General features: G+C 38.8%; 1 protein-coding gene across 2 annotated transcripts; it reads left to right on the top strand.

Annotated features, from left to right (window-relative positions):
• The first annotated feature begins 2170 nt into the window (after positions 1-2170).
• Positions 2171-24568, top strand: tbx15 (T-box transcription factor 15). Of its 2 annotated transcripts, none has more exons than XM_079821613.1 (8): positions 2171-2686; positions 6937-7144; positions 10136-10237; positions 12717-12888; positions 16087-16254; positions 16877-16941; positions 18105-18202; positions 22351-24568. In XM_079821613.1, the coding sequence occupies exons 1-8, from the start codon at positions 2485-2487 to the stop codon at positions 23184-23186; spliced, it is 1851 nt and encodes a 616-aa protein (XP_079677739.1). In that variant the 5' UTR covers positions 2171-2484; the 3' UTR covers positions 23187-24568. The 2 variants fall into 2 exon arrangements, with proteins under 2 accessions (XP_079677739.1, XP_079677740.1); XM_079821614.1 differs by lacking the exon at positions 2171-2686 and adding an exon at positions 6795-6843 and having other exon boundaries at positions 22351-24552.
• Positions 24569-52889: the final 28321 nt, after the last annotated feature.

Here is a 52889-nt window from a genome sequence, read left to right as displayed (position 1 = left end):
GAAATAGGCTAATACGCGAAGTGCAAGTTGCCAATATGGGATAGCGGGAGTATAACCGGTAAAATAACTACAAAACGTGTCCGACATAAGTGTTTTTATCATGATCCATGGGCAGTGTGCTAATAGAATGCAGCGCTCATGATACGATGCGCGGTCAAGTGTGTGTTGAGTTAGTTGTTTAAAGGCTCATGTGATGCGCATGCCGAGAGCCCTTTGAGCTGTTTCTGAAAGGCAGGGGTCAGACCTTTTTCTCTAATTAAGCGTTAAAAATCATCAAAATATAGGCCTCCTGCATTAAATGGGTTTCATCCAGCGTGAATAAAGCAGAGTAGCCTACCTCTAATGAAACTTAATGAAACCAATATAGCTTCCAGTCGCGCGCTCTCTCTCTCCTAAACAAGTGGTATGTCCATTTCTTAGTAACTGTTGCCTAGCATAATAATAATGATGATGATGATGATGATGATGATTATAATAATTACAATGATTTCATATTTATTTTTGGTGTGACATTCAAAATAGGTCTGCGTGTAATTAAACTAGGCTATTTAATCCACACTTTATTTAGTCCAGCATCATCATGCACTAATAAATCAGGTAACAATTAATGTGAGTATAGGTATGGAAAAGGAAAATATTGGTTTAGTAGCCTATTCTGAATAACACACGACAATAACCCATTTATCAAAGCCATGAAATTACCGTGTCCTATCAAAGTCCGTCAGACTCTCCCTATTGTTGAAAATACGATACAAGTTTTGAATAGCCTATAATGTTTCCAATTAAAATTGTACAAGCATCTGGATCTTTGGGTTAAAACTCAAGTACCTACAGTGTAAATCAGCTAATTGGATGCAGCGCGGTCTATGCACTTCTGCTAATTCAAACACTTTTTTTTAAATTATTTTTTTTAATAAAATAAATTCGCTGTTAAATGTCAATCAATGATGCATATGTTGGTCGCGTAATTTGATAGGCTTCTAGCGGTAAGGAATCATAGCAAGTTTATTTAGCATTTCTATCTAATTCCTCTAGTTTGAAATGTAATTTTAATTAAGATATTCATTAGATTTGTTTCTAGTTTTTCTAGGCCTATGTCGTTTTATTAATCCAACTACTTTATAGGCTAGTTCATTAGGCTACTTTATAGTTCATAATTCGTTTTTTTTTGTATTTTATTATATTATTTGGTTATAGGCTACTTGCTGCGTTAATGCATGTATTGTTATTCTTTGAACTTATCAATAATAGTAATATTTAATATTACCATATAATGTTATTAATTGTTTGGAACAACCTTATGCACACATAAGAACAATGAAAAGCGCAAAACAGTCAGCATTGATTTAATGTAGCCACGCTGTTTTTTTAAAAAAATATATTGTCACGTGTCGTATAGCCTATTGTTTGCTTTTTGTTTTTGCACTACGAAGATAAAACCTAATTTTGAAGGTGTTGATTCTGTGTGGAACATATACGCACGGTGATGATATTTGATTTTGGAGCAGAGAGGAAATCTGCATTTATAAAAAACGAATAGTTTGCGGAGTCAAAGGCCTAACTTCAAGGGAAATCTATGGGACATGCACTTAAATCAGACCAGTGTTCCATGTGGTATTTATTTGTCAAGTTTAATATTAATCTTAGTGAATAACCGAACTGATATTAAAGGTCATCAACACGCAACCAAGCTTAAATAGACGTGTCCCTGAAACAAACGAAAGAAAAATAGAATTGTATGCTTACTAAATTGTAATAATAAGCAACCAAACATTTCTAAAGGTCAAATAGCCTATGTTATTTAATCAACCAGACATTTTACAATGCCCCAACCGGACTAATGACAAAAACTTTAGAAAAATGCGTGTTAAAATTATTACATATAGCCTACTTTTAATTTTCTACCAAAAAGTAATGATTTGTTCCCGCTAATGGAACAAAAACAAAGGTTTTCACAACAGACAGCCATTTATCTGCTTGTTAAATCGAATAAGGTTCATTCACTAGCCATCTCCAAACTTCATCTCAGAGTTTCTCCACTATGCTTATTTCCCTCCTCTTCCATTGGACAACATATTTTGGCTCTTTCCCTTCCTGCGTTTCCCATTGGTCGCGCTGGGTTTGACAAACAGTAAGAGGGTTGCCCTTAACGCTTCGAAAAAAGTTTTCCAGAAGTGAATATCAATCAGAGAGGACTCAACGACAGAAAAAGAGACGCAGAGAAGTTGGACGGAGACGCAAAACATCGAGATATATTAGCAAACTATCTTCTCGGAAAAGGTATTCAGCTAAAGTCTCTTCGTTGGGAATGGGTTCTTTTATTTTTAAGCCTTTAAAGGGCATACATTAGACTTGGGTTTGGATTACTATCGTCACCGGAGACCTAAATCCACCCGATATAAACATTTTGCGCGTGCGGCATTCCTGCGCCTGCCGCCCGTACGGAGTTTCTATTTGTCCTCCGTTGGATTTGCAGTGGGAGAGATGAGTGACAGGAGACGATCCGCTGCCGCGCTGAGTTCACGAGCGCACGCCTTTTCGGTAGAAGCCCTGATCGGGACAAACAAGAAGCGGAAGCTCCGGGGCTGGGAAGAAAAGGAACTGGAGCTGTCCATGGAGAGCCTCGCGAGCAACGGACAATTGGAAGACGGCGAGGATCCTGCTAATTGTCTGGATATCGATCCGGGTTAGTGAATGATGACATGGCAAACTGAATTGCCATGCACTCCGTAAACATCCAATAGCTACAACTTTTGACCGCTTTTAGCCTATACAAACTAACGTTTTGCACTGAACTAAATGCTTCAAATGCAGGCCTATGCAGCTGGCCCAGACATCGCTTTAATTAGCCTATAGGCTATTAAGCAAGATTTGTTATAATAGCTTATGCAACAACAAACCGTGTTTTTTATTCTTATATTAGCTACTTTGCACAGACTATAGTTAGCCTAAATATGACGTTTCAATGTCAGGGAAATAAAAAAATAAAATAAAGACAAATTCATACAACAGTGTAGAAATAGGCTATACAGCCTTCATTATTGCGGTCTAGAACTTTTGTAATGGGATTTTTTTTTTTTGTTCATCAATAAAATGATTGGTATTAATTCAGACTGTACAGAAGCAATTGAATGAAATTTGGCCTAACACTTGTCAAATCGTGGTCTTATGTTTTATGATGTCAACAGAAGGCTGTATATTATACAAATTGATTGGACACGTGAACGTACAGTTTAAAACTAGGCTGCTCTGTATATGTTGTACACGCTAACCCGTCTCAAAAGAAAAGCGCTCTCGTGAGTTCATGCGAGCAGGCGCTAGCAGCACACACTGTAACTGTGTGTGTGTATGTGTGTGTGTGTGTTTCTCGGTTTCATCGCTGTAGTTCAACTGTTGCAACGTTAGTCATCACTTCATTAGTCTCGCTTCAGGAACATTTGCCATTAGGCAGACCATTAAATTCAGCACAACAGGCTGCTGACTGATCTTTCTGTACATATTCTGATATTGACGCCGGATAAATGTTCACCACATTTTAAAAAATAATGGTGAGCACAGACAAAAGTTAGTTAGGCTATACTGAAACAAAAGGGCAATTTTATTTTAGAGGACAAAAACAATTGCAACAGGTGAGTAGCATCGCTATAATTTTCATTTTTATTAAACTTATACTTACACTTATAGCTAATGAACAAGATTTGACTCGATTTCTATGAATTACGCATTCCGGACCAAAAGGTCACAAAGGCCTGCATGTGTCCATAACGGATTGTAGGCTATTCAAAAATGTTGTCAATTAACGCAACAAGAACTAGCCTACACATCATTTATTTCATGTCGAATTGTAAACCATTAATGCAAATTAGGCTATGCGACGATCCCAAAAGGGATTTTTGCCTTTTAAAGTGGATCTATAGCCTTCATGTAGCCTACAGGTTTCAGGTTAGCCAAAATATTTTGATTCAGATTCAAAAGATTCAAATGGTATAACATATTTAAAGCATTTTCTGTCCAACTTAACGAATTATAAAACCAAACAAAGTTCATGATAGAACATCTTTGGTGCTACACGACCAATTGGAATAGGCCTATAGTTCAGCTGTGACATAACGCGGATTCTAATAATAATAATAAAACACCAACAATAGATTGTTTCATTTGTAATACCGTGGCACAATAATTTCAGTAAGCCAAATCTAAATAGCCTACATTGATCGCGATATTATCTTGCCCACGCGCATGCACACAGATGAATTTCTCATCTTTTCGAGGCTGATGTCCTAAACAGACACGGATGACATGATTCTGTATTTGAGTTTCTACGTTTTTCTACTGCTTCAGTGAACACAAATGGACACATTTCGACGTTTCTGAAACATCTACAGTTCCATGAAGATCCCATCTTGATTAAATTACAGAGGGGAAAAAAGACTCAATTTCTCTTTATGCTTTTCAAAATCATTTTAGACAGCGAAGTGAAGACATATTCGTGGAGCAGGTCAACAACAAGTTTTGTTTTTAATCATTCGTTTTAACATAAAAATAATTTTAAATAAATAATTAACCAATCAGTTTTTGACCCCAAAGAATTCTGTCACCTTACGTGGTTTTCATCTCGGTCAACTTGAAAATTTGGATTTTATGTTTTATTTTTCTCACTTTAAAAGCTTAATTACGATTTGTAGATTTTAGACTTGAGATACTCTCCTAATGTAGTATGCTACTCTTATATATTTTCACATTATATTTAAGATATAGGCCTACTGTATAGTAACTTTCTAATCAGCACATCATTGAAAAAGGAATGTGATATTATGAGTTTAACCTTTTCACAACCTAAGACTACGTTTTGCAATAAATAAATAAATACAATATTTCATTTGATGAATTATAGCCTACTTCAGGTAAAACAAAGACATTATTTTGAGTGACATCAACTAAACCTTAACAGTAAGAATTTTATAATATGGAATTATTATTATTAATCCTGTTTTTATTCAATGCTTTAAAAAATATATATATATAAAAAAAACAGAAATTCTTCAATAAAGAGCATATTGAAAATTTCTAAAGTCTTCCCTTAGCATTTTGCAGGTTTTCTAAATTACGTTCGATGTCATTCAAACCATTTTTACCCTTCGCTTGCATAATTCCCAGAGAGACAAAGTCTAAATAAAAAACGACAGATGTGTACATTTTAAAAGGAGTCTTAATCTTTATTTTTATTACCTCCCTCTTACAAGACACTGAATGAAGTCCAGCAGAAACAGGTGGTTCTGTTCCTGGTGGATTGGGTTACTCTGCAATTTCATGCTTAGTTCGCCTCTGTCCCAAGGAAAAAAAAATAGGTCATTCACAACTAAAGAAGAGAAAATGAATTTGTTTATGAAAGTGGTGTGCTGCGGTATTAATGGGCAGACGAAAATATGAATCTGCTATTATTAGTAGCTAGGCTATTCTGCAATACTAAATTATGTTTTTGCATTTGCTTCAGAGACAGTGGTGTTTCCATTCCACTTTTACGCGTTTTAATTATAGAACACGCCATTTGTTCGAAGTAACCTAATTAAACTCCGGGACAGTTGACTGATTTGTCAGCAGTGTGATCGTGTCCAGGGTAAAGGTGAAGTTTTCTTATCGGTCTTATTTTGAAAATATCGGTTGTCGTTAGCGTGTGCAGCTGACGCTGGTAGCCAGTCTACAGTTTGTTGTGTTATGTTGTACGTGATTCTGGCAGAGGGTATTAGTCTTGTGGAATGGCTCATTGACATGCAGCAGCTCAGTAACTACAGCACATTGACGGGTTTGGATGGAGTTGAGGACATGCCTGAGAGATCGCATGAAAGAGACGATGGGGTTCATTACTGTAATTACGCTGATTGAATCTCTCATGAGGTTGATGAAAAGTCTGACTCTCTGACTCGGGCTCTGGGGCTCCGTAACCTCTTTCCCGTGGCCTCAGAGGGCTCTGTGCACGGGGCGATGGCGGTTTGGCCTGGGCTGCTGGCCAGTCTCTCTGCAGCTCATACGGTTGCACAGCCTCGTTTGCATGACATGAACAGCCAACACAATCCACATCATTTCAATAAGCCTTTGTAGGTTGCAAAATCTGTAAATAATCAGCCTAAACCATAATGCATCTAACTCAAAAGTGCATGCTTTTTGGTGTGGTAGTTCCAATAACCATTTCGCTGTAAACTGCTTTAAATGCTTTAGTTAGACTACAAATAGGCCTATCTAATTTCGATTCTGCGCAAGATTGGCGGATTTTCCTCCAAAACATTTAAACGGCAAACAACGAGGACACAAATATCTTGCGATCAACGCTTCGTCTATAGACTACCTTTTATGTGATCGACAATTTCGTTCATAAATCACATTTTTAATCAACTATCTTCTATTCGTTCTGTGAATTATTATTATTATTATTATTATTATTATTATTATTATTATTATTATTATTATTATTATTATTATTATTATTATTATTATGGCCTACAACAAACCAATTGGGAAAAATGTCATAGTCTGTTGGTTAACCCCACGCGTGTCCAAAATCATGTAGCCAATGTGCTGAGAAATATTCTGCAGACAATGTGCTGAATCAGATTTTTGACTTTATTTTATTTTGCTATATATATATATATATATATATATATATATATATATATATATATATATATATATATATATATATATATATATATATATATATATATATATATATATAAATAATAATAATATATATATTTTTTAATTTATTTATTTATTAAATGTAACATTCATAGACCGCAACACAGGATGGTCTGAGTGAATCCAAGTCGTTATCCTTTACGGCTGCAGGTGATCTGGTTCTAACCCTTAAATATTGCCAACAGGCCTCCCGAGGCCTCCTTCCTGCTGCTGGTGTTTATAATGATTTTATATGCCCGTTAGATTCGGAGGCCAGCCCGGGCTCTGACGGCGAGGGCCTGGCGGAGAGGACGTCCTGCTCGTTCGGCTCCCCGCCGGACCTGACCCCTGCCGCCTGCGACCCTTCACCCTCAACCTCTATGGAGGAGATTCAGGTGGAGCTGCAGTGCGCTGACCTGTGGAAACGCTTCCACGACATTGGTACAGAAATGATCATCACAAAGGCAGGAAGGTATAAATTTTTATGAAACTTAAAATATCGTATTGATCTCATTTCAATATTGGACCCGACAGTAGGCAGCATTTGTTTTTAAATAGGCCTGTTTATTCATATGTAACCAAATTTAAGCAAATTAAACAAAATTATGTAGTTTTTGATCGTGGCAGTTATTTTTTTTCCTTGTCCGACAGGCCTATTCTAGCTACATTACAATACGATTGAAATTATAGGCCTATAGCCATACCTTCTCTATGATTAACATGTTTTCAGATTCTGAATTTAAAGTTTGTAATAGCCTATAAAACACTCTAATTCGTGGCATCATTTTTGGCAAAAATAGTTTTACATAATATTTTATTAGGCTATTTCTTTTGAAAAATAAGCAGCAATAGGCTATATAATGATTATTAAAAATCAAATCAAAATCAGTGTGGCATAACCAACATGCAGCTAGCCATTTTTTTGTGGCATGAGCCAAAAGAAAACCATGATACAAAAAAGTCAAGCTTATTATTGCTTATTATTTTTATGAGTCAAAGATTTCATTGTGTTTTTCAAAATTAATATTTTAATATCATTTAAAGGCCAATTCCTAATTTTTCACTTCAAAAGCATTTTTTTTACCTTTATAGTTAAGTCTGAAGACTTTTTTTTGAAAATATACATTGAGGATGTGTACAACATTTAAAAACATTTAAATAGCCTATGGATAGGCCTACACAACTTGTCATTTTTAGGATCATTAAAAGTAGCTAAACGTCTTGACATAGCCTATTTTTCAGGTGCTTGTAGAGGGAAGCGAGGGAACTCATTCAAAACTGTATTAAAACAACAACGATTTTACAAATATTACATTTCAATTCTAGTTATTTAATTTATTAAAATTATCTTTTTAACCATCTCGAACATTTGTTATAGACCTATAGGCCTACTCTCTTTTTTCCTTTTTGACCCACACGCGCAAATAAGCTCAAGGTAACATACCATTGTTTGGCAAAGGGATGTGACTGCGCGCGGGGACTGAAAACATGAAAACAGTGTTTTGGGGCGCTAATGTGTTACACATGGGGGCAGCAGTCGCAAATCACAAACCACAACCTATAGCTACACGGCGATAGGGCTATTCCACTACTTTACTCAACCCTATAGGCCAACCGGTGGGCGAAACAGCACAACAACAACTGTTTCTAATTAATAGGCTATATTTGAAATATGTTTTTCGTTTTCTTGCTCTTTTGGGCATCAATTACAGCCCAAACCGAGCATATAACTTAACCTGCATAGTTCACAGTAAGACCTTTCGCCTTTTTTTTTCTTCTTGGGGTGATTATCCGGTATTTCCGTGCCATTTTTACACTTTACGATCAAACCAACATGATAACATGTCTCCATTTATTAGTGTACTTCCTTGTTTTAAAACACAGGGTAAACTTTAAGAATACTTCCTGACTGCACTGGAAGGCTGTAAAATAGAGCTTATTAATAGAACTCTATGTTGTGGCTTAGCAACAAGTAAAAAAAAAACGAACCTCGTTAAACGAGCCCATAATGTCAATGGCGAATTATTAGACGTCGCATCGGAGTATCTATTATTTTAATATCTTTTTTGTTGTTGTTATAATTATGTCCCCAATTTACTGATATAAATAAAATAAAGCGTTTAAAATGTGTTTTGGTAAAAAACGAATATGCTAAGTAATAAAGACAAACAAAACAAAAGTCAACAGTAAAAAGTTTTTAGGAAACAATGTAGATCTGAACTCTAAAACTAGCATGATAAAAGTTTGTTTAAACTATTGAATATTTCTCACTCAATAACTTTTGATATGTTGCTATGTTTACTGTTTCCATCATCAACACATTCTTCTGATTCTTCGCACTGCTGTAATTTCCGAGTGTAGCAATTTTTCGTTGGAACAGTAAACAATTTTGTTTGTACCGGAATCATTTATCAAACAAAGTAACTCCTGTCCAAACCATTTAACATTTTGTAGCCTACTATAGGCTCCTCGTTTGTATATGTTTAGTCAAAAATGGAGCCTGAAATAATAATTCCTCTGATTTGAATGCGTTTAACACGACTTCATGAATAGCCCTGTGTATTTTATGCCCTGCTAATAATAACCCTATAAATTTAGAGGTGTAGGGGGGTGGAAGTGAGCGACCAGACACTTTTCTCTCATTATGAACAAAGAGATTTATGACGTTAAAATGAAAAGACAAAGAAGTTGCTTTTGAAGTGTAAAATGAGGAATTAGCTAAAGATGTCTTTTTAGACATGGGCCCTTTGTTCAATTTAGTTTGTTTGAACTTTTTATAGACATTTCTGAGTTCTTTGATTTGTCTGATATTCTTTCTTTTACACAGTATTATTTGCTAATGGTCATCAAGACTTGATACTTTCAAAGATTTGAATAATTAGAATAACACTTGTTTTATGCTTTTGTTGGTGTCAGACAATGGTATATTTCGATATAATAGACATCACTGTAACACGTGCTATTCTTTTTCACTCATTTAATTAATTTGTAGTCTTATTTACTTTTAACTTTGCTTTTGTGTAGCCTATATCAATATTTTTATTCTCATTTCACTATTTTTTATTTGTAAAAAATACAAGGCATCACTGTTTATGCAATTGGACTTGCTCAAGAAACACATGCAATAATATTAATTTGGTGCCACTTTATATTAGGTTAACATTTAAATTAATAATTTGATACAATGCACTTATTGTGTACATACATGTTTTTACATTATAATTGTATATTTTAAAAACCTGCATGTTACAGCTGTAATACATTCCTGTAATTACATCAATAGTTACAAAGTTGACCCACCCTTAAACCTCCCCAACCTTACCTGTATCCCAACTCAATAGCAGCAAAAGTGTTTTGCAATGCAATATGAACACAATAAGTACATTGTACTTATTTTTTGACGTAACTACATAGTTAAGGACACCTAATATAAAATGTGACCATTAATTATTTTCTATTTCAGGAGAATGTTCCCTGCTATGAGAGTTAAAATCGTCGGACTGGATCCACATCAGCAGTATTACATTGCCATGGACATTGTACCAGTGGACAACAAGAGATACAGGTAAGCACAGGGAGTGTGTAGCTCTGTTAGCATGCAGTGAGTAAAGAGGAAAATAACACATTTGACTGGACATTTGTCTATAAACTGGAAAGTTGAACCCTTTTGAAATGGGCTGGGAGATTCATGTGCAACACTGACGGCAATCCTGACCGAGTTGCCGTATCAGCATTGCAGGTGGTGTAGTGTGTCCCTGTGATTTTGCTCTCACCATGACAACTTTCCATCACACATGCTTACAGACAAGCTTTACTTGAATACAGCTAAAGCCTGCATGCATGTACGGCTTGCTGTAGTGCACTTGTCCTTTCCATAATTACATGTGCCATGTTTCATTACAAGTTTTTGAAGTCTTCCCAAATTAAGTCAGTTTTTATTTAATAGAGGCATAATGATCAGCATACAATAGGTTAGATACACCATACACCATACACCAGGTTCACATACACCATAAATCAATAAACGCATCTGATTTTTGTTTATGTTCAGTGAAACTATTTGAGTTGTGTTTATGCTTTTGTCCCACACACTGATGTCTGAGAACAGAACTGGAAACGACTCAAATCAGAATGATGAATAGCGACAAAAGATTAGATCAAATGTGTTTCAAGATTTTACTAGTCTGCTATTAATACAGCAAAACCCAATACTTTATTATATTTGTATATTTAGAAAGGTAATGATTTTAAAAATATATTTATTGTGGATGTTAATATGTTAATCACATTGTGACACTTAAGTGGACAACACGATAATCTTCCAGTTCATTTAAACGTAGTTTAATGTAATTATTTACTGAAAATACAACCACAGCCATTCGAGGACTGGCCTTGAAGAGAGCCATTTAGAGCCCCTAAATATCATGGAGGATTTTAGAAGCCAAAAGATCTTGTAAAATTAAATAGGATTTTCTTCCTGGCTGGGGAATTTACCACAAGGCTTTGCAAACGGAGCAAAGAGCTGTCACTGGAATGCCTCATGTGTCTCGAGGGCTCGGGTCTGGAAACGCAGGCTTTATTGGAATTTACTCACTTTACTTAGGCGCACTGCCCTTTTTAAGGGACATAGAGTTTATATTAGACTTGTTAAATCTTTCTTTACGTGTTACTTGAATTACTTTACTCTTTAATGTGGGCATTCGGTATGGCTTATATTTGAGAGAAGAAATAGGAAAATGCGGAGCGGCCCAGATTTTCGGATCCTTGTTGGAGGCTCTCTCTAGCTAAATTATTCCCAAATATCCCACGCGCGCTGGCTGCCTTTGCGTTTCTTCATCTAGGTGTTGGGCCTGTTTGTCTCTTATTTATTTTTTCCCTTTGTACAACTGTCTACTTCAGGCACACTTCAGTGTATCCCAATATATGACTTGGTCTATTTGCTGCTGTGTTGTGCATATGAGAAACCACAAGCATATCTGTAATGAACTGCTAGAAAAAATTTTATTGGTATGTGTAGATTAGTTTTTAGCCTTGTCATTTTGTTTCTGTAGCCTACTTGACTGAAGAGTCCTTACAGTAATAATAACAACGCCATTTTGCTTTTTTCACGTCATCTGAATGTATGTAAATGTTTCTGCATGTGTACAGTGTACTGCATGTGTTAAATATTGCTGGACTCTAATGGGCATTCGCTCCACCATCTGTCCAAAAAGGTGTCACATAAAGTTGGATCTTTATTGATTGTGCTAGTGCCAGATGGCAGATTTATGAAAGATGAAAGAGGGCTAATCAAATTTCCAGTCCTTTTTGGTCTTAGGTTTCCTTTTTCTTTAACACTTTCCCTGCTACATAGAGCATAACCCCAAACAGCACTCCAAACAGGAAATTACAAAAACGCCTGGCACTATATGTGTATGTGTGAGAGGGACAGACAACATGTGAGTGTTTGTGTTAAAGCACATGTTTTTGTACAGATATATATATATATATATATATATATGCCCTTTATCAATAAAACTTTAGACCCAACAGATTAATGGCTGTGGCGTGCACGTGTGTTCATGTCCGCAGTAGTGGGGTGCTCTGGGAGAGAATGAGACAGACACAGAGGATGTTTAATGCTGCCAAGCAATAACAAAAAGGGGCCAAATGAGAGTTTTGTCCATATTTGAGAGCTAGGTGATGACTTTGGCAGGGGCGATGCAGTTAAGCACTTTCAACTGTGCGCATGACCGGAACTAAAGGCATCCAGCTGTGTCTCAGGCAGTCAGCTGAGGGAATGCCCAAAACCACATTTTGTTAATGTTTTCCATTAATTATGGTAATGTTAACATACTTTTACATACCATTTAGTACAGGTTATTATTTGCAGTCTAACACAGTTTCAATAGGATGTAATGTTTATCTTGAATTTGTATGGTGTGTTAGAAGTATTTTGAACAATCAAAATTTGGATGTGAGAGCATATGAGTAATTTTTGGTAATATTAACACTGACTTATGGGCCGCTGGAACAGAGTATAAGTTATGCGCATATTTTTGCAGGTATGTGTATCACAGCTCAAAGTGGATGGTGGCGGGTAACGCAGATTCCCCAGTGCCGCCCAGGGTCTATATCCACCCGGATTCACTGGCTTCAGGAGACACCTGGATGAGACAAGTGGTCAGCTTTGACAAACTCAAACTCACCAACAATGAGCTGGATGATCAAGGCCATGTGAGTGCACATTTGATTACAGTTAATGTAATGATGTCAGTATTTATATATTACATATACTACCTTTCAGAAGATTGGGGTCAGTCAGATTTTTAAAAAGAAATTAATACCAGCAAGGAGGCATTACATTAATCAAATGTAAAGATATTTATTAAGACTTCTATTTCTTTTGAACTTTCTATTTATTGAAGAATCTTGAAAAATGTGTCATAGTTCCACAAAAATATTAGGTAGCACAACTGTTTTCAACATTGATAATAATAAGAAATCAGCAAATCAGCATATTAGATTTCTGAAGCATCGTGTGACCCTAAAGACTGCTGAAAATTCAGCTTTGCATCACAGGAATAAATCACATTTTAAAATAATATTCAAATAGTAGACTGTAATTCCAACATTTCATCAAATTAATGTAGCCTTGATGTGCATAATATACTTACACTTTTCAAGTGACTGGTCACATCTACATTTTTCAGTTGGCCAAATTGAATTTCTGTGAATTGATACAATTTTATTCACAGAAATTCAATTTGGCCAACTGAAAAATTTAGATGTGACCAGTCACTAGAAAATGTTACATTGGAGAGGCCTGAAATGTTTTACAGTGTAAAAATCTTACTGACTCATGCATATGATTACTAATAAAAAAAAGTAAAGGCAACCAACACATTATACTACATCAAATGCAATATCTGCACATTAAATGTTTGTGTCTAAGTTAGAAGACTTTGCATACACCTGCTTATTCACATTTTCTGTATTCATAACATACACTAGTTGATGGATAACAACCCCCATTTCCCCCGAAGACATCTGTATATTCTCTCAAGCAAGAAACCATTATTCAGTGTATTCTCTAAAGAACTGGCAAAACTGGAAAAATAATGATTTGCATGTACTTGACTGATATTCCCCATGTGTCTGTGCTGAACAACAGCTGAAAACAAATGAAATGTAAGCGCATGTTATTGTTTGGAAATGTATTCAAGTTGTTTCAAGTATGTCCTCAGGATCTTTGTTTTTTGTGTCCAGTGCGTCTTTTCTCAATGTTCGAGTGAATGTCCAGAGCCTGGCTCTGGTCTGTGGCATTGTGCTGAGGGAGTGAGTGCACAGGGATGATTTTATTATCAGACCGTCAGATGACACTCATCCCCAGCACGTTTTGTTAGGTTGTCTTGATTATGTATCGTCGCAGTGACTTTGAGAAATGAGGTGATACGTCCAGCTCTATCCAGAATAATGAGACCCACAAGACAAATGTGCTTAATTTGCTCAGTATGGTTTTAAAGGCTTAGCCCTCATGTTTTGTTTTAATAGTTCCTCATGTTTTGAGATTGACTGTGTTTGGGGTCCCAGAGAACCCAGTGTATAAATATTAGTAATTTTGCAATGAGCATTTATTGTCCAGTTGAATTTTTTAATAAGTCTCTCTTAATCAAAACCCAGCTGACAGATATTATTCAAGCTGAATCCCTCGGTTTTACCAGGTTAACACCGATAGGTGATTGTTATTTAGGTTAGCATAGCATTGTTTTTGCTTGGGTCTCGGGACCAATTCTTGATTTTTAGTTAATTAAACTTAATTTCAATGCATGCAAACAGATTACAAGAAATCTCTTTTTGTTGGTCATAGCTGTGCATGTTATAACAGGTTTCCATCATGCACTGTAGCATAAATAATTCTCACTAATTAATAATTTAATGTTTATTGTATTATTTGTATTTGTGGTGTTCTGTTGCTAGCCCTATTGAGTTATGTTTCATAGGATGTTAGCTAGACACATCTGTAAGTGCATCTCTTTCTTTAAATATCTAGTTGTTGAGCATCGCCATCATGTTTATTGTATGTTGGATGTGCTGAAAACCCAATATGTGCAATATGTCGCCTTCATAGCTTTCCATACAATCAATAGCAAATTTTCAACAACAACAAAGTTAACTCAACATAAAGCAATCGATTTATATCAGTTATTTATTTTTCTTGAAGCAGATCAATAACGTTATTTTGATTAATGTTATCATCCACTTTTAATTTATGTAGAGTAGCCGATGCATACATCTGACCGTGACCAGTATAATAGGGCTGTAAAGTCAGAGCACAGAAAGGAAGTATAGAAAAATTGCACATGACAGGCTGCATATTCCTTACCAAAAGATACAGCGTATCAGTATTTTAGATGCAGGGTTGGTGTGGGTAAAATAATTTGCCTTATGGCCACGTCTGCAAAGTTCGCTGCTCTACTGGCATCTCCTCTGCATATGGGGCTGTTTTGACTCGAGTCACTGATGCTATCACTCGAGTATTCTGACAAATGTAATAACATATGGGTGTTACAACTGCAGCAGGCTGGTGTTTTTTCAGGAAGAGGAGAGGGGACTTTTCTTATACCACAACCTCGTAAAAAGAGACTTTATTTTTTGTTCGCCTGGAGGGCGAGCGAGGGCCGGAATTGAAGTTAACCCTGGAACGTCCTGTGTGGGACCTCGCCGCCATGAAATATATGAACCTCACGTTCCTCCCCCTATATACATACACAACTTTTGAAATTTTAGTTGTTTTACATTCGGATCAGCACAGTGTAACTTCGGCAACTCGTATTGTTTCATTTTTGTGCTCCGATATCACCTGCAAATTCCTTATTGGTCCCACACACAATGTTCTCAATCCTGAATATCTCCAATCTGTGGAATTACAGCAGTGTGGCTTTGAACACTTCCTCTATGCAGTCGGTTTTCATTGAGTTGGTGTTGTCTGGCCTTGGGCAGCACAGGGCTGTGCATTTGGATTGGATAGGAAGGGGGGGGGGGGGTGGATGGGGTCTGGAATATTAAATTTACTGTGATCAAGCTGTTTTGCAAAGGCCTCTCTTCTCTTGCCTGACCTCCTCGGTTGCGGTGGACCCAGGAGACTCACACTGACACTGGGAGTAATTAGAAACAGACTAAGGGCCGGAGGGAAGGCTACAGCCTCCATGCTCTGACGCCAACACATCGGTGTGAGATACTCGCCCTCGAGCTGGCCTGATTCATATCTCATCAACATGTGTACACACTGTGATACAGCATGTTCTCATATTGGTCCAAGCAGCTTTGATATTCACAGCCTCATTATGCCACAGACATTTAATCCATACAGCTGTGTAAGTGCGCTCTTGTGGTTGTGGCAGAGAAGTTGATGAAATAACTCTTTATTTCTAGATCATCCTGCACTCGATGCACAAGTATCAGCCCCGTGTCCACGTGATCCGGAAAGACTTCAGCAGCGAGCTTTCTCCAACCAAACCTGTTCCTACAGGGGAAGGAGTAAAGACGTTCAGCTTCCCAGAGACTGTCTTCACTACGGTCACAGCCTACCAGAACCAACAGGTCCATTACTGACTGTCAGTGTACAGCACCACTGTGACTATGAAACGCATAGTTCAGGTCTTGATAGGCATAATAACATAAAATTCTAGCCAATAATTATTTTCATGTTATGTTCGATATTCTATACAGTTTTGTCTAAATGACCAATCCTAAACTCAGTTGTTTTATATTATACAAGAGAATTTAGGCATCACAACATTATAAGTTTTAGTATGATAAAGGGAAATTCACTTTGAGATTGGCTAAAGATTAGAGTACATTTAACAATGTTAAATATTAAAATATTAGTTTTTTAAAAGATTACCCTTAAGTGAGTGTTAATATATCTAAAATATTATATATCAAATATTTCAATAATATAATATATATAAAAAAAGATTAAATCCTCTCTAATTTGCCCAGTAACCAAGATAGTGCTAATATTGTGCATCCCGAAATATAACCATATTATGCATCAGTTTAAAAAAAAGACTTTTTGTTACATTTATTATTAATGTTTATTAATATTATTCTTATTAGTAGTAGTAGTTGTAGTAGCTAGTACATTGTATATGTGTTTGAAGTGTCTGAATGTCAAAATATTATTAAATGAGTCTGTTTTGGACTTTTTCTCTCATAACAGATTACCCGTCTAAAGATCGACCGCAACCCATTTGCCAAAGGATTCCGGGACTCAGGGAGAAACAGGTAGATTTTCAGGAAATCTTACCCTTGCTCTGTATTGTCCATGCTGTGTGTGCAAATACACACATATCTCGGCAGTGGCCTTTCATATGGATATGAACCCTAGGAGATCCCTCCTAATCCCACGTCCTGCTACATTAAAATCACTCCCTCGTTCAGCTGCCAAGAAAACCTGGTCGATCTGTGATAAAGCGATCTGATTGAGGGCAGGGGAAAGAAAAATGCCTCTCTTTCCTTTTCTCGCTTTTTTAACTCTCGTTTCCCTTCAATCTCGCCCACCCTTTCACTCGCCTTTCTTTCCCTCTCGCTGTACTTCCCTGCACTTCACTGCTCCGTCTCTATAAGATGCGAGTCAGAATACTGCGAGAAAGTCTGAGACAGACCCTCAGCACATGAAAGCACACTTCCATCTGGAGAGTATTATCGCCACAGATATTTGAGACATCTTTTTTCATTTTTCAGACAATAGACCGCCTGATTTATGAACTGGCGTTAGATTTTCATTGCAGAAAAATAGAGATGAAAAGATTATTCAGGAGTAAGATAATATATATAGAAAACGCTCTTGCCCTCACAATAAAAATTGTAAAAAAAAATTGTATGCAACAAAACAGTTGATCTGTCACAAAATAACCACAGTTCCAGTTGTATACTGAATCTTTCTCATCCTGGTTTACAAACCGCAGATTAAGTTGTAATGTTAGCTTTTGATGTTCGATGGAATCAGTTATGCTTAACCAAGATATAAATAATATTTTAAGGGAAGTCACAATTTTGTAAATTCTTATTTGGGATATTAAGGGGAAGGATCTGTCATTTGGTGAGCAGTATTTGGATTGCTCCAGTCATTAGAGCGTCTCACTAACAAGCAGAAAGAAGTAGAGAATTACTGCCTGTTAAGCTGTGCGGCGAGGGCTGATGCAGGGAGCGCTGCAAAGAGGAGTAAATCACACAGGAAGGGGACCCATGTACAGAGCAGAGATGAAACATCACCAAGATTTATGTGCACAGTAAAAACCTGCTCTTTTTACAGGCTCTAGTTTCCTCAAACTCCCCCTCTCTTTTTCTCCCTTTTTTCTCATGTGCATAATCTGACTGTCTCACCTGTTTTCTCTGCCATTTCACGTCTCTTCTTCCGGCTTTCTCTGTCACTATCCCTTGTGCAGGACTGGGTTGGAGGCAATAATGGAGACATATGCTTTCTGGAGACCTCCAGTGAGGACGCTGACGTTTGAGGACTTCACGAACATGCAGAAACAGCAAGGTATGTGCATGGTCCCTGTGACTGGAGATGTTTATAACATGTCTACTTGAATAACAGATGCTACGGATTTCAAAATATTGCTTCATACATCATTTTTTAAGTTACTGTGTGGCCACAACAATCACATACCACAGAGGATTTATGAATGACTCTAAGCTTGTAGGGAGCTCTGCAATGGGTGGGACGAGTTGGACAATCTTGGGTTTTTGTGTCCAAGAGTGAGGTTGTCTATATGCCTGTTTGACAGATCAAATGCTATTTCACTTCCTCAGCCCATTAAAAAGAACAGTTCACCCTAAAACCATATTATAACTTTATATACAAAAGAGGCCAATATGCATTCATTATAAAAAAGAAAAAAAAAATCTTAATGTAACATCCATTACTAAAAGTCAGTATTCATGAAAATAATTATCAATCTGATCTTTGTCTGTTCACTAATCAAACTGATCCAGTTCTCTAGTTCAACTCAAAAAGCTGCAATAACACAATAATAATAGTCAAATTTAAAGAAATATCTGATCGTCCTCCATAACGCAGTTGCCATTTACATCTCGTCTGCGTTACCAATGTAATGACTGACGCATTTGTATTACATTACAAATGAGGTTCGTTGTCAGCCTCACACAGTGACAAATTAAACCATATCCGTACCGGCTGGGAGTGGAGTGGTTAAGCAATGAGAATGGTGGAAAAGCATTAAAGCAGTTATTGGTTCAATGATCCAGTAAAGTAGACAGACACACAGAGCTATTGTATGACTTCAGAAGACTTAGCGCCTAGTTGTTTAGGCCTCTTTTAAAATACTTTTAAGGTACTTTTGTGTGTTCATTTTGAAGCTTGAAATGTCATGAGGGCGAATTAATGATGACAGATTGAATTATTTATAAAGTAAAAGTCTTCCTGTGAATTTTGCTGTTACAGGTGTCTGATTGCTAAAATCATCTCTTACTCATAGCTAGTTATGACCCAGATGATCAAATGTTGATGTAACTATTTTTCTCTCTCGTCATAAGGTCAGAGTAATGTGAGCATGGTATTTTGTCTGAGTAGACATCTGTTTGTCATCACAAACTTCTCGAAACAGATTAAATGTTAATTAATGTTCTCGCACGGCTGACAAAACGCGTGTTCTCTCCCTCCATCCCACCCCCAGCCCAAACCAATTGCCCTCAAGAAGTACATGCAGATCCATTTGAGTAATTAGTTTTTCTCGAAGCATTTGCTAAAGCCTCTCTCACCCCAGCCTGACAACAGGGGAAAAACATGACATCACCACAACGTCTCCTTTCCCCTTAGCCAACAGGACAGAACCACGTCGAGTGAACCAGAACTCGACTCAGCTGTATTATCGAACGCATATGGAGCTGGCCCAAGCCTCAGCCAAGAGAGTTCTGAATTATTTAGTTTCTTTCCCGTTCCGAGCCATAGACCAGACTACATTTTCAAAACAACAAACTGAGTGCTGGCCAGTTTCTCATTAATAAAGAAATATGTGGTAGATATCCCACCGCTATCATTCAGTTCCATGTGTTTGACTTATTCACTGTGCATATGTGCCAGTAAATTTTTTCCCTCTATGAACATATGCCCAAATGCTGCATGTCATACTGAGAGAAAAAGGCCAGTGTTCTGTTGACCAGACATTCATATTCTTAAACTCAAGCCACATTTGATTTCAACATTTGTCACAGTATCCCTGAGATGGTTTCAGCTGACAAGACATGTAATGGGATTTTCACACTGCGCGTAACCTCTGGTTATCGTCTCTTTAAACCCCGCTTTTAACCCCATCGTCTCGCACAGTGTGCGTGTTTCGGTGCCGGATGTATACAGTGTGAAACAATGCTGTGTTATAATGCAATGGCCAGTTGTAAAGCAACAAACAATCAATCATAATCTGAACAGTGCTTGCTGTTCACAGAAACTTTTACACACTGTATTTTGTTTCCGTGTTTGAGGGAAAAATCTAAATCAGCGACAGAAAAATGTGTTTGTTGGAGTGAAGAAGAGTGTTTTATTGTTATACTCATGGTCTGAAAGGTTTATTGAGGTTAAACTGAATGGTACAATCAGGCATATTCGAGCCCAACTGATGTGCAAGAGCGAGACAAGCCATTATTTAAACAGGCTGCATACTGTGTTCGTCCAATCAATCATACTGACAACCTAAATCTGCAAAGAAGAAAGTTAATTCTGGTTCTGTTAGTTCAGTTTTTAACTATAAAAAGCCCAGATTTTATTTTTTACTACCGTTTTAACTATAAACCTTAAAGAGATTGTTCACCTAAAAATGAAAATTAATCTTTTTGTTATTATTTACTCACCCTCATGTTGTTCCAAACCTGTATGAATTTCTTTATTCTGTTCTCAAAACAAGATATTTTAACACCCCACTGGCTTTCATTGTATGGACAAAAAACACTGATGCTGCGTTCCAATTCGCCTACTTATACTACGACCTAAAAGTATGTACTCTTTTTGTGAAGAAAAAGTACATACTTTTGAGTGTGTAGCAGAAGAGTATGCAAGCTTTGGGACAATAGACTGTACAAAAAAATATGGACGTAGTGTCCGTGACGTCAGCCATAGGATTCTGAAGAGCAGTTTTGAAGCGTAAAGTATGGTCGAGCTGGCCTTTGCCATCTTGGCAGCTGTCATTGCGCGTCACTCCCGGATAACAGAAAATGGGCAAAGAGGCGGGACGTGGGTGGAGCTGAGGTGACGTGATGACTAACAGACAAACGGCAATCCACCTGTCACTCAAAGTGGCCACGCCCTTAATTATACAGAACTTTTAGGTTTTATATAATGTAAACGAATGAGTTATAAAAAAAATTCACCCCCCTCATTGTTGTCATGAAGCGCAAAATTAGATATATAGACCAAAACCACAATTTGAACCAGGCTGTAAACAACTGTAAAGCTGGGCATTTTAACATGGGGCTCGATGAGATTCTGCTCCCTTTTGAAGCCTGTCTCTAGAGGCCAGTCGATGAATTGCAGTTTAAGTCACTTCCGTATTGGCTTCAAGAGAAACTGGGGGAGGTTGCCGCTTGTTTGGGACATACTACTTAGTCATCTATAACGGACCCTTGCTTAGTTACATGCATCCTGTCACCGTTTAAACTGCCCTGCCAATCATCGTCACAGTTCAAATCCTCCACATTCAGTTTAATTTCCTACCGTGTCTGAGAGAAATATAGACACACGTTGATCTGCCATTTGTGGGTCTTTAATGCAGAGACTCTCCTCATGTGTTTGCTGTTTAAATATAATGATGCATTTAAAAGGTAATGGCCAAATGTATCATTACAAAAGTTCACAATGCTGCTGCAGGTGATAACATTGAATAAATATCTTTTCATCAGGTTAGATACTGATAATTGATCACTCAAACCCCTTTATCTAAACCTCTCTACTTAACCGTCGGACTCGCACACCCGTCATGTTTGTAGTTTTCTAACAGTTTTTATCCGCGTTTGTAGTTCTAATCGAATCCTCGTCCAACTCGCATTGGGTTGTGGGCAATATCAGCCGTTAGAGTGTGCGTCGATCTGCACTTCGGATTCTGACTTCATCCGGGTCTCTTTGAAATACTCTTTTCAACATACTACGATAATACTAATTCTATTTTTGAATACTACGGATAGTATGCGAATTGGGACGCAGCGTGATATCAAAAGATCTTCTTTTATATGTTCCACAGAATAAAGAATGTCATGTAGGTTTGGAACGACATGAGGGTGAGTAAATAATGACAGAATTCCCATTTTTGGGTGAACTTCCCCATTAAAAAATCTTTTTAAAGATTAAAAAGATTTTTGTTATGTAGAAAAGCACTGTGGAGATGAGCGCTCCATTATGGGTTAATTCGTGGCACTTGTTGCCAGGTTTGAACAGGCCTCTCTTGTAACCAGATGAAATGCTCTCCCTAAGGAGCCACAGTGACTGCTCGTGGTCCATGGGATGAAATAAGAGATACGCTCTCAGTGTGATTGTTGGACAGTGCGTGTGTTTTCAGAGCTGGCTCTGTCTCACCATTCTCCTCTTGAGTGTGCACTTATTCTTCATGCATAGGAACGTGTATCCACAGTGTGTCTTTGGGGTTTGGATGTTTCTGAATGTTTGCTGACTATGTTTTTCAGGAGGAAGCACTGGCACCTCTCCCACTACCTCCAGCACTGGCACTCCATCTCCCTCTGGTGCGACACACCTTCTCTCCCCTTCCTGTTCCCCTCCTACTTTCCATCTGGCACCCAACACCTTCAATGTGGGCTGCAGGGAGAGCCAGCTGTGTAACCTGGGCTTGTCCGAGTACCCCGCTTGTGCCAGAAGCAACATGGCCGCCCTGCAGGGCTACGGAGGACTGGCCGACGGCTCCTACGGCCGTCTCCAGACCACAGGTGGCGCTGTAACCTCCGCCCAGGCCTCCGATTCCTTCTTGCCTCAGAGGACTTCCTCTCTCATCGCTGCAGGAATGCAGGGAGGGGCTCACGCCTCATTGGCTGCTGGTAACAGCAGCGGTGGCAGCGGCGGGGGTAAGATGGATGCGTATGGAAGTCAGCTGGCCTCTTTTCCCACATCCCAGCTACAGTACGTCATGCAGGCAGGAGCGAGCTCCGCCTCTGGGTCATCAGCTTCATCCGGCTCATCCCCGTCCTCCGCGCATATGTTCTCTGGTAGCCATCATCACGTGCAGCAGAGCACATACAACGCCTTTTCCCTTCACAATCCCTACAACCTGTACGGATACAACTTCCCGGCATCACCGCGCCTGGCTGCCAGCCCAGAGAAGCCTCAGGGTGGCTTACTGTGCTCTTCCTCCTCTGCTGGAGCATTTGCCGAACGCCAATACCTGTCCAACAGCGGCATGGACAGTATGCACATGATCGGCAACCCTGCCAGCAGCCAGCAGGGGGCCGGCAGCTGTGACGGCCGCCAGTATGGCTCCTCTTCACAGATGTCCATGCACATGGTTTGAAGCGCTTGGAAAAGTTAAATAAACCAAAAACAGATAAAAACACTAACAGCTGCTGCAGTTTTTCGCTCAGCTTTACAGGGTTTTCAGAGTTTTATTATTGCCTGATACATTGGCATGAGCATTTGCCATCGTGACATTGGTGACACCAGCCGTTCAATGTGGAATCGCCATCTCATTGCCTTATAACTCATCAGACTAAAAATGGAGTTAAAGTGTTACTTGTGTTCATCTTTTACATAATATGCCGTCAAAGCAAATGGATATATGAGCTTAAAATGACTCTTCAACTGTTGTTGTTGCTGACCTGCCGACCTCAACGATGTGCAAAACTGAACTTATTCAAATGAGGTCCGATTTTTTTGGAGGTGGATTCTGGTGAGGATTCATATTTGGTGCAATAATAACAGCAATAATGGCCCCATAACTGTCCAACATGAATAGAGACATCAGCCAGAACAAAACATATCCTCAAAACTGTGACGAATAAATGTTGTCAGTATGACATTTTTGTTGTTGATAATATACAATGCTTGTCATAGAGGTTGTGATACATTGTTGGAAACTGAATGACTCTCTCAGGATGGCAAAGTTAAATCCTCCTGTAATAACAGGCTCTCTGTGTGTTTCTGTTACTGAAATGCTGAACCTTTGCCTATTGGTTTGGAAATGGCTTAACCATATCCTGAGTGGAACATAAACATATAAACAATAGTGAATGCACGTAAAGCACATAGGTTTTAAATTGTTGTGTGGATAAAAACCATAGGAAGACAAGGTAATTAAGGTATATGCTTTGGAGTGTTTGTAAATGAATATATTTAAATGCTAAGCAGTTATATGGCCAGTGTATGTTGAATTAAAACCAGTGTGGGAGGAATGAACAAATGTTGTTTTAGGCTTTTAAGACTGTAAATACAAGTGCCAAGCACATAAAGCTCATTAAATAAACATTATAAGTCCTCTTTATGTTTCTTGAAAAAAAAAATCCAGCATGGTTTGTTGCTTTTGGTTGTGGTTTTGAAATTATATCATGCAGTATATGATGGATCTTAAATCAGAAATCACCACAGATCGAAATATGGACCTACACAAGTAAATATTTATGTATTTGAATAGTTTAATAAATTAAAAATGTGTTAATCCATACACGTAAGGTCATACAGAAAGCAGACGGATCTAAATAAAGTTCTCATCCTCACAATCTGAAAACCATATAGTCCTACAAAAAAAGAAGTTGTTTTTACTAATCAAATGCAAATCTATCTCATGCCCTCTTATTTTCCCCTTTATTATTATCATGGGCTTGAGATAAAGAGAAACTGAAAATGATTATTTGAAAGTCAATATGTGTAAAAAATAAACGTGTAAAAACAAAAGGGTTTATCCTGCTGTTCTCTTTGATATAAAGAAGAAAGAGAAGACCATGTGGCTCAAATTCATCCTTTTCACTGTGGTGATGCATATAAATATGCCACCTGTTTAAAGATATTGAATGGGGGCGAGTGGGAAAAGTGGAATATGTTAGACGCTGGATGTGGGTAATTTTTACATTTCTGGTTTTAATATGTCTGCTCTTAATACGTTTACAGTATTTATGATCTCTTCTCTCATGTCTGGGTATTGGTCCTCATTATCCCGGCACAGACTTCATTGATTTAAAAGCACAATCAGCATCCATTACATGGATGTCTTTAGAAGTGAGTAATTTTTTTTTCTATTTCTCTCTGTTCCTCTTTATTTTTCTTCTTTCTCCGATCACATCCCATCATGTGCTCGGTTCCAGCCATGAAATATCATATCTGAATCATCATCACAAAGTAAACGGGGTAGAAGACCGTGGAGACATCTCTCTGTATTAGAAACACCTGTTTTCCAAGTGCAGCTCTAATGACTGGATATGTAATTGAAGAGTGCATGATTTCATAATTTGGCACATCTCCATCTGTCTGGACATTATTTCCAATAATTATGCACATTTATTTGTCTGGTACTTAGAAACAAAGCTCTGCCAAAATCTGCCTGTCCTCTGTAAAAATTAACAATGCCTTCTCACACCCAGAATGGACAGGTACATTTAGGGAATCTGAATGTAGAAGTGTAAAGGGGAAATAATATAGCGAGAATTCTAGAAATATTGAATTCATTAACCCCCCCACCCCCAAAACAACAACAACAACACATTGCTATGTTACAACAAAGATCCACCAGAATCGCTTATATTCTCTTTCTTTTAACGCATTTTTATTTATTACATTTTTAATAAGGCTATTTAATAAATCATTTTGGCAAGATATTTTGACCTTTAAGAAATGTTATGCCATTCAATCAGCCTGACAGAAATCTAAATCAGTTCAGACAATTCAGTCCTGAAAGAATGAAAAAGGGTGATAAAAACAAAGATGTTTAATTGGGAAATCGGAAGTATGACAATCTGCACAGCTGGTTTGAAGTATAGCTGTAAGATAAGATTTCTGGTAAACCATTGCCCTCTTGTGTTTCTCTTCCACATGATTCTACAAGCACTTAGGCCTAAACTTCTTATTTGAGTAAATAAAAGTTTCTCAGCGAATTTTAAGGCGCATCAAAATGAATATACTCAAACAAATGTTCATCAGATTTTATTGCTTGACTTTTACAAGTAAAATGCGTCGATCTAAGCTCTGCACCTTCAGGATCTCCAGCGAATCCCTTTACTACAGTACGAATAATAATTAGAATCTAATTTCAGATGATCAGATTTATCAACCAATCAAATTGTTCTATTTTGCACCTAGGCTGTGTAATCTTTCTGATATTTCGAGGCCTCTCCACCTTATTTTTCATGTAAGAGTGGGTGTGGCCATTTGTAAATTGAATGTGTCTGGCTTCTGGTGTCATCCGTTATTCTTAGCTGTACAAAATAGCTCATTATGCTGCTTGATGTTGGAAACTGGTATTTCTTACCCTATTATTTTAATGTAGTTTCGTAATTATAAACACAGCACAAATAGTTTTACTATTTACAGCACTTTGTTATTCTTCTCTCGGAAGTCTCACACATTCACAGAAAAATAGAAAATAGCTTCTGCGTAAGGTTACTATAGTGGGCCTTGTGCTGCGTCCCAATTCGCCTACGCCCTAAAGGATTGTACTCTTTTTGTGAAGAAAGTACATACTTTTGAGTGTGTAGCAGAATACAAGCTTTGGGACATACTATCACGTCATCTTTAACGGTTGCTCTCTGTCGCTTAGTTACGCACATCCTGTCACCGTAAACTGGCATGTCAATCATCTTGTCACAGTTGTCTCCACATTTAATTTACCTACCATATCTGAGAGAAATGCAGTAGCATCTGCCAGTCGTGCGTCTTTTATGCGGAGACCCTCCTAATATTAATGCATAATGATGATGCATTTAAAAGTTAATGGCCAAACAGTTAACATTAAATAAAACATTTTATCAGCTTAAATGTTGATTATTAGTCACTCAAACCCTTTTATCTAAACATCTCTATTTAACTGTCGGTCACGCACATACACCATATAGATTTTTTGAGCACTTTTTACTACTCCTCCAAAGCGCAATGGGTTGTGGGCAATATTAGCCATTAGAGTGTGCACGGATCCACACTTCGAAAATATACTGGAAATAGTAGATCATCCGGGGACTTCTGGCTACTCTTTTCAACATACTATGCTTTGGGACACACTTATTTTAATCTCACATACTATTTAGGATGGATAGTGTGGACATTGGGACGCTGGGCATGTTACACATTCACACATTAGGTGACGTACGTAATTTAGAGTCAACAGCGCAAGAAATGTTTTCCTTGATTGTGCTAATTTCCAATTCATTATGATCGGTAAGTGCGTTTCTCTAAATTATCTTATAGGTTTACTTAAAGGTGGGGTAAGTGTTATTTCAAAATTGCTTTTGTGTACCAAAACAAACTTGTAGCCAATCAGCAGTAAGGGGCGTGTCTACGAATTATGATGAGAAGAGAGAGGTACACGTCATTATTCAAAATACATGACACAAGATGGACATTAGCCGAGCGATGACAGAGAGATAGCAGATTAAAAAAATGTGGAAAATGTCTATGGAACAAAAGAAGGCTTACGATCAGGCAAGAAGTATCAGCTTTCCAACACTGGAGAGAACTCAAGGAGCGCTAAGGGCCTGCAATCGGATGCCGAGGTTGCTTTATTTCTTATTTATAGGTGAGTAACATTGGTTTTGTTTTGTTTCACAGAACTAATATATGCTAGCTTTTGCTTGAATATGCTCGTGTGTCATGTTCGCTTGTTTGTCCATTTGCAATTATATTGTCATATATAATCATATAACGTTAAACCACTGTCTGTTTCAAGCGTCAACTCGCAGCGTGTCCAAAAACTAAGACAATAAACTCCTAATATATGTTTGTTTCCTTTGGTTCCTCTTTTCGTGATCAATATAATCCTCTAATCTTGTCATATTTGTAATATGTTCGCTAGTTGGTCTGTCGTGCTTGTGCTATCGAGTTGTTAATTAACTCTCTGTGTTTTTGTGATCGCTATAACCCTCTAATCTTGTCATAATTGTAATATATTCGTTAGTTGGACTGTCGTGCTCATGCTATCGAGTTGTTCATGAGAACTGTGTTTGTGTTTTTGGGATGTAAGGGATTTATTTCATTTTCATTTTCATTGAACATTCGACCTAGATTACCATATTAACACACATTGCTTTCACTTATTGATGGCATCATACCCTCGGTCTAGCCTAGAAATCTAGACGCACTGTAGCGGCCAGGGTTTGAAGCCAGGGTAGTCTAGCAACTCTCCATTGGCTTGCAAGCTGGAAAAAACAAACTCTGGTCAGGCCAATCACATCGTGTATAGAGTCGGTGGGCGGGCTTAACATAATGACGGCAGAGTTGCGGCGGTTCCGCGTGCTACTTGGCCGCGACTGTGGAAGACTTGGAGTTAAGCTTTTCTTTGAGAAAATAACAAAGAACGGCACTGAAGTCATTCTTAAAAAAGGAAGATGTGTTCGGAGTTTTGCAGACCGGACACGTAGCACTATCCTATTGCGTGCAGAGGGAATTTGAAAGACAACCGTTTATCCCGCCCCTCGGATTGAGCCCTGCCAATGGTGTTCCCAGACCCAACTTCTTGATGTGGGTCTGGCTTGTCAGGCTACCCTCGGCCGGCTGGCACAGCAGATTCCGCCATAGTTGTTGCCTGCATTGTGTATGTATGTGTGGGGCGGAGCTATCAAAATAGGGTTGAGACCCTTTTGGGGAAGGGTCGTGTTTGTTTTGGTGATTTGAAATATCAACATCGGTTACCAGAAAGCACATACCCCACCTTTAAGTGTAAACAAGGCTGGCTTAAGCATTCAGCGTCCTATCAAGTTTTTGTTTGTGGCTTTTTGACATCTGTCAAAGATGACTGTCTTTAAAGCTACACTATGTAACTTTTCCGTTCACTAGAGGGCGCCTGTTCAAAACAAAGGCGTAGTTTGATGACGCCACGTTTGAGCGCAGAATCTCGGGACATGTGGTCTTCACCTCACAGCCGGTGGGAAACAGTCAGGATAGGACTCGGGCAGAAATCATGTTCATGGATGCGATTATTAACATTATTGTAGTGAAGCAGAGCAGGAGCGAGTGTTGTGGAGCTGAGCAAGGCCGCAGGAGCGATTGAAGAGCGGGACTGTTATTATGGCATAGTCGCTGGCGGGACTTTTATTATGACACGGTTGCCGGCGGCACTTCTCTTCTCCAGTGCTGAGTGTGAGGTAACGCAGCTCTGTTTATCGTATTAGATATATCTGAGTGTGTTGAAAAGGAAGTTATGACGTTCGCTCGGCGGCTGCTATGACACTTGTTCACACTGCAGTGAGAGTAAAGTGTTTCACTGAATAAAAACGGAGACCGATGGTGACGCAGATATGACGCAATCGACAGGCGACTCCCTCACACGCATAGCTCACACGTCCCGGCTCCTTGGTTAAAATAGCAATTTTCTCACGATTTACAAATAGTTGAAAACATTTGGGATATTCTAAGTACTCAACTGAACAAAATATATAACACTGGCCTAGTGGTTTCTGGATGTTTTACTGCAAAAATCCTACATAGTTCACCTTTAATATGTCATGTACATACGGCATCCTAATTATTATCAAACAGTGTTTTACAAAGACAATTCTTATTTTTTTATGGAATATTGCATTACTTATTATGAAATGTGCATATATTCATGTGCTCTCATAATATTTAATCAAAATAACTTCCCCTCCCTCTTACAACTACAGCTACATCTCTTTGTGTTTACTGGCATTAGGGGCGGGACAACCTGTCACTCACATGAGATCACAGCAATAGCAAACTACAAATCCAGACAAAATCCCTTCCTACATTTTTTCTTGTTTGAGAAGCCGTTTCATTCGGATATATGTCACAATAGAGAAGAAAACACGATTGCAACTTAGGTTTCCTGATGACTTTAAATGCAAAAATCACATTAAAGGCCCAGACTTCAAATGCACAGGAATTTTATATACGTTTTCTTAGAAGCTAACATACAAGTAAAACATTTTTTAAATAATTTAAACCATTAATATTTTCTTCTATTTAAATAAAATGTAGACATTCAGGTCAAAAGGAAGTGTTTGAACCTTTTTTTCTTGAGGGAAGAAAAGAGATGTTTGAGATACCAACACCCTCTCAAAGCAAGTGGTTCTGATGAAACGATAAGTCCAGATGGAAACAGCTGAGTCCGGGGCCAGACTCCTTTTTCCTGTGGTTCAGTACCTGCAGAGTACAGAGGCACCCCACTGAGGCACTTCCTCCTCTAATGAGAGAAGTCCGACCTGGCCTAGTCCCATGGATCCTGCTAGTGATCCTGCTGAAGCAGACGCTGAATTAAACATCCCTAAAACCATATGTCAAGTACGAAGAGTGTGGCTGAAATTTCAAATGGTCAAAATTCACTTGAGAACACAAACACATCACTTGAGAAATCTCCTTTGTGGGGTGCATTTCCCAAAAGCATCGTTAGTCAACTAAGTTACGTTGTTACCAACATGGTCCAGCAATTCTGCTGGGTACCCAAAACAATAGCTTCATGCCTATGCGTGGCCTGGTGGCCAGTCTTCACTGGTTTTACATTCCATCAGTAAGAGCCGAGTACGAAGATTGAATTAGCAGAGCAATAGCACAGCTGTACATCAAATTTTGCAATCCACACAACATAATACGAGTTCAAAAGAGGACAATTTGCTGGTGCGCTCTGCGCTGGCTCATCTGTGACCAGGTCTGTGAGTCTTTGTGATGTATCGAGAGCTGTGGTATCCAGGGTAATGTCAACATTCCACCACGTAGGACAATGTCGATGCAAGAGGAAACTCTCTGAAAGGGATGTCCATGTACTAACCCAGATTGTATCCAAAAAACAAAACCACAGCTGCCCAACTCACTGCAGAATTAAATGCGCATATCACATAAATGCGTCCTGTTTCACACCAAAACTGTTCGTCGGGAGCTCCACAGATCAACAATCATGGTCGGGGTCGGGCTGCTATAGCCAAACCTTTTGTCACTCTTGCCAATGCCAAAGGTTTGTTTCATTGGTGCCAACACTGCAAATCTTGGGCTGTGGTCAATGTGAAACATGTATTGTTCTCTGATGAGTGATGATCTTACCCACATCCGTGGGAGCTACGGTGTGGAGAAGGGCTTAACACCCAGACTGTTGCGAGCCCAGATTGAAACATGGGGGTGGATCATTGATGGTTTGGATGGTCTGTAATATCATGGCATTCGTAACACCGTGTCTACACCGGACGCGAGCTGAGAGCGATGCGACAAAAGACAATACAACCCATTATAATCAGTGATGTTGTGTACACTGGATGTGGCGCGACACAACAAATTCCCGACAGTAAACTGATGCCTCATTCTATTTATGACATACTGACATGAAGGACAAATGCTGTGCAACGGTCACTTTATCGTGTCAAGTGTAGGCAGCTTCTAGCTGTTTTGCGGCGCGGTGCGTTGAAGTGCGACGCAACACGCGTCCAGTGTAGACATGGTTTTAGTGTGCTTGATGGCCGCATCACTGCCAAGGACTGCCGAACCATTGTGGAGGACCATGTGCACCTAATGATTCAAACATTGTACCTTGAAGGGGGTGCCGTGTATCAGCATGATCATGCACCAATACACATAGCAAGAGTCATAACAGAATGGTTCGATGAACATGAAAATAAAGTTGAACATCTCCCATGGCCTGCACAGTCACCAGATTGAAATATTGTTAAACCACTTTTGGAGGAGCATGTCAGCTCTACCAGCATCACATAGTGACAGGGCCAATGTTCTGGAAGAGTAATTGATCAAGTTGAGTAGGTATACGCCAAAAACAACAACAATCGCAGCATGGAGGGGTTTGCAATACAGATGTTATCTTTTTTACAACATGACAGTAGCCCCTTTCAAAAAGCAATCCCAGTAAATTAGAGTAAAATTACCAGAATTATTATGTATAACTCTACCGGTAAATACACAAATAGGCCCTATGCTATTCACACAAGCAACGGCGTTCTGGCTTTTTACCAGTAAGAGATCATTCACACCACTGAATACCGGTGAATTCTGTGATGTTAAAACATCGGAAATGATTTTTAAACGCTGTGCCGTTGTCTTCATCCGCCCACATGAGGAGAAGCATTTAGTTTCAATATCTGTTTAGTTTGGTAAACAGTGTGGAGTAATCACATCATCTTCTTAAGAACTTTTTGATTGGCCCAAAGCAGACTTCTTACGTCAGTGCGTTCTGACTTGCTCATACCGGTAATCTTCATTCTGTGTTCACACTGCGCATCATACCGGTAATTTACTGTTAATGTTACAAAAATACCGGTAAGATACAATTTAAGATTTACCAAAATAAAAATAGTAATACAAAAATGTACCTGTATTTTTGAAAAGGTCTTGTTCACACATGATCTCTTACCGGTAATGTACCAGTAAAGACTGATTGTGTGAAAGGGGCTGTAGCCACCGTGCGCTGGACTAGTGTGTTATGACGATGCAATGGTTAACATAGGAGGCTGATATGAGCGGTTTTATTCCGCGCTGCCGTCTTCGTTGGTTTCAAAACATGTCTTCGTTATAGCCTATGTTATTCTGCTCGTCCAGCACTTTGCAACAACACAACCTTGTTTCTGCAGCGACTTTCAGCATGTTTCCTATAACAGCTTCTGACGGTTACGTTTTACGTGGTCTTCAGTCTGAGACTCATCAGACTGAAACGGATTTCCAGAAATGCGATTTGAATATGACTTCAAACCACATATAAATGTAGCTTGAAACGGATATGTAAAAAAATGTAATGTGATTTTTGTCTGTTTAGATTGCTAAATCTGATCAGATTTGGACTGACAGTCTGAACATAGCCATACAGGATGTTTTAATAGTATAATGACCTCTTAGAAGGAAAATTTAAAAGATGTAAGCTGGTCGGTCGTCAAAAAATTGTATATAGTCAACAAATCAGAATTGGGTATCAAGATCTGCAGTGTAAATGCGGTCTTAGTCATTTTTAGTCTAATTGTGATTGACTAGACTTTGCCTTTGCAAAATGATATAGCAAGGATAAAGTATTTACAGTCTAAAGTATTGACCTGTAGAAATTGTTTCGGGTGGATGTTCAGTGCAGCGACGATTGAGTAAATCCCCAAGCTGTAAATAATATAGGCCTGTAAAAACACCACACAGCTTTAGGCACGCTTTTCTCCTCTCTATAAACCAATGCACCTCCTCAGTCCTCGACTAGGACTCTGTGCCACATTCTGCAGTTTGATTCGTTCCGCTCATTATTTTCACAGGAAGTTTGTTTAACGGTCGATAGATGGACAGCGCGAACAGCCATCGTTCAGGCTGCTTGAAAATGCAGAGCTAATCCAGAACCCCCCCCTCCACCCCACACACACAGTTAAATATTCTGGGAAATATTCTGCCAACACACATGCGTACAATAAATCACCTTTATAATGCTTGTCACATAAAATGTTACTATGATGGCTGGCTTAAGATTGTGTTTGTAGTGTTGGGCCATGCCAGTGCCTTGCCATCTATGTAAGCCGCTTATCAATCTATGTGTCAAGGCATGTAGATATGTGTTGGGTGTGTGTCTGAATGCAGGTTTGATGAACAGCGGCTGCATTCTTCTCTGCCCCTCACCTGGGCCATCGCTTTCATGGAAATTTCAAGCCGGCCTTTCCAAAAAGCTACACGTTAATCTCCTTTCAGAGCAGTTACTAGGGTAAAAATGGCGTTCTAACATGGTCGCAAAATGCTATCGTCACGCAACTAATCCTGCTAAAAACTCTCTGGCAGACTACATTGCTGTGCCCTAATTTTGCACCACCTATGGCAATTTAGCATCCTTTTAGACCTCAAATCTGGAGTGTTTTTGTGCATAATGGCTTTGCAGGGCTCCTTTGTGATTGCAAGATAAAGCTCCTCTAAGTCCATGAAATGTAGGCAGTTGTAAGGGTGCATAATTGCTACATGAAAATACCCCTCTGGTTGTGTGTGTTCCTATGTGCCCTTTTGCTTGGAAAGCCATGTGCCTCTGTAACTCAGGATATTTTGAGTTTAACCCTTTAACACCTCATTCACCACAGCAGCGAGCAGGAGGATGACTGGAATTAGTGAGCAGCTTTTGTTTCACAGTCTCACAGGCTTTTAAAGGAAACAATAAACGTTACGGCTAGCTTAGCATCCTTATGTTACACTCTTGTTCTGTTGGTACGGAAAGCAGGTGCTGAAAGGGTGCAGGGGAGTCCGTTGTAAATGCAACAACAGAGACATTTTCCATTGTGGAATAAGTTTTAAATGTAATAATAGAGATGAAGCATGACATTATTGTCACTTAACCAAGTGCGTGTGGACGTTCAATGATGTACTTTTCTAGCAAGCCAGATTGTTTGTGGAGTAGTTTGAGAGAGGAAACAAATCTTAATATAGGAATGGCATGACGTTTAAGTTAACATGTCCCACAACAACTGTACCCTGGACCTTTTTTTCCATCTCTGTGGCCACCCTCCCTCCTCCCAAGCCTTCTTCAGACAGAGGGTTTGCTCAGTAATCCCAAACACCTGCTCCATACAAAGGAATGCCAAGTTAAATTTACTGCAGTAAGGAGAGCCCCAGTGAGAGATGGTCTTGTAATTGAATGGACTTCTCTCTTCCACTAAAACAAACACTCACTTTTATTCACTTATTACTGCCTGTGCATGCAAGAAAGGCTTATATTCGAGGTGCTGTTGTGAATTCTGTATATACAACCTTATTTAATTTAGATAAATAACAACAATGCCTTAACCAACATTAGCCAACAACAAGCAATGCATTTGTTAAAGAATGTAATAAACAATTAAAATGATAACAAAAACAGCAATTCATTGTTAGTTAATGTTAGCTCAAGTCAAATATATAATATATAATTGGTTTAAATAATGTATTAGTAAATGTTGAAATTAACATTCAATAATAAATATGCTTTACAAGTATTTCTCGTTGTTAGTTCATGTGATCTAGTGTAATTAACTAAAGTTACCAAATGGAACCTTACTATAAAGTGTTGTAAAATATTTGTACATTTCTAAAGCTGTGCGTTCGTAAATATTTGATGTTATAGATCCTGTCAGTATGGCCATATTGTATGTTTCAGTGCATATCATACAAAAACATGTAACATTAAAGAGTACCTATGAATGCTAATAAGATTTCACCGCAGACCTCTTAACAGTGTGGTAAATGTATGTGGTAGTGGTCAAAGGTATTATTATTTGTATTAAATAAAAATACATTTGTAGACTGGTCCTTTTTATGTGGTACCATTTTCACTACTTTTTACCCTGCAAATGATCATCTTAAATTCTGCACTGTTTCCATTACAAATTGTTTGAACCACCACTGAATTAAGTTGCCATGAAGAGACTGTCTGTGTCCAGCTCAGTTTATGTGGTGTGTAGCTGTATGCGGTCCAGATTTTCACTGCTGTGCCTTTAATCCATTTAAAGCCAATTACAAGGCTATTACAGCAATCACCCTCCCAAAAATGACAATGGAGTTGGTGTGGTAGAGAATGGAAACAATGGCAGCCATTTGCCCTAGTACTGTTCTCTCCAGCCTCTGCAAAACCGGCTTTGTGTTGGCCGGATGTCTCGATCACTGCAGGTGATGATGGATACAATTAGCATTGAGCTTAGACAAGAGTATTTAGGTGTTGACTGACATTTTCTGAGCCTGGGGTGTGAGTTTAAGACTTCTGAGCTCAACGTTTCAGGCCCTTTTTCAGGTCTGGTGACCTGAACAGATTTTAACTAGATTGCTTTTGACTTAAAAAGGATATGAGACTGTGCGGCTTGGGTGACTGAATCACTGAGGTGTACATACTGTATATGAATGCAAATAAATCACATTCAGCTTTTTTATTGTTCTGTTAATGGTAGGTTATATTTATCGCATGCTAAAAGTGTATAAAGTAGATATTTGTTAATGTTTTAAATCTGCTCCATGGATTGTCAAGGCTTGTCTTATTGAAAAAGAGGCTGAAGTATAGTCCTTATTAAGAGATCAGGAACTGGTTTATTCTTGTATGTTTGTCAGGACTTGATTGAGAAAGAGAAAGATGCAGGCAGGAAGTTTGTGACCTTTGCATGCGTGTTGTGGCAAGATGTGTGTACATTTGTAGTACATATGGCACACACACAACACCAGGCATTCACAGCATCACACAGCACACGTTTATTTAATTAGGCAGGAAGCAGCCCCTGTTACATTCTCCTGCTTATTTATGATGTGTCGCGTCCAATGCAGAGGCCAAAAAACTGATGAGGTGGAAGCCCCCCATTTTAGAGTTTGTTACAAATTTATTTCAAGCCATAATTCTTCATAGCATTTATGTCCCACTTTAACTTGAAGGAAGCTGCAATTAGCTAGGTCTCTAGACTTCCTCAGAGTGAAGCGAAACAGAGTTTCTCTGTAAAGTCTGTCTACAGAAACAAAATGACTCTGTTGTATTCTCGTTTCGTTTGATTGTAGTGACAATGGGTGCTTTTTTTGTTGTGCTTTTTTATCTTTCCAAGGCTGTGTTTTCTCGTTTCTTTGGCCTCTACATTGGTATTGGGTGTGACACGTCACGAATAAGCTTGAAAAAGTCCCTGGGACTGATTGCCTAATTAAGTATCCACTGTAAAAAATGTTAGGCTTCTCCAATTTAAAAATTTCTAGTGACTGGTAACATCTAAATATTTCACTTGACCAAATTTAATTTCTGTGAATTGATACAATTTTATTCACAGAAATTCAATTTGGCCAACTAAAAAAATTAGACGTGACCAGTCACTAGACATTTTTTAATTGGAGACCTGAAATTTTTTACAGTGTATTTTTAGGCATTAAAATGTTTTATTATTTTTTATTATAAATAAATGTAATCATCGTCATCACACACACTACTGTTCGAAAATGTCCATGTTTAAAAAAAAAAAAAATCTGATTTATTTGATCAAAAATAGAAAAATTGTGTAAACAGTAATATTATTACAACTGAAATAACTGTTTTCTTTTTCAATATATATATATATATATATATATATATATATATATATATATATATATATATATATATATATATATATATATATATATATATATATATATATATATATATATATATATATATATATATATATATATATATATATATATATATATATATATATATATATATATATATAAAAATAATTGATTCCTGTGATGGCAAAGCTAAATTTTCAGCATCATTAATCATAAATCTGCAGTGTCACATTATCCTTCAGAAATCATTGTAATATGCTGATTTGCTACTCAAGAAACATTTATTATTAATATCAATTGTGCTGCTAAATATTTTTGTGGATTCTTTTCAGGATACTTTGATGAATAGAAATAAAAAATAACCACATTTATTTGACATTGTAAATGTCTTTACTGTCACTTTTGATCGACTGACTCCACATCTTTATATAGCTTTTTAATTTTAGTTGATAGTCTTTCCCTATATCATGAATAAGGTTATATATTTTACCATTTTCTTGACCAAATGTTTATAACAAGGTTCTTTAAACTCTAGCGGAATGTCTATATATATACATATACATTTTCAGACATATTTTTAGTATATTAGTTATTACAGAACATATATGCGATGGCCTATCTCATTACTATGATCTGTGTTTGAGAGTTACTGTGTGTGTGTGTGTGTGTGTTTGGCAGCAGTGGGGGACATTTGTTGAGTGGAAAATGGCCTCTTAAGCTCCTCTACTCACCTTTCGCAGTGGTAACATTTAGCACTGTATGTATACCCCCTTCCCCCAGCTCTATCCCCCCTTTCCTTTTCTCAGCATCCAACCATCACCCATGTTTCCATATTAAGTTTTCACAACCTGTTTTAGAAGTAATAGGAGGATGAAGTGATTTTAAAGAAGTAATGCCCTTCAACAGATGGTCAGACACAACCAAATGAAGTGGGGGCTGGAGGTGCTGGCTGGTGGATCGGGTTGTCAGGGTGGAGTTTTGTGGAGTTTGAGCAAGGGTTTGAATGTGACAAAATGTAAAATGGAATTCACCAGCACCTCCATTCCAGAATTGGCCCAGGAAGAGAGCATGCGAGAGGTACAATGGCATGTCCTTCGCAGGCCTCGCGAGTTTGGCTGACAGCTGCGATGTTTATAGGCCGGCTTCGATGACAGTCAGGAGGGGATGGCTCGGCTCTTTTCAGACAGGAATTAGGTTTGTCATCAGATTCTAAAATCCAGCTGATTTATGACATTTCCACTCTTGGTTTCTCTTTAGTCTACCCCCCAACCCCGCAACTCTCCCCCACTTTGGGTTGATGACATTTGTGGTGGGTAGTTGTTTGTTTACTCCTTACTTTCATCAGAAAGATCAGTTTCCTCTTATTTGAGTCTTATTGGAAGAATAAACCTTGTGACAACTACGTTCTTGTTAAGCGAAAAAAATTGCAGTGTAGAAAATAAGGTTGATTAAAATGTGTAATGCCATATTTAATGGTCTCAGAATGTAATCCTGATTTTAAGGATTGTAATTTAAATGTTTTGTTGTCGTAAATATTGCTTTACTTAAAATAATAACAGTATTTTACTATTATTATTATTATAATTTTCATCCATCAATCCATCCATAACTCTCCAAACCGCTTTATACTCTGCAGGGTTGCTGGAGCCTATATTATTGTTATTATTATACAACAAAATTATTATCATTACTGAAAGTATTTTATCGGCTATTATAGAACAAGTATTATTATTTTGGCTGGCCTGTTTATTGATGTAAAATCGATATAAAATTTTGCTGACATTTTTGTCATAAAAGTCCCATGTTCACATCAGTCTGAAGCATCTCTTCATGGCAGCAGATCAGGGGCATATGGTAACACTGGGTACATTGTTATTTCAAACACTAGATCCCCAGGTCCCCCAACAGCTATTTAACTCCCAACCAGCATCGTTCTTCTGCCAAACAGCACAGAAAGACAAATATTTAACGGTGGAAGCCACTATATTAAAATATATGCACAGAGTCAGACGTTCCCACCTCCACATGAGGTTATGACCTGCAGGCACAGAGCAGACATTTATGAGGCTAAAGTCTTTATGACCTTTGGCCCCCGCAGTGCCCAGACCACAACCACCAGCACAAACACTCACCTCAGCCTAGTTCACAACAGGACAAAGTCAAAGAAGAGTTTGTCACACCTCTGGCACTCTCTGACCCATCCAATAAATACAAAAAATGTAACCCATTGACCAACTTTAAAATGATCATGTGGCATATCCTTTTAATTAAGAACCTGTTTGTTAAAATTAATGAAGGGGGGGGGGGGTGCTGTTTCATTCATACTGAGCTTTTTACACTGTTAAAGACTTGGATTCCCATGCTAAACATGGACAAAGTTTAAAAAATATATGTTGGACGTTTTAAGGAGTTTTTCTGTGCCAAAAATACTCCTTCCGGTTTCTCACAAGCTTCGGAAAGTGTTTTTCGAGTATGGATCAACAAGGGCGGAATGTCCTTGTACGGGCTCTTCTCCCGGAAGGGCGCGTGCGCGACCAGAGCGAGAGAGCAAATACACGCCCATAAACGTGCTTTGCTCTGCTGCGCTGCAGTCACAGGACTTCACGAAATCAACGATGTCACCAAAGAAGTGTGTTTTTGGTTGTCAGGGCAAGACAACCCTGTTCAGCTTCCCATAGAACCCAGCGTTAATGGGACAGTGGATGGAGTTTGTTTTTCCGGAGCAGCAGCCGAGTTGTGCAAGTGTTTGTTCCCTGCATTTCAGCGACGATCGTTTTATAAACAAGGTCCAGTTCAACTCCGGATTTGTAGCTCGTCTAATCCCAGCGATTAAGGTTCACGGTCGTGCGTTGGAAGCAGGCGGTGAGTAAAACTGCTTCAAATGTCTTTGTGTTGTTAGCTATCGGCGTGTAAGTGCACCTCAAGTAAACAACATGACGTGCAAAACCGTTCCGCTTGCTACTGCTAACGTTAAGTCGCATACAATAGTCCATAAACCAAATCATGTCCTCACAAACCATGAGTAAACACACAAATGCTGTAAAACTTGCACATGACAAGCCGCTAAGTAAATACAGTTCCAGTAACGTTACATACCACACAGAGACGTCCTGCTGTAGTTGTTGTTGCTGCTCCTGTTCAATTTCAGTCTCCGAATCAGATTCTGGATCATATATATGTATGGTTGAATCTGATTGATAGTCATGGTTTATTTAGGATAACGTTTTCTTTTCCACATTTAAGGATGTCACAGCTTTCAGACGCTCTCAACGCAATAGCTGCGTGCGCTCGTCATTCTTTAGCTCCGCCCACACGACACACACCTCCATCCGCTCGGTTTTATTCGGAAAGACTGTACAGCGTATATTTCTTTTATAAATATAATAAAACTAAAGACTCTTCGGAGATATGAAGGATGCAGTACTACTCTATAGGTACTCAAGATTGACATGAGAAGACATGAGAAGATTGACAGAAACTGGAGTGTTTCACCCCCAACAATCTGCATTGTAAAAAGGAGATTACTATTTGGTAAGTCAAGTCAAGGAGATAAGGAGATAACTATTTGGTAAGTCAAGTCAAGTCAAGTCAGATGCAGATTGTTATTTCAAACAATTGTTATTTCGTACAATGCAGATTGTTTCAAAGCAGCTTCACAGTGTTAAACAAGAAAATAATGCAACAGAATTTTATTCAGCCGTATAGCCGTTCTGGAGAAAACGGTGATGTCATCAGCTTATTTAAATTATCATACAGTGACAATGTGGGCATTAGAACAGTAATTAGATCAGTAATTTAGTTTATATGATTAATTTAGTTTAATAATTCGATTTTTTGGATATTTAGTTGAATAATTTAGTGTCCCCAACTGAGCAAGCCAAGCCAGAGGCGACAGTGGCAAAGAAACCAAAACCCCATCAGGTGATATAAGGGTGATATCAGTAAAGAAAATGGGAGAGCATTGCTGTGCGGAAAGGGGTGTTTTACAAACCCCACACTGACAGACCTCCCTCTCTGTGCTTATGCTTCTGAGAGCAAAATAAAAAGGGGACAGGATTACCTGTGTGTATTCAATGCTTTATCCATGTCTGCATTACAGATACATTTGGAAACACATTTTTTTCTCTACTTTTGGCCTTTCGTCGACACTGAGACTGTGTCTTTTGCCCACAAAGTTGGGAGCATGACATTTTCCAATATGTCTTGGTATGCTGAAGCATTAAGAGTTCCTTTCACTGGAACTAGGGCCAAGCCCAACCCCTGAAAAACAACCCCACACCATAATTCCCCACCACCAAACTTTACACTTGGCACAATGCAGTCAGGCAAGTACCATTCTCCTGGCAACCGCCAAACCCAGACTCGTCCATCGAATTGCCAGACAGAGAAGTGTGATTCGTCACAATATTTGGCCAAGATACAACTATTTGAAAATCTGAAAGGTGCAAAAAAATCTAAATATTGAGAAAATTGCCTTTAAATTTGTCCAATTGAAGTCCTTAGCAATGCATATTACTACTAATAATAAATGTTTGATGTATTTACGGTAGGAAATTTACAAAATATCTTCATGGAACATGATCTTTACTTAATATCCTAATGACTTTTGGCATAAAAGAAAAATCTATATTTTTGACCCATACAATGTTTTGTTGGCTATTGCCACAAATATATCTGTGCGACTTATACGTTTTTTGCTCCAGGGTCACAAACGATTTAAGCCTTTTTTGACAGCAGATGCTTTGTAGGGGTCAGTGACACTAATAGACCCCAGTGTGCTATTATCTATAAATTTTTGCACAAGCTTTCAGGGCATTGCTGTATTTCAAAAATAAATAAAGCCCAGTGATGTTTCCTCACATCTTAAAAAAATGACACCCAGTTATGTGACACGTCCCCTCCTCCTCCTTATGGACTGGATTTATACTCTCCTCCTTGAGTGAGGTGCGTCAGACATGAGTGCCAGAATACAGTGATGGGCAAGCGTAAGGATTTGAGCGAGTTTGGCAAGGGCCAAATTGTGATGGCTAGATGACTGGGTCAGAGCATCTCCAAAACTGCAGCTCTTTTGGGGTGTTCCCGGTCTGCAGTGGTCAGTATCTATCAAAAGTGGTCCAAGGAAGGAACAGTGGTGAACTGGCGACAGGGTTCATTGGCGGCCAAGGCTCATTGATGTACGTGGAGGCTGGCCCATGTAGTCCGATCAAACAGACGAGCTGTAGAGCTGTGTACTGTAGCTCAAATTGCTGAAAAAGTTAATGCTGGTTCTGATAGAAAGGTGTCAGAATACACAGTGCATCGCAGTTTGAATAGCATGAGAACTTGATTATATCTAGTCTCTCTCTTGTTATCATCTCAGTGAGCTTTTATTGTGTTTTACGTTCAGTATGTGCAGTAAAAATGATTTAAGCCTTTTCTGACATTTCAGTGTGGACAAGCAACTTTTGGAAAATGCCTGAAAACGCTAGTGTGGAACTTTTGAACGGTAGTGTCGAATGTTTTGAAACGAATACACCATTTTCAAATGTTTCCAGATTAATGTAGATGTAGCCTAAAATACTGTTGGCCGGAGCTGAAGCTTTGTAGGGGTCAGCGACACTACTAGACCCCAGTGTGCTCTCATCTATAAATGTTTGCACAAGCTTTCATGGTATTGCTGTATTTCAAAAAGAAATCAAGCCGAGTGATGTTTCCTCACGTCTTAAAAAAACGACAACCAGTTATGTGACACGTCCCCTCCTCCTTACGGACTGAATTTATACTCTCCTCCCTGAGTGAGGTGCGTCAGACATGGGGAACACATACACCAGCTGCAAACGCTTGTATGTGCACAGGTCGATCTTGCGCCTCCCGTGAAGCAGATTCTATTGTTCCACCTGCCCCCCAGCACTGCTCTGCGCCCCATCCCACTCTGTGCTGTTAACCGAGACTATTTCACAAGCTGTAAATTCTGAGCAGATAAATAAATCAAATGGCCGTACGGCTGAAGGGGGGGTCGTAACGGGATCTGCAGACTTTCACTCCAGGGGTCATCACTGCTATTCCAAACCTGGCTCAGTCTTGGAGAACACACTCGACCCTCTGCAGCAGCTGTGCTGGAGAAAGCCAGGAGCCTTTATAATTATTAAATAAGTATTAAATGCTGGATGGTGAGAGGAAGCCCTGCTTTGTTCTATGAAAACAACTTGCTTCTCTGTGCGTAACTCTAGGCACATCGAACATGACATCATTCATGACCTTCAGTAATCTACAGTATTTACCATAATCAATTATTCATTTAGACTAATTAATACAAATATATATATACCCAATATAATATAATATAATATACCCAAGATGTTAGCAGCAGATTTGACTTGACTTGAGCGGATCCTTTAAGTCCTGTAAGTTGCGAGGTGGGGCCTCCATGGATTGGACTTGTTTGTTCAGCACATCCCACAGATGCTCGATTGGATTGAGATCTGGGGAATTTGGAGGCACGCTTTTGAATTTTGCTTTGTGGCACGGCGCATTATCCTGCTGAAATAGGCCACAGCCACCAGGGAATATCGTTTCCATGAAAGGGTGTACATGATCTGCAACAATGCTTAGGTAGGTGGTACGTGTCAAAGTAACATCCACATGGATGGCAGGACCCAAAGTTTCAGAACATTGCTCAAAGCATCACACTGCCTCCGCCAGCTTGCCTTCTTCCCATAGTGCATCCTGATGCCATGTGTTCCCCAGGTAAGCGTCTCAAAGACACCCGGCCATCCACGTGATATAAAAGAAAGTGTGATTCATCAGAACACTCTGTGGGCCAGTTCTGATGCTCACATGCCCACTGTTGGCACTTTCCGCGGTGGACAGGGGTCAGCATGGGCACACTGACTGGTCTGCGGTTATGCAGCCCCATATGCAACAAACTGCGATGCACTGTGTATTCTGACACCTTTCGATCAGAACCAGCATTAACTTGTTGAGCATCAATGAACCTTGGCTGCCCATGACCCTGTTGTCGATTCACCACTGTTCCTTCCTTGGACCACTTTTGATAGATACTGACCACTGCAGACTGGGAACACCCCACAAGAGCTCAAATCCTTACGCTCGCCCATTTTTCCTGCTTCTAACACATCGACTTTGAGGACAAAATGTTTGCCTAATATATCCCACCCACTAACGGGTGCCGTGATGAAGTGTTATTCACTTCACCTGGTCATAATGTTATGCCAGATTGGTGTAAAGATATTACAATTAACTAAGGCCATATATATTTGTTTAAACGTTGAAAAAATAAATAATTGTGTGTGTGTGTGTATGTATGTATGTGCTTGTACACATTACAGGTCAAAAGTTTGGGGTTGGTAAGATGTCTTTTTTTTTTTTTTATGTTCACCAAGGCTGCATTTTTTTTTATTTTTTAAATAAGATCACACAAACACTCACACAGGTATGTGCATTGGGTTTTATGTTCGGGGACTTGCCAGACATAATGAGTAGACATAATGACTTTAATACAGTACAAACTGTATATTCTATCCCCTAACCCTAACCTGACCCCTAAACACAACCCTCACAGAAAACTTTCTGCATGATATAGAAGCTGTTTTCCTCATGGGGACCAGAAAATGTCTGATATTTCTGATATTACCATCCTTAAACAACAGGGCCACACACACACACACACATGTGATAAAGCTAATTTTACATAGGTTGCTGACATGATCACACACTTTTAGTAAAGCTATAAAAGCACAGATGTCCAATGATCAGTTTATACCATGAACGGGGCCTGTGCATGCTTGTTGAAATGTTGTCCCTAAAACCCCAGTGCTGCAATAATATAACCCTGCTGCCCACCCATCCCAGGCCTCCTCGCACTGATCCATCATGAGCTGACAGTGCGTGTCCATGGCTGAATTTCTGCTCCATAAATAGAGCTGCGGGCCTCTCTTTTTTGGGCCTCCGGCAATGTCCTGCCATGCCTGTCATGTGGCCTATGTGATGGCTTGTGAACACATCTTCACCACTGACCTGTGAGCAGTCCAAACCCATGACTGGCTTATTTTAGGCCCGTTCCTCTCTTCCACCTCCTTGTCCTGCTCACTTCCCTCTCTCTCTCTCTCTCTCTCTCTCTCTCTCTCTCTCTCTCTCTCTCTCTCTCTCTCTCTCTCTCTCTCTCTCTCTCTCTCTCTCTCTCTCGCTGTTCTTTTCACAGACAGCCACCCCCTCTCATCAATCACTAGCCTGTTGGAGGTGAAAAAAATAAACAATACCCCCCTAGGACGCGAGGGGCGATTTTCGAGTGGTGGCAACAACTTTGCAACTTTTCAAAAATATTCTTTCCTCAGCAGGGGTTCATCCCATGAATCTGCCAGCCGCTAAAAGTTCACACTCAGTGGACACTGTCAGTAACCCGCACCAGACTAGAGCAGAGACATTCACACCAACAATTAGTACTTAATAAATCAAGACCTCATTTTAACACCTCAGTTTCAGCACCGTGGGGCAGTGGAGGAACAGCAGACTTCTTAATGAGACAAAAACTTTCTTCTTCAGCAGGATAATCAACATGTATCTTTCATTAAAAAAGTGAAGAAAAAAAAAGAAGTTTTTCTCTGTGCATTTATAGCCCAACTTATCGGCCTATGTTGCATAACCAGCTGCAACACAAGAGTTCATTCAACCGAAAATGCTTAGAATGAATGCGTTGTGTAAGTCAAAGTTAAATTTGTAGTAATTGTCCTGTTACAATGCAAGGTCTTCAGTCTTGCCAGCTGATGTTGGAACAAACTGGCATGGGATGTGGGGATTATCATTGCTGGGCTTAAGTGAACCAGCCACCTGTGTTCTCTGTCACAAGAGAATGCGACTGACCCTCGCTGCGTATGCGGCCACGTACAGTGTGTGCCTGTGGTTGTGTACAGCATTGTACTGAGAAGCAGGTGCTACTCATTATGTTCAGCTTGACAAATTGCTATATTCTCGACTTCTGTACGATGCGTGGTGCCCTGCAGAGAAACTATATGGTCGGAGACTTATTTTCTGCATCACCATGTCACTACGCTGGCTTGTCATTTTTTTTAAATCGTATTAGTAATGGATAGACTGTACAGATAACATTACGGCTATGCAAAGCGTAGCGTAATTAAATCCAAACAGCATAATTAAGACTCCATTGGTCTCTGATGAGCACAACGGTACAGAGTAAGAAGGACACGGCACAACGTGACCATCGCTGTAGTTGAGAGCCGGCTAATGTAATCTAATATCGGCGGATATCTTTCTCTCTGTCCTGGTGACACATTTCTGATAGTTTACACCATACATGTGTCACCAGGTCGTTACATTTATTTCAGACAGCATCAGTCTGATGACACTGTTTAACTAATATGTTTTGCAGCTCTGAATACCAAAATATGTCTAGAAACATGATTTAACTAATGAAGATGGCTAGCCAGAAATGTTCCTTTCGCCAGTCGGCCACTGAATGAACAAAGTTCATATCATTAAGAACTGAGGCCTAGACAGCTTCAAACTGAGAAATGCAACTCCTGTCTTCAGCTGTTCTAATATGACCTTTCTGCTGTCCCTGGTACAGACAGTTCTGGCTGGCTATTTGATATGCAGATACCTAGTAAGATGTACACTGTGACATCTGGTTAGGGATTTAGAGCTGCATGTGGACAGTCTCTGTCTGAAGTCTGGAGTGGAGATGAGTTTAGGGCCGGTAATTACTGTGCTTCAGTGTTGGTGTTGAGTGATGTGGGAGAGGAGTATCGGCCAGCGAAGCTGCTGAGCTGAAGTCACAGTCAGAAACGTGAAGTGGTGGCCAGAAGTGAGCCGATTGTGAGGGTCAGTGTAGGAATGATTGGTCATTTGTTAATTTATCAGTAAATTAATGCTTTTATTCAGAAAGGACACTTTAAATTGATCAGTGACAAACATTTGCTATGTTAAAAATAAAACAAGGTTCTTTCTATCAATCACAGTTTAAAAAAAAAATAATATTAATCTATACAATTGTTTCAACACTGATAATAATAAATGTTTCTTGAGCAGCAAATCAGCATATTAGAGGGATTTCTGAAGGATCATGTGACACTAAAGACTGAAAATGAGACATCACAAGTTACATTTTACAATATATTTTAAATTAAATAATTAATTAATTAAATAATACTATTTCACAATACTACTGTTTTTACTGTAGTTTCAATCAAATAAATGCATCCCTGATGAGCATAAGAGACTTTTTTCAAAAGCATTTAAAAGTTTTACCGACCCCAAACATTGAATGTTAATGAATATGGAAGCATTAAAAACACTCGTGGAAGTCCAAAGCATGACAATAAGGATAAAGAATTAAAAAAAGAAACTTTAATAGTAAATCCACAGAGAACAAACACAGGTTAACGAGGTGAACACAGCTGAACAGGATAATATTATCAGAAACCATGGCAACACAGACAGGAAATAAATAAAAGGACAGAAAACCAAACTAAACTGAATATAATTGTGACAGTACGCGACCTTGCGCCAGCAGTTTACTGATGGGAGGAGGCTTTGGTGATGGACGATTGGTAAGTATAGAACAAGAGATCAAGAGAAGGTGATGGAAGAAACCAGGGTGGTACTGATGGTGGGAGGAGCCATGGAGATGCCAGGATGCCACCCCACAGCAGTGTTGCAGGAAGGAGTGGCCATGGTGGTGATGACCACAACACCGACATGGGGACAAACGACAGCGATGGAGCCGATGGAGTTGGAGCTCTAGGTGAAGATTGCTGGGACCGGATGACACTGCAGGCTTCGGAGTCCATGACGGAGCCGCAGTGACGACTCCCAGAAGTGGAAGCAGGGTACCTGAGGGCTGAGGTGGGATCGGACAGACAGAGGGCTGAGGAGGAGTCTGAGGGAGCGTGGAGCCAGATGGAGATGTAGGGGTGGAGGGGCGGAGCGCAGAGGACAGCCCGCAAATCTGTGGTGATGGAATGGCGACATCTGACCCTGGCGGAGACAATGTTCGAGAGAGCCCGGTGGAGACGAAAGTCGGATGGTTCGTGGTGGAGACGAGGGAGGGAGGAGCGAAGGGTGAGGAGTCAGGGCGATGGGCTGAGGTGGAGATGGTTCTTGGAAGACCCCAGGAGAATCCACGCCGCAGAAAGGATGCTGAGGACGAACAGAGGGACTGATGGGAGACATTGTAGACGGGGCTGAACTTGGAAGAGGAGGCTTGGCGGGACCAGTGGAACTGACAAAGAGACGGGTGATATCAACGGAGGTAGGGAATCATCCTCTACAAGTTCCAGTAAATAGTCTATGGAGTTGAACCTTGTCTTACTCAATGCAGCAAGGTTATGGGAACTCCTCCATTCCCTCATATCCCACCAACGCTCCAACAACAGCTGAACAAGATAATACAATCAAATCAGAGACCATGGCAAAACAACAGACACACGCAGGCAGGAAATACATTTCAAATTACAGAACTCCAAACTAAACTGAATATAATTGGGATAATTCCTTTATATTTGGTCCAAATGACGGTTCCTCTAATTATATACTATACCATTAATTAATTTATTGTTAATTTTTATTTAAAATGCCTCAGCCTACCTAGATTTACATTTAGGCATTTGGAAGATCATTTTATCCAAATAAAGGAATGAATGAATAATAAAATAAGCAAATAATAAATAAAATAAACAAATAAATAAACAAATAAAAAATATATAATAAAGGCTAATTAGTGGCTGCCTCCATCAGAATAACTGACAATGTCCCAAAACACACATCAGCTTAAGCTGAGCTCACTCATGCACACTCACCCCTTCCAAATCCAATAGATTACTTTTGGAATTTGGCACAGATTTGCAGCACAGACAATAATAATAATAATAGCATTAATAATAATTACATTTATATAGCGCTTTTCTGGGTACTCAAAACACTTTACATATATGATGGGGGGAATCTCCTCAACCACCACCAATGTGCAGCATCCACCTGGATGATGCGACGGCAGGCATATTGCGCCAGAACGCCCACCACACACCAGCTGATTGGTGGAGAGGAGACAGAGTGATGAAACCAATCAGTTTATGGAGAATATTAGGAGGCCATGATGGACAGAGGCCAATTAGCAAATTTGGCCAGGATTCCGGGGTTACATCTCAATGTTGATGCTATTTGATTTGACCTGAATTAAAGTGAAGCCTTAAAGCCACAAGCCTCCTCTTGTACTGTCTTAAGGTTCTAAGTCCCTTCTAATTTTCATTGTTGCCCTGCATGAGCCCTGTAGCTGTCAATGCTTTATTTACTGGCATCTTAGACTATATACTATAATTCTTTTCAGCATGGATTAAGAACGGTCATTTAGAGGGTCATGTCTCCCTCAAAACTACACTTATGTACTGAATATTTACCCAACCTCTGGGTACATTCCACCATCTATTTTCCTACACTGAATCTCTCGACAGTTTCAGCAGGCTACAAATTACAGCGGCAAGAGCTTTTCACATTAAAGGTCTGGGTGAGTGGATGGTCTAAAAGCAGAGACAGAAGCTTCTCTTGGCATGTGAGAGGGCAGCTAGCCCATGTACGTGTTCTAGATATCATCACATCACATGAAGATTCCACATCACACACAACAATCTCTTGCCTGCATGATTTATTGTGGAACTCAGCACAAAGGGGTGGGAGTTGACCGCAGGGGTCGTCGTTTATTGTTTGTCTGGTGTCAGGAACAAAGGGTGGAAGTGCAGCTTGGTAATGTTTGTTTACCACTGCAGTGATATCAAAGAATATGTTCAATTTGTTCAGATACCTTTACCACATATTATGCATAGATACAGTATATTTTTAGAAATGGACATCTTTATACATATTTTAAAACATTTCTCCTACTGCTATCACTGGAGGCAATTGGGTTGCAAAAAATAATGGATAGTATCTATTTATTCTAGTGTTAGTATTAGTAGTGTTAGTAGTGTCTAGTTTCAGTTTCACATCAAGTTTATCATTTCAAGTTTATTTTTTCACTATACATTTTGTTTCAGAGCAGTTTTACAGAAACTGCTTGTTTCAATGTAACAATTAGGAATTTTCTGTTATCAGTCAGATATAAGTGTGTCAAAGTAATGTCCACATGGCAGTAATATATAGCTATTATATAATACGTTACATGCTTAGTTAATGTCAAATGGTCATATAATTACAACATGGCAGGATATGATTACATAGCTGAGTAAAAACAATTATGATTACATGAGCAGATAAATACTGTACATGACCACTATGTTGTAATTTACACCAAAATTGCACTAATAATTTAGTCTTAGCACCGGTAATGATGTATTTTTATTGTGTAGATTATTATTACTATGTCATTATTATTATTGATATTACTATTTGTTATTATAAAACTGATTAAACAATATACTAGGATATGGTTATTTTTTATATTATAAATAAAAATGTGTAATACATTTTTTATTAATTTTATTTTATTAAAATAATATAAATAATAATTACCATATTTGACATATTTGAAGGTTTATGAGAATGAGGATTATTACATTGCATTATTGTGATTATTGAGACGGTCATAATGTAATTGGGTATTTTGTATATAAATAATATAATATCACATAAATTATTAGTAATTTAACAGATAATGGCAGCAGCTATATGGTGTAATATAAGGGAATTAATTGGGTGTGGCAGCAAATAAGTTCTACTTCTTAAAAAAATATATATATATATATATATAATATTTGACAGTTTTGTATGTTGATCCAAGTTCAGCATAAACTGAAGTCTTAGCAACTGTTGGCATCATCTGAAAGTGCAATGTTTGAAAACTCAGTGAGGAAAGAAGAAAAGTATCCGTAAATCAGGGCCATAACCACCATATAGGGGGACAAGTTCCCGCTAATGATTCGAAATTAGCCAATATTTCATATTTCACTGGTGTCCCCCTGTTATGCCCTGCTGTGTTTGTTGTTGGGATAACAAAAAGTTGTAGAAGTTATATTTGGATTCTGATCTGCCTCTGCGGTATAACAGTGTCGTCAATGTCAAAATGCTTAATAACTCTTTTTAACATCAAGCATCGTGAGTCCAACCTATACTCTGCTATAGCCTATGCATCAACCTAAAACTTATATCGCTATATGTACATTTGCGATATTTCAATACATCATGCAGCCCTATTTGAAAAGTGCTATACGATAGCAATGTTAAATGACCCACAGTAATATCCAGTGATGCAAACTACTGAACTTTTTAAAGTTTTGCTGTTTTGAGCTGAAAACATGGTATCATGTACATTATTCATATATAATTTATAACTGAATGTGACGAGATATGAAACGTTTTGTGTTTTCAACATATTAAACATACGAATAAGACTGATTGTGATGTGCATATTTTAAAAAAATATATAATTTGCAGATCGAGTGATTTGTTTATACCTTAGAGCTCCTTATTTATTTTTCTTTATTCCCTTAAATCCCTTTTAATACATTAATTAGCCTATTTAATTCCTTTAAATAACCCCCCCCCCCTCCCCCCAATATAAGGCATGGTTACAGCCGTGCCTTAAATTGATACGTTTGCACATTCCTCTCATGAGTCAAAGTGAGATGGACAAAGGCGGACCTGCAAGAGAGCTATTTTTTCCCCTTTGGCAGACAGGATATTTTTTACGTTTACAGTCAGAGATCAAATCTTTTATAGTAAATAGCTGGAATTGTGTGTTGTACTTGGCAGTGCCCTGTTGTTTATAAAAAACAGTGTGAGCAGTGGGTTCACACTTTAGGTGATAACTACACTGAGTCTTTATGAAGCATGGGAGCTGGCCAAGGAATGATGGTTTACTTTGGAGGCTAAAACTGAACCTAACTTCATGCGCAAAGTTGTCAGGATTTGCAACTTGTATACTGGGTTTGAGCCATTTGTATCTGCATGATGTCTTCTCTTTTGGACCTGTCAACATGAGTATAGCCCTCTTAAATATCAATGTGTAATTGCTCATTTTAGCCTTCACTCAAAAACCAAAGCTAAATTTTTTTTATTAATGAATTAATTGATTTTTTCTTTTTTTCTTTTTATGTTTTAGGACCACAATACAAAAATTAAAGGTCCCGTTCTTCGTGTTTTTTTGAAGCTTTGATTGTGTTTACAGTGTGCAATATAACATGTGTTCATGTTTCGCGTGTAAAAAAACACAGTATTTTTCACACAATGTACTTATCTGTGTACCGCTGTTTCCACTGTCCTAAAAACGGCTGGTGATTTCCTCTTTCTATGAAGTCCCTCCTTCAGAAATACGTAACGAGTTCTGATTGTGCAAGCGCTTACCGTGTTGTAATTCGACCGCAGCTTAGCGCACGTGCCAGCAGTTCCTGTGTTATGATTCGACAGCAGCTTAGCGCACGTTGGAAAGGTCACGCCTCTTAACGGAGAGATGTATGCGTTCAATAATCTCTACAGCGTCCCTGGGAAAGCCAAACAAAGGTGATTTGACTCCTGGATGAAAATAACAGCGTCTCGACGACATGGCGATAAACACACTCAACGCAACAGTTCCTTTTCTCCACGCGACCGTCCGCTTCTCCACGTGGGACAGCAACAAGACCGCGCCCCCTTTTTCGCGTTTCTTTGTGGGCGGAGGTTAGTCTGTTCTACTGCTCTACTGACGTAATTAAAGAAGGAAGTACCAGGATGTAGTCCAAGCCAGCCGTTCGCTGTAGGCTTTGAAAGGGAACTTCTGTTAAATAAAATATCTCGCTTGGCATTGAACTTTGAGCTTTATAATTTTACAGGTATTATTTATGCTCTAACAGCAACATTACACACTAACTAAAGTTTGAACAATGGGATCATGCGGAATGGGACCTTTAAGACACTGGCACTGTGTCAAAAATGTGTACAACTACACTCCTTTTGTTAAAATGTTATGCTTTAATTTTGTTATGCTTTAATGTAATGCTAATCCATGTTTCCAAACTTTATATTCTTTGAATCTTCTCCTGTTTATTCAGAACAATTCAATTCGAACTTTGACACCCGCGGCAGCCTCTCCCAC

This window comes from Gobio gobio, assembly GCF_949357685.1.
Source record: "Gobio gobio genome assembly, chromosome: 7".
NCBI lineage: Eukaryota > Metazoa > Chordata > Actinopteri > Cypriniformes > Gobionidae > Gobio > Gobio gobio.
This window is presented reverse-complemented; position numbering and strand designations above follow the sequence as displayed.

What these genes read in the sequence shown, in the direction of transcription:
- tbx15 (XM_079821613.1), top strand. Translation starts at nt 2,485, where the DNA reads ATGAGTGACAGGAGACGATCCGCTGCCGCGCTGAGTTCACGAGCGCAC. An exon ending in ATCATCACAAAGGCAGGAAG is followed by an intron (nt 7,145 to 10,135) that starts GTATAAATTTTT and finishes TTTCTATTTCAG; the next exon opens with GAGAATGTTCCCTGCTATGA. An exon ending in AGCTGGATGATCAAGGCCAT is followed by an intron (nt 12,889 to 16,086) that starts GTGAGTGCACAT and finishes CTTTATTTCTAG; the next exon opens with ATCATCCTGCACTCGATGCA.